Source organism: Neophocaena asiaeorientalis, unplaced genomic scaffold, assembly GCF_003031525.2.
Source record: "Neophocaena asiaeorientalis asiaeorientalis breed wild unplaced genomic scaffold, Neophocaena_asiaeorientalis_V1.1 scaffold755, whole genome shotgun sequence".
Classification (NCBI taxonomy): domain Eukaryota; kingdom Metazoa; phylum Chordata; class Mammalia; order Artiodactyla; family Phocoenidae; genus Neophocaena; species Neophocaena asiaeorientalis.
The window spans coordinates 224242-291810 of NW_020171979.1; the positions used below are offsets into that span (position 1 = coordinate 224242).

General features: G+C 36.0%; 1 protein-coding gene across 6 annotated transcripts; it reads left to right on the forward strand.

The window, feature by feature from the left end:
- The first annotated feature begins 12543 nt into the window (after positions 1-12543).
- On the forward strand, positions 12544-48787 carry GPR174 (G protein-coupled receptor 174). 6 transcript variants are annotated; one of them, XM_024742039.1, is made up of 5 exons: positions 12544-12696; positions 13089-13193; positions 25216-25308; positions 31320-31385; positions 44184-48787. In XM_024742039.1, exon 5 carries the CDS (start codon positions 44743-44745, stop codon positions 45742-45744), a length of 1002 nt encoding a protein of 333 aa, XP_024597807.1. In that variant the 5' UTR covers positions 12544-12696; positions 13089-13193; positions 25216-25308; positions 31320-31385; positions 44184-44742; the 3' UTR covers positions 45745-48787. The 6 variants fall into 6 exon arrangements, with proteins under 6 accessions (XP_024597807.1, XP_024597796.1, XP_024597798.1 ...); XM_024742028.1 differs by lacking the exon at positions 12544-12696 and having other exon boundaries at positions 12964-13193; XM_024742030.1 differs by lacking the exon at positions 12544-12696 and having other exon boundaries at positions 12964-13193; positions 44210-48787.
- The last annotated feature ends 18782 nt before the right edge of the window (positions 48788-67569 follow it).

Consider the following 67569-nt stretch of genomic DNA (forward strand, 5'->3'; position numbering starts at 1 on the left):
TAATTTCAGATTTTACTGGGAAGGCTTTCAGATTTTCACCATTAAGTATTATGTTGACTGTGGTTTTGTCATAAATAGCTTTTAATATGTTGAGATATGTTCCCTCTATACCCACTTCAGGATGCCAACAAATTTAATAACTTAGACAAAATAGACAAATTCTTAGAAAGACATAAACTAGTATACTAACTTTTGATGACATAGAAAATCTGAATAGACCTATGTAACAAATTTAGAAATTTAATAAATAGTAATAATGATGATGTTGATGATGATAATAACTTCCCCAAAAGAAAAGCTCAGGACTAAATGGCTTCCCTCATGAATTCTACCAAGCATTTAAAGAAGAATTAATACTAATCCTTCTCAAAGTCTTCCAGAAAAACAGAAGAGAAAACACTTCCTACCCAACTCATTATATGAGGTCAGTAGTACCTTATAAGCAAAGCCAGATAAAAACACCACAAGAAATGAAGACAACACACTAATATACCTCATGAATATAGATGCAAAATTCTTTAACCAAACACTAAATAAATCCAGTAAAATATAAAATATATACCATTAATAAATAAGAATTATCCTAGGAATGCAAGGTTTGTTTGAACAGCCAAAATCAATGTTATACATTGTATTAATTCAAGAGGAAAATATATGCTTATTTCAGTAGACACAGAAGAATCATTTGATGAAATCCAACACCCTACCATAATAAAAATGCTCAACAAAGTAAGAAGAGAAAGGAATTTCCCCAACCTGTTCAAGGACATCTATCAACGATCCAAAACTAACATCATATTCTGGTGAAAGTGTGAAACTGTGTTTCCCCCCTAGTATTGGGAACAAGACATAGATATTCATTCTCACCACTTCTATTCAACATAGTATTAACTTGGGCAGAGCGATAAGAAGGAAGAAATAAAACTCATCTAAATTAGAAAGGGAGAAATAAACTATCTATATTCAGAGACGACATAATCTTATGTTAAAAAAAAACCTTAAGAAATCTACTAAAAAGCTATAGGAATTAATATTAGAGATAATTGTTCTAAAATTAAAACTAAAAAGTAAGGTTACAACATATGAGATCAGCACACAAAAATCAATTCTATTTCCATACCCTAGGAATAAACAACCTGAAAGTGAAATTAGTAATAGAATTTCATTTTATAATAATATGATATATATTTTATATCAATATATAATTATTATAGTTATATTAATATAAAATGAATAAATTAATGAAGAAGTGGAAAACTTGTACATTGAAAAGTACAAAATATCATTGAAAGAAATTAAAGATGATCTAAATAATGGAAGTACATCCATGATCTGGAAAATGAAAAAGAAATTTAGGAGTCACAATTTTCAATTCTAAAACCTAATACAAGGCAACAGTAATCAAGATAGTGTGGTACTAGTATAAGGATAGACAAATTAATAAATGGATAGATTTTAAAGCTCAAATATAAACTTTTAATTATGGTCAAGAAAAGTAAAACGAATAGTCCTTTTTAATAAATGTTTCTAAGATAACATATCTACTTGCAAAAGAATTAAATTATATCCCTACCTCACACCATATACACAAACTAACTGAAAATATATCATATACCTAAATGTAAGATCTAACACTATAAAAGTTTTAGGATAAAACATACAATAAATCTTCATGACTTTAATTTAGGCAATGTTGGTTACAAAAAGTGTATAAGCAAGGGCTTCCCTGGTGGCACAGTGGTTGAGAGTCCGCCTGCCAATGCAGGGGACATGGGTTTGTGCCCCAGTCCGGGAAGACCCCACATGCCACGGAGCGGCTAGGTCCATAAGCCATGGCTGCTGAGCCTGCATGTCCAGAGCCTGTGCTCCGTGATGGGAGAGGCCACAACAGTGAGAGGCCCGCATACCACACACACACAAAAAAAATGTATAAGCAATAAAAGAGAAGATTTACACGTTGGATTTTATAAAAAAATAAGCATTATGGTGTTTTAAGGGACACAACCAGGAAAGTGCAAAGAATTCATACACTAAGGGGACACATTTGTAAATTATATATCTGCTAAACGTCTTGTATCCAGAATATATAAAGCACTCTCATAATTCAATAAAAAGACAAACCTATTAAAAATGGACCAAAGATCTTAATAGATATTTCTTCAAAGAAGATGACCAAAAAGGCAATAAGCACATGAAAAAATGTTCATCACTATACAATAGGTGAATGCAATTCAAGACCAATTCATACACATTAGATTGGCTATAATAAAAAAAACCAAAAATAACGTGTTTACAAGGATATGGAGTAATAATCGGAACCCTTATATATTGTTGGTGGGATTGTAAAATGATGTAGCTAGTTTGGCAAACAGTCTGTTAGTTATTCAAAAGATTAAACATGGAGTTAACCACAGGATCTAGCAACCCTACATATTTAATCAAGAGAAATGAAAACTTACGCTTATATAAAAATTTGCACACAAATGTTCGTAGAAGCCTTATTCATGATAGTTTAAAATTCAAAGCAATCCAACTTTCCATCAACTAATGAATGAATAAGCAAAATGTGATATATCCACACTATGAAATATTACTTGGCAAGAAACAAATATTGGAGTGGTGATGCATACTACAACATGGATGAATCTTGAAAATATTATGCAAATTGATAGAAGCCAGTCACAAAATGCCAAATATTTTATGATTACATTTATATAGAAGATTCAGGACAGACACATCTATACAGACAGAAAGTGTATTAGTGATGGCTTAGGGGTGGTGAGGGAACTGGAAAGTGACTGCTAATGGTTTCTTTTTTGGGTTCTGATAATGTTCTAAAGTGTTCTAAAATTTGATTATAGTGATAGTGTACCACTCTGAAAATACTCTAAACAGATGAAGTTAATGGCATATAAACATTAGATTTGACCTGCATGTCATACCTTGCCAATCCCCAATTTAAGTGGTAGAATTCCAATTTGTTGGATAGGGGAGAATGGTAGCTAGAGATGGGGCAATGGTTTGGAGAAGTTAATTTTTTTTTAAATCTTTATTGGAGTATAATTGCTTTACAATTAATTTTTAGTTTCTGCTGTATAACAAAGTGAATCAGCTATATGTGTACATATATCCCCATATCTCCTCCCTCATGTGTCTCCCCCCACCCTCCCTATCCCACCCCTCTAGGTGGACACAAAACACCTAGCTGATCTCCCTGTGCTATGCAGCTGCTTCCCACTAGCTACCTATTTTACATTTGGTAATGTATATATGTCCATGCCACTCTCTCACTTCATGCAGACTTGAGGACATGGGGAGAGGGAAGATTAAGCTGAGAAGTTAATTTTTTAGTCTTTTTCTAACACATACCACATATGTAAATCTATACAAATCTGAAATGGGAGTGAAGTCAAGTAAATATTCTTACTTTTCCTCAATAAATATACCTCGAACATTAAACTTATCAGCTTTTTTTTTTTAAGTTCCTTAACAGTTCTGAGCCACTGAAATACAAGCCTTGTCTTTGTCAGAAGGAAGATGATGAGACCTCTGTATATGGCAGCAAAATATTATGCTAGTGTTGGATACCTGAAGAATGAGAAAGTTTGTAACCATACTGAGAGTGGACTTGGAACTTATTACAAACTCTCATAGTGTCTTTTCATATAATAATGTTAATGATAATAATAGATAACATAAATTGAATGCTTAGTTACCACTTTGCTTATATTAACTTATTTATACCTCATAACATCCCCACATAGTGGGTTCTATTATTATCCACATTTTACAAACGAGGGCACTGAGGCACTGAGAAGTTAAATTGTGTGTCCAAGATTAAGGAGCTAGTGAGCAGTTGAATCAAGTTTAGAACCCAGGTGGAACTCTAGAGACTTTGCTTTTGATTATTGTGCTATGTGATCATATACCTCAAGTACAGGAAGGATCAAAATGATTAATGGGCTCAATCACTTTTTCCAAATATTTTTAAAGCATTCAAATTATTTATTTAACTGATTTTTTTACATAGAAATTCTATATATAAAGCATTTTAACATGGAACTCTTTGAGTTGTGTGCCTAGATTCATGCTTTTGCAGATCCCCTGGGGCTTTTTCAAACGATTTTAGAATCTTTGGTGTAGCCTAAGTTTTCTTCCTTTGCTTAATGCAGCATCTCTGCATTAGTCTGCTCAGGCTGACATAACAGAATAGACTGGGTATGTTAAACAATATAACTTGATTTTCTCATAGTTCTGGAGCCTGGAAAATCTCAGATCCAGGTTCTGGCAGGATTCAGGATTCAGGTTCTGGTGAGAGCTTTCTTCCTGGCTTCCAGATAGCTGCCTTCCAACTGTGTCCTCACATAAGGGAAAGAGAGAAAGAGGGCACACTCAGTGTCTCTTCCTCTTCTTATAAAGGCAGCAGCTCCATTGAATAAAGGCCCCACCCTTATAACCTCATTTAACTTTTCCCATCCCCTCACAGGCCAGCCTTATCTCCAAATATAGTCACATTGGGGATTAAGGCTTCAATATATGAATTTTGTAAAGGTTATGATTCAGTACATAGTAATTTCCATTATGAATAGTCTAGCTTCTGCTTTCATAACTTTATGGGGACAGGGAACTCATTTGCTTGCCTAGTCTGTCTTTTTAAACTTTTGTCATAAGTAATTGCTTGAATATTTCTTTTTCTAACATTCAGGAAGCATATGTCTCTTGGTAGTTTGCATCTACAGCTTCCTATCCTCCCTTTAGGATTGCGTTGATTAATCTGCTCATGTAAAGGGCGCATAGTGGTTTCTGAATAAGATATTGTTATTCTTTTGTATAACAGACACTGAGTTATTTAAAGGTAGAGGGCATGTGCTCCATTCCAAACTCCCAGATTCTGCACACTAAACTTCCTCAGTTCTTTCAACTGTCTTATCTTGTAAATACCTTTTTATTATCTTAGGTGTTCTTTTCTTATTATATTCTCTCCTCAAGTTGTGACCACCTGAACTTTATAAACTACTTTAGTAGCTAGGAGTGACTAGCTCAGAGTAGAATATAACTATCATCTCCATCATTCTAGATAGCTTATTTCCATTAATTCGGCCTAAGACAGCATTTACTTTTTGCTGTTGATTATTGCTCACTGTTCACTGAGTCTGAGCTAAATGTAAGCTGAAATTCCTGTCTTTTCTACACGTTATGTTGCTTATCCACATCGCTCCTGTTCTCTAAGTGGCTGATTACATGTTTAGATATAGAGTAAGGCAAAGCATTTTTTCCTATTTAAAACCCATCTTGTTAGAGCCAGTCCTGTTTAAGATCCTATTGGATCTGCAGTGATGAACCTTTTCTAAAGCTCTGTCACAGTTTCAAGTTTTCCAGAAGGCATCCATTCTACACAGAGAAATCCTGAGCCAAAATGAGAGATATATATGTTGCACTTGAGATATGATGCTGTCAGGTTATGTTGGTCCACAGCTAGTTGCTTAAGCAACAACTGGAGTAAAATGTAGGTCTGAAATGATGTGAAGTGCCTGATATAGTCACCTACCTAACTAGTTATGTTACCTTGAGCAATCCTCTTACATCTTTAAATCATCTGTTTTCCATTTTCTTCATGGATAAGAAGATTATAATAATACCTGCTCTACTTATTTTCCAGGACTATTGGGAGCACAACTTATCACGACTTGTGGAAAGCCTACCTAAGAATGAAGCCAAACCAGAGGAAATAAGAGACAAGATATGACCAAAAAAAACACCACCAACAAAACATATCTCTGCTTTGATTGTCTGAGAACCTAAGTACAGCAGTGCTTGAAGTCCTGGAAATTTCAGGTACATGAGCTAACACATTTTTAAAAAATCCAGTTTAAGTGGGTTTCAGTCCTTTGCATATGAAAGTGCCCTGACTAAAACATGTAGGGTAGGGCATAGAATGATTTGGTTAATGTGATGATAATCCCTGAAATTTCAAATGCCTACACTTCTTTTCCTTAACCAAGGCATATGGAAGATGGAGGAAAAGAAATAGTAACGAGACAAATAGGGAGGCTCCAAAAAAGGGCAGATGGCTTTGAATTCAACTATTAGGTATTTGATTAATTACTTGGGAGGGAGCATAGCCTTTTGGGATGGGGGACCAGGGACTCACCTACTCCCTACATAGTGGTGAGGGAAGCAGCTTATCAGTACTACATCATTTACATCTTGCTAAGCTAACATTTTCATACAATTTCAGAGATTCTCTAGGCTGAAAAATCTGCTTTATTCAACATTTCCTTTCCCTTTTTGCCACCTGTCCTCTTCTGCCATTACTCAGGTCAGAAAATACCAGAATAAGCCTGTATCCAACATATTGAGCATTCTCTTTTCCACCCACAGTGCCCCTCACAAAGATAATATCAAGGAAAATAGAGGTTAAGAGAGATCATTTCTCATTAGACTCAAAATAATTTCCACTGAGCTCATCCTGATTATACTGTTTTGGACAAGATTTGTAACTCTCTTGGCTTCAATTTCCTCATCAGTAAAATGAGGAAGTTGGACAGATCAGTGGCTTATAACCATTTGAGGGATTATTATTTGAAAATCCTCACTCACTAGGCTCTTCCTGCCAGGTTGCACTTCCTGAGAGCAGATAGTCTGAGGTGGCTCCAGTCCCGTACAAGAATCAGATTAAAATATGGACTTTCTACCCCCAAAAGTGCACATATGATTGCACACAAAAATTTTATAAATGCTTTCAGAGATTCCACGAATTTCTGAACTCAATGCATGGCTCACTAATAAAAACTCATGTACAGAAAGATGTCTAAGAATTCTTTTACTCCAATACTTTGTCTCTTATGTGATCAGTATGTTTGACCCAAGGCAAATTATGTGGTGGATACCTTCCCACACCCTTCCCATTCCTCTTCAGAATTCCTTTCCTTTTAATTGTCCTGAAACTGCCAGGGTCTCTACTGAGAGCAGATTTACTTGATAAACTTAACACTAAGTAAGGAATTTGAGGCTATACATGTTACACTTCTCAACAGAGTTTGCTTTTTCAAAAAGGACACAGAAGGGGAAGAACAAAAAATAAAACCCACTTCTGAGATACTGACTTCATACCTGGTGGCAGGTATGTGAGTGGGTTTTAGGGGTTATAACACTTGCACTGAGTGTTATATTGTGTACAATAAGTGACCTTCTAGTCTGTCTATGGATAAGGGTGTTTCTTTCTCTGTAGGGCATTGTCCACAGATGTATACCCGAATACAGGCTGTATAAAGTAACCTTGGTGGCTGCAGCTGAATCCCCTATTACCAAAGGTCTAGTACAGTAGATACCCTTCCTAACTACTTATGCTAATTATAAGGACTTAAAATAAGCAACAACAAAATCACTTCTGCCTTGAATTCTGGTCTGAGTATGTAGATCCTTTGCTCTATTCCCCTGAGTGATATTTTTGATTGGGAAATCTATTGCTCATTTGTACTTACACTGTGACTTTTAGTATAATCTTGAATATTTTTCAAAATAGCAAAATAGGCTCCCGTCAGGCCCTAAACATGTCCTAATACATGATAACCACTATTTATTAGTTTTAACACTGTGTTCTGGACCATTTACCTTTATTTTCTAGATAAAGAATGAAAATTCAATGAACAAATTAAACTTTACTACATTGGCTTTGTAAATGAGTATGATCTTGAACAAACTAGCTCTTTGTATGTGGCCACTGGACTACTTGTCTGGAATAGAAACAACTTTCCACTAATTCCCCCCACACACTTTCTTGCTGGATTCAGTAAATTTCTGTAAAGTGAATTCTGTTTTCTCACCTTCTTCCATGATCCGGTAAGAGACTATACCCCAAGGAAACACAAAACATACAGGTATCAGATATAAATGAAAACTTTGGCAAAGAAAGAAGGAGTTGTGTAGGTGATCTACCCTGGGACTGATTGAAAGTTTTGTATTTAGAGATATATTGCAGTCCATTTACGACTATGTGGAAGGTCCCTAAATATGAAATCTCCTTTATGCTGTAACCTCATAATCCCAAGACTATGAGAGTTTTTCTTTTGGCCCTGAACATCTCCTGAATCTCCATTTATAAGTTCTTTTTTAATTGTATGTATATTTATAATAATTAATAGAATTTGGTTAAAATATTATACATTACCAACTGGTACCACTATAGTCTGAGAATCAATAATGATATTCTCTGTACTGAAATCTTAATTTCAAAACTCCAAATCAATCCTCAGCATTTCTTGACTATCAAAGCTGTGCAACTTGGGGAAAATTACTTAACATCTCTGAACCTGTCTTTTTCAATATAAACTGGGGACAAATAGCACCTAAAACATAGGGTTGTTTTGATAAGTAAGTAAGATAATGAATGTAAAAGAGGTAGCACAGTGACTGGAGCATTGCCAAATCTCAGGTCATGAAATACCCTCCCCTTTCACACTGAAAAATGCTCTACTTAAACAAGGAATGAGTATAATTGGTACTTTAACTGGTAATTTCCCAAGGAAAGCAGTTTAGGTAATGTATTTTTAATGTATTTTAATCTGTTAATTGCAGCACTCATATTTTATGAATGATGATGTATTAATTCTGTACAATTACATAAAAAGGCATAAGCACTCTGCAGATTACAGAACAAATGCTAGTCATGATTAAATCACAACAAATGAAAATTTAAGCTATAGAAAATTATTGGAAAGGGAGAACTCTTGGTATTTAAATTGCAGGTCTGATGGTATGAATATGCTTAGAAAAACTATATTAATGATAATCTATATTATAACATGCAATATTTTATATACAACACAACAAAAAAAGTTAAGTTAAAACAGTAATTTTAGAATTGTGAGGTAAACATTAGATCATAATGAAACATTTATTAAAAAGAAAATTCTCTCCTCAAATTAATAATAAGAGCTCAAACATTTCTTTTATTTCTACTTTAGTATATTTTATATTTCAGAATTCAAATTTTGAGAAAGGATAAAGATTATCTTGATCTGTAGATTTGTATCCTTAATTTGGTGGGCTTGCACTTTTTTTTAAAGTCAATCTAATGATTTAAAATATCAACCCCTTGTATATATAAAGGCAGAGCCATAGAACTTAGTTTTTTACTCTATTTGATATTTGACCTTTCTTCTGCAATTGAATGACTAAGCCTTGCCACAGATGACATAACTGCAAATAAATCAACCACTTCAGAGATGCCATTAGATGTGGTCCAGATAGAAATGACTTTGCTGGGGACATTGTCATAAAAGTCAAGAAACCCAGGTTTAGCTTTCAGCTTTATCATTAATTGACTGCGAGACATGAGATGGGTTCCTTCTTTTATACCTTCTTCATCTTTAAAATGAAAGCTTAGACTAAAGCATCACTCATATCCCCTTCAGCTCTGATATACAATTTTTACTTGACCAAAGTGGAGTGAAATTTAACAATGTTCCTATATGAGTATTCCTTTGATTCTAATCAGTCTAAAGTTCCTTGACCTAGATAGGAAAAGTACAGCCCAGGTCAGGAAATTTTGCCACCGGTTGTTTTATTTCAAAATGAAGATTGGCTCTTATGAATTCTATCTGAGCTAGCAGGCTGAACACTCAAAGAGACTGATATGCTTACACCTAAACCTTATTTTGTGGAAGAAGACAGGAGGAAAATGAGGATACTAAAAGGTGGGCCTGTTTAAAGCATCAAAATTTATGGGTTTTTAGAAATCCAAATAATATCTTTCTATTATTTACTTATTAGAATCCTGCCATTATTAATAGGCCCAGACTATTCTCTCCTTCTCCTAGAATACTTGACTGACTTCCATCCTGAAACTCCATTCCTTACCCCAGCCCTCCAGGATCCCTAACTTCTGTTATGAAATCTTGCGACTCTAAATATGGCATTCTTAGGCCCTTATCACATATATGTAGCCACATATTTGAGGCAACTGCATATTGTCTTAGCTGGTTAACTAGATCCTAAAAAGCTGTTGGGAGGTGGCACCAATGCCTTTACTATCGCCCTCCTCCCACACTTTTCCCCTCATTGTCTCCTCCTAATCTGTATTTGATGCACTGGTCTTCATTTAGCAGTTATTCAATAAATGTTTGCTGAATGGAGTGTGAGGGAAAAGAGCATCATGATAAACTCTAGAGAAACCAAAAGCAAATAGGAAAAATTTCATAAAATAAACAAACAAAGCATTACCCCCATATTCTGCCAGACCTTGGAGTACAGAATAAAAAGATAAAGCAGAGGTAATCTATTTTGGTCTGTGGTCAACATACCTGACTTAATGCAAATTAAGATTAATTTACTCTTTTCCCCATTATATTTTCCCCAACATGCTCAGGAATATTTTCACCATAGCTATCCTCATACAAAGCCACTAAAGATTACCTTTCATTTTAGTTTGGTGAAAAATGCCAGTGGTAGTTTGATAGGGACTGCATTAAATCTGTAGATTGCTTTGGGTAGTAGAGTCATTTTCACAATGTTGATAATTCCAATCCAAGAACATGATATATATCTCCATCTATTTGTATCATCTTTAATTTCTTTCATCAGTGTCTTATAATTTTCTGCATACAGGTCTTTTGTCTCTTTAGGTAGGTTTATTCCTAGATATTTTATTCTTTTTGTTGCAATGGTAAATGGGAGTGTTTTCTTGATTACACTTTCAGATTTTTCATCATTAGTGTATAGGAATTCCAGAGATTTCTGTGCATTAATTTTGTATCCTGCTACTTTACCAAATTCATTGATTAGCTCTAGTAGTTTTCTGGTAGAGTCTTTAGGTTTTTCTATGTATAGTAACGTGTCATCTGCAAACAGTGACAGCTTTACTTCTTCTTTTCTGATTTGGATTCCTTTTATTTCTTTTTCTTCTCTGATTGCTGTGGCTAAAACTTCCAAAACTATGTTGAATAAGAGTGGTGAGAGTGGGCAACCTTGTCTTGTTCCTGATCTTGTGGAAATGCTTTCAGTTTTTCACCATTGAGGACGATGTTGGCTGTGGGTTTGTCATATATGGCCTTTATTATGTTGAAGAAAGTTCCCTCTATGCCTACTTTCTGCAGGGTTTTTATCATAAATAAGTGTTGAATTTTGTCAAAAGATTTCTCTGTCTCTATTGAGATGATCATAGAGTTTTTCTTCTTCAATTTGTTAATATGGTGTATCACCTTGATTGATTTGCATATATTGACGAATCCTTGCATTCCTGGAATAAACCCCACTTGATCATGAGCTGATTCACTTTGTTATAAAGCAGAAACTAACACACCATTGTAAAGCAATTATACTCCAATAAAGATGTTAAAAATATCCATTCATTTAGTTTTGAAAGACTTTCTCTAAACTTCAGTTGAAATGACTGTATTACTTTCAGTTCTTACTGAAGTGTTTATGAAAAAAAAAGATTACTTTTGGCAGTTCAGTTTTCCCATCTTGGTGTCTCTTCAGTTTTCCTTTGTGACCTGCTCCCACCCTACTTCTGTCTTTTGAATTCTAATTAACTCATTCACACCAAGGTTTTTAAGTAAGTATATTTGTAAGAGAGCATCAGGATTTGAAAATCAAGACTTCAGGAAGAAGGGAATGCTTACCTCCAAAGGGCTGGTGTTTCAGGCATTTGTGAAGGAAGCATTTTGAAACAGAGAGCCCTACAGGTGTTCTGTATATCATACAGGTATGTCCTGGTGTGAGGCTGGATCTGCACTAACATACTTCTTTCTCCTATGGCCACTGTGAAAAATTCCCTCACTCTGATCTAAAGATACTACTCAAGTCTTGGGAATTGCCTTCAGCTGTCTCTTGTTCATCTTCCAGTGGTGCTGGTGGTGGTAGTGGTGGTGGGGTGTTAGGTTCCTAATACAGTGTGGTTCTGTGCTCTGGGACTCTGAAGCTACTTGGAACACCATCTTTAAGAGGCTGTGGCTATGAGTCTGGGCTACAGGAAACCAGCCCCTTTTCACTCAGTCCTCCTTAAACACTGAGAGGAAATGGGTGCTTTCCTGTACTTCCTGATCACAAGGACTCTGAGGGGAATGGGGAGTTGGTGGATAGGAAATGTTTGGTTAAGTATCTCCAAACCTCTTAAGGAATATTTATTTCATTATCAGGAGTTTGGAGGTTTAAACATAAAAGAATACCCTAGGCAGATGTCTTCCCCACCTTGACCTCTCCTATTGGGAGCTACCTAAGGGACATCCTTAGATAGGGTGTGTCCACTTTCATACTTGAACACAATAACTGAGAGTCTGTGAGAAAGGATAATAGTGAAGATTGCAGTGATCGACTGTCTATGGATGGGAACAGGGGCACCTAGTTTCAGCAAAGGGCTTCATAAGCAAATAGGCTGTATACCACAAACTCAAAGCTGAGTTCAACCACAGGATTGGAAGACAATACACTGTGGTCCTATAAATAGAAACGAGAATTTCTGTGTTGTGTGAAGCTTTGCAGGCTGGAGTGGTAGCCCTGCATCATTAATCAGAAAGAGAGAGAGAGAGAGAGAGAGAGAGAGAGAGAGAGAGAGAGAGAGAGAGAAAGAGAGAGAGAGAGTGAGCATTAGCTCAAGCTACCCCTGGAAAACAGAAATGTTCAGTGTTCACAGAGTGGCTTGCATATTTCACTCTGACATCTCACTATCATGTTGTTCAACATGGTAGTGATTAGGTAACGCTAAGAATTTTATTTTATTTTTCTTTTTCCTCTTGCTTTCTTCATTTTTCTTTCAGCTTTCTTTTATTTTGTTTTCTTTTTACTCTTTCCTTCCAACCTCTTTCCCTACTCCCTTCCTTTCTTTCTTCCTTCCTTCCCTTCTTTCTTTTTCTTTCTTTCTTTCCTTCATTCATTTTTTCATTCTTTCTTTCTTTCCTTCCTTCCTTCCTTCCTTCCTTCCTTCCTTCCTTCCTTCCTTCCTTCCTTCCTTCCTTCCTTTCTTTCTTTCTTTCTTTCTTTCTTTCTTTCTTTCTTTCTTTCTTTCTTTCTTTCTTTCTTTCTTTCTTTCTTTCTCTCTTTCCTTTTTTGGGGTGGTAGTGAAGGGGGATTGGATTGGTTGTTCTCAGAACAGGGAGCTGGAATTGATGCACAGATCAGTAGTGTCCTTGTTGGAGTGGCTGTCACATGAATTTTTTGGAGATCTCTGGAGAAAACAGAAAGAAATTGAAATGGTAAGCTCTAGTTTTTAAATGCATATTAGCTATTATCTGTGCCTTTCACCCTTGCTGTCTTGAATTGACGTCTTCACACCAGATTCTGGGTAACCTGTCAGATCTGAGGGTGGTATGGATATAATAAATCTGGACCATCCTTGTATGTCATTTCCTTGGTATTTGCACAAACAAAAATAATTATACAGTTGGCTGCCTGAGGTGAGAGGGAGCAGGCAACTTTGAACTTGGAGAAATATAAGTTTGACATGGAGAAGTTTTTCATAATGTGTTTCCCTCAATTGATATTGAGTAAAATAGCCTTGTGAACATTCATGATTTAACCAACTTTTTATTAAGCAGAGTTACTTGTATGAATGTGCAAGATGTTTTTATCTACTCTTTGCTATAATTCTTTGTAGATACTTTTATCTGTCAAAATATTAAATTAGATTTGTGTTATTTTCAAAATGAGCTATGATTAAAAAATAAAAAGAGCTATAATATCTCAGGACCCTTACCAGCATGAATGTGTGTTCCTATTAGCTTATATAAGTTACATACTTTCACTTTAAAAGTGAATTATAATTAATGTTAGCGATAGAGAGTCTGCTTTCAAAGAAAACACTCCAGAAAGAAAAACAAAACAAAACATATTTTTAATGAGAGAGAGAGGAAATAAAATAATAGAAACAGTTGCTCATAGATAAGCTGCATCTAACAGAATAATCAGTACATTTAAAAAGTCAACAATGGATAAAATAATTTTGAATTAAATTTACATTTTTAGACGCATAACTGACAACTTATTTTGAAAAAATGTAAGTGAAATTGTTTTCTGGTTTGCATGTTGTTTTTCTTTTGTGCTCGAAGAAGAAATATTAAGGAAGGTACCTTCAAACTTTAAATGATGAGGGTATCTATAGCACGAAACTGTTAGAAACTCCATTCAGAGATTATCAGAAAGGAAACATGACCCAAGATTAAATCCCAAATGACTTTCCTGCTCCCTTCTCTGCTATCAACAGTGGTGTGCAGGGACTTCATATTATACTGCTGTAGTCTTTCCAGGGAAGAAAAAAGTTATAATTTTATTCAACTAGGAAAGCTACATTTGTTAGAGAGCTTTGGGTCATTCAGCAAGGAGTATATCTTTCTGAATGTTTTAGTTGCTGTAAGTCTCAGGTATGGTGGTAAAGGTACCAATCTTATAGATGGGATTCAACTTTTTTAAATTGAAGTATAGTTGATTTACAATGTTGTGCCAAATTCTGCTGTGCAGAATTTGTATATATATACACATATAAACATTTTTATATTTTTCCATTATGGTTTATCACAGGATATTAAATATATTTTCCTGTGGTATACATAAAGACCTTGTTTATTAGATGGGATTCAATTTTTTTTAGCCCAGGGAAAGATTCCGAGCTAGCAAAGTTTTGGAATACATAAATGCCATACTCCAAGAAGTCTGTGCCAAAGGGGAAAATTTTTTTAATTATAAAATTTTCTTTGCACTTGTTAACACATGTACTACTCTACCTTGCATGTTTGCAGTAATATTTCTGTGAGACAGGAACCATCTATTGTATCTATTCTGTTGGAGCCAGTGTAATATAGTACAGAATATTGTAAAGGTGAATACATACAAGAGGGACATTGACTCTTCCAAAAAGCTCACTGAATTTCCACCTAGGGATTTTTAGGAATCAATGGACTCAATTATCCCCCTTTGCACTAAGTAACTGAAATTAAAAGGAGAAATAAGCATGCTTTCTGTCTTCCTCTGATAGACATTTTTGGCACCAATCAGATGCTTGAAACCAAACAAGGAATTTAACTGCTTCTTCTGACTCCTACTTAATCCCAGAGGAGAGACCATAGACAGTCCTGTTTCCCTTGCCCATTAAAGTGACGTCCCCAAAGATTTCCTCTTATGCCGTAGGTCCCAAGAATCAGTTACCAGAACCCTAGTCAGAGAATATGAAATTATCAGAGACAGATTCAAATCCTGTCATTCACAGGAGCAGTGTCGAACATATGAGACTCTTTTATGCTTTGGGAAGTGACAGATTGTCAGTTTGCATTTTACAGTTGAACTGAAGCCCAGAGAGTTGAAGTGAATTGGTTAAGTACCTCTGTGAGTCCATAACAGAGAAAAGGCTGGATCCTAGGTCTTGTGACACTTTGTCCAGTGCTCATTTCATTTTACTGCCTAACAAGGCTTGAGGATTAACAGACACATGCATTACTCATTGAGAAATGTTAAAAGATGTCATTTTGAAATCATTCAAGGACTTCTCAATACCGAGGGCACAATTCAGTTTTCTCCCAAGGGCCCTGATAATGTAACAAACCTTGATTTGCTGGGCTTTACCACTGTTTACTTGCAAGAATAGGAAATGATTATTCCTACTGTGCTGACAGAAAAAAATCCCAAAATGCAAATTGATGTACACTAGGTGCCGTAATATAATACTACCACAGACTTGACCGTGGACTGGATGCTTATGTGCTATATTGAGATCCAGGGCGTAAGTTTGGCAAAGCTGTAAGAGAGAGTATTAAGAAAGTGTCGAGGTCTAGGAGAGTCCAGATTTGAGAAGGGGATCAAGATTACAGGGTATCTGACTTGCAGAAACAGGTATATGGGGCTTAGGATAAACTGTGAGGAAGCTAAATATTGTAATAATTGCTGGTATGTGAATCCCAAAGAGGATGCAGTAGTTAGTGGCTTGACTATGACTAATATTTATCATATAAGAGAGTGATAATCTTAGATTTGAAAATTAAAGTGGTCTCTCTTGGTATAGTCATTGGAAGACAATTGTGAGTAGAGAGTGTGCTTCACAGGCATCACTTTCGTTTGCAGTAACAACTGCATTAGCATCAGCCAGATGCAGATAGAGCTCTTGAGAAATAATCAGAAGTGCACGATCTTAACCAAAATCAAGTCTGTATAGACCCTGGAGATTTGGGTATGGGCCAAGAAGTTCACTAACTCTGATTACCTAGTAAGGAAACCAAAGTTTACACCATTGGCCATGATCAGTATGTGGGTCACATAGAAGCATGACTTATGTCCAGCACATAAGCCAAGGCTGCCTACTCAGGCTCAGTTGTATCTCAGACAGCATAATTGCTATCTCACTAGGTACCTAAAATATATGCAAATGTCTACCCCAAGTCAAAAGCCCCTCAATTTCTTCCTTAATTATTGACAATCTATTTGTTTCTTCCAAGAGCTTTTGCTCAGTGTTACACTATTTATGGCAGACAATGACAAGGTTTTGTCCACGTTCTTAGCAGCAGAAGAAAGGTTTTAATATTATAATTAGTTAGCTAAGATTCTTTTCAGCTTTACTTGGCAGATCAGATTCAGGTATTTCTCAAAAGCTAATAAGATGCTACCAGATATTTCTTAAAAGCTAATGACTTATTTTTTATATGATAAAATAATTCTTACAAGTTATTTATAGGATAACAGTACTGATGATGATATACTGTCTGAAATATTAAATCTTTTTTTAAATGACACAAAGTGACCTATGAATTGAATCTTTAAAACTAAAAATTTGTTATTTTGGGTAGCTACTCTGAAGTGTCTGACCAAATGGTATGCTGGAAAATGAATGACATGTGGAAGATAGACTGATTTATTATTTATCAGATGTGTTCGTTTTTAAAATCCTTTCAATTCTAAAACTGAAAAAGGAAATGTTTTCTTGATGTTTATTATTAAGGTCACTTCAATGGATATAATTAAGCCACCCTGAATACAGATGTAAGACAGTGGCTCCAAACTACAGAAACAATTTCTGTTCTAGATTAACTATAAAACATTGAAGATCTCTTTCCCTCTCTTCCTGGAAAATTGAAGTTGTTGAAATTAATGAACATTTAGCAACTTGACATATATTGTGCATATTAGAGAATCAAGGATATGCACTAGACTTTCTTGTAAAGAGTCTAAAACGAAAGACTGGTGTTACCTTTAAGCACAATAATATGACAAAGTTAGATAACTTTTATCAAAAATTCTATCAGAGGTACTCTAAGATATGAAGTTATCTTTATACATTCCTCTCGCAGTGGAAACTTGAATGATTATCCAAATAATTCAGTTAATGTCGATAGAGAAAGAATATAACCCGGGTCCAATAAACAAACTTTTCTTTAGTAGACACAGTGTTGTCCTCTTACTCTTTTTGTCCAATTTACCTGGTTAGCTTAAAATTGTAAGTGTAGAAATAATTTAGAAAATTGTCTGTTTTTGTTTGGCTTAGGTGGTGGGGACCTGCAAAGGGGATTTTTAAATCTATATTTTCCTGCCCCTTATTAATTTTTATAACTAAAGATTTTACTCATTTAATATTCTAAAGATATATTTATTTGGCAGTTTCTTCCCACATTTCCATAATAATTATAGCATTCTGCTTCTATCTTCTTGGGTCCAGCTTTGACTGGGACCTGATTTTGTTCTTGTTTTGTTGTAGTTGTTGCTTAATCTTTTTTCCCCCCCTTCATTCTAATATTTTTTATCACTGAAGGTACAACCAGACTTCTCTTTTTTTCTAAGGATGCTAAGCTTAAAGCTAGGTGGTACTAATTTTTAATACTTCATAAAGCTAATTCAGTATAATAAAGGAAATTTCAGTCACTAGACTTAACATTAATCTCTCTGAGAAAGAGCCACTGATGATAGAAATAGCTGGTTTTGTTGTCAAAATCAGGCACAGTCCATATCAAGACATCAGGTACAGTAAAATCTTTCCCTCTGAAAGTCTATGACTTCCAAATCTTATCAGGACGAAAAAAACTATTTGTGTTAATTTTACATCAATAGATATAATAAATTCATCCTGATGATGATATACCTAGCTGAAGCACAATATGAATATGACAGACTGTGAAGTTGTCAGTCTACGTAACCAATCCAGGTTAAGTAGGGAAAATAGAGTTTTGGGCCCTAGTTATCCAGAGTTTGGGATAATCCATTAAATTATGGTCTGCCCAGCTTTGCTCTGGCCATTTGCTGAAGGGTCCTTTTGGTCACGGAAAGTAGAATAAACTTTCCCCAATTTTGGACCATGAAATTTGATTAAGCAAAACACTGTAAAGACATTTAGCAATCTGCAGAGACAAGAGTGTTGTTTCTCAGCATTCACAGAGTATGACCTGGATTATATTTTACATATAATTACTTGTTAAAACCATCTTGATTCAAAGTTACAGTTGTAGTAATTGAACATTGAAAACTGTCATCTGTGTGCCTGTTCTTCTTTCCTAGGGGAATAAAATTACTCAGGAAATTTAAAGCTGCCTGACCTCTGGGAATCAATAAATTTGAAAATCCCTGTGACATCATTCAATAAGGAAGAGACATTAAGGTTGATTACCGTGTGTTATAAGTTGCTCCCTGACTGGAACTTGGGCCAAACATACAGAGCTAGAATAAAAACCTATGCTAAAGCAGTATCTGGAAAATATGGGCGTGATGGTTAATCATGCTAGCTCCTATCCAAATGCAGTGGGATCTCCAGTATGCAGGATGCTTTAATACACTGGATAGAGATGCAGTCTGTTCCCCAGCATTTTCATTTAGTGACACATTTGTGAACTTGAAGGAAATATTTTGGACACCATAAAATGAAAATTGATCGTGAACCACCCTAATAAACTCCCCTCCAAAAACTGTATGATGTTGCTTTGGAGATTTTAAGTCTAATCTAGTAATGCATTCATGCATTAACCCCCTTGTCTTATTGGGCCAAATAATATAAAATACTTCTAAGTCGTGATGATCAGTTCATTATCTTTTCCCATAAACTGTTAGCATGTTTATTTAAACAATGGAATTAATTTTCATGTTTAATAGTGTGTTTTCAAAATAAGGTTTTAATTTCACATAGCCTTTTTGTGGGTATGGAATTATTTTTAGGTTTGAAAAATTCATTGTGGAATATAAATTAGTTTTGATTTGCTCAGTCTCACTGCTAAGTGTGTTGATTTCATTTTCTTTACGGAAAATTCTGAATTTTTGGCCTTTTTCTATTCTCACAACTCTGGGAAACCAGTCTAGCTTTTATAGGAAAGGAAAATAATCAGAATTTTCCAATATGATTTATGGGTTTAGATCTATATTTAGTGGTTCCCAAATCCTCCTCAAAGCTCAAGCTGTGAACTTCAAGGCAGGGCCAAAGTCCTCACCATGGACTAAGGGTCAACATCAGATTCAGGTCATCCTTGAGCTGTTTTCTCCCACTAAGAACTTATGCCCTATTCGAAATCATGTATATTCCTAGTAATGACTCCAGAAAAAGCTATTAAATATTTAAGAAGCTACCTAGAGTCTAGAATTTACCAGGTTTTTAGAGCTTATCTACTACTAGCTCTAACTTTGGCTTTGGGTTCTCTGCTATAAAAATAATAATGATTATGATTTATTGTGCACTTATGAAGTACTAAGCATTGGGCAATATATCTTATTTCTTGAAAATAACTATGTTATTTCACACATTTTATAGATAAAAAAACAATGTGAAGAAATTAAATAAGTTTCCCAAAGTTTTATCAAATCAAATCAAACCCAATTCCGTTGGTTGCCAAAGTTTTTCCTTTATGCTATACTATCCCTATATGATAAAGTCACATCACACTACTTTGACCCTTTCCACTTGAGAATCAAGAGAGTTTATAATAGAAGGAGTCAAGATGTACCAATTTAAAAATAGTTTGTTATTTTATTAGGTTCAGGCTGGGTGAACTAGGAAATAAGGGGGTAAAACACATAACATGAGGAATAAAGATGGATAAAAAAATGGGGATCATAGAAAGTATAGATGAAGTACTTTAATTCTCTTTAACCAATCTATATGGTGTGATTACTACTTTTCCATCATAGTATGGGTAATAATAGGAGTCATATAAGTTAAAGCCCCTGCCCTCATGGAGCTTATTTACTTGGGGAAGATAAAGTAGCACATATTAAACCTGACTACACAAAACATATGTGAAGATATGTGACTTCATGACATATTTTTCCTTAAACAGAGAATCACTGTCCCCATTCACATTTAAGCTGAAGTGATGCAAAAAGGAAATCATATTAGAGCTTTTACAAAAGATTTGCTTTTCTATCCTTAACCTAACCTATGTCATGCTAAGTTTAGAGTAAAGGTTCTGAGTTTCAGATATAAGGCCATATTAGAGACTAGACAGAATATGTGGTTTTAGATGCAAATTAAAATAAAAACAAGAAAAGGGCACAAACAAAAATTTACAGAGAGACTCTCCTAAATAAGTCTCGGGGAATAAAATAATTTATGTGTATACTTGATTGCCAACCTCTTATTACACTCTTTATTGGGTTTAGGGCATCAGAATTGAAGGGAAAAGCATGAGATCCTTCATATAAAAAACTGATGTTACATACCAACCATCAGAAGAGAAAGTAGAGCTATATTTATATTTGTGAGTCATTTTTTTTCCTTAAGACCAAGGCCTTGAAGTTACAGGATGCCTGTCCCAGGTTCACAACGCAATCTATGGCTATATTTCAGAAAGAATTAACCAGAATCTGACTCACATACTTAAGTTTAGGAGCTCAGTGTTGTAAACATCTAACCCCCCTAGTTACAGAACTCCGGGTAAAAAATTAAAAGCAAAAACCAAAAATACAGTAACAGGGTTTTAAGATAGTTCATCTCCTGATAATGTTGGTTATTACCCCATATCTTCCTGGTCTCTGCAATGCTCCCCACCCCCCGCCCATGTTTATGTTTCCTTATCCAGGAGGAAGTAAAGGAAGGAACTTGGGACATCCATTCCTGATTTAGAACTCTGTTCTAAATCATACTTTCAGCAGGTATCAATTACAGGCTTGAGCTTCAAGTTGTGCTCCTTTGGGACTGACTTGGGGTATAAACTTGAAAAAGACAGCAAGATTTCTCATTTTTCAGTTTCTCTATCTATGAAAAGAGTGTGATTAAGGACACCACTTTCTATAGGGTATGGATCATAATGCTAATGCTTACTGGGTACTTTGCACTCCTTTGGTCAGAATTCCTCTATACAATTTGTAAAATGTCATGTGAAATTGGATTGAAATCACTCTGGGAAAATTAAGTTGCACCTGTCTTTCACATGATAGGTTTCCTTCAGTACATAGGAGCATTGCATTTGGTCAGGCTTGCAGTTCTAAATACTTATAAGAAGGGTAATAGTTATAAGGCTTGCAGCAGAGTAAATGAGAAAGAGACGTGTGAGTTTTATGGATTAGTGAAATCACTGCTTTTATAAATTCCTTATGGAATGGCCTAACACATTAAAAACTATTGTGGATTTGTACCCTAAATACATGGCAAATTTTACAGAGCTGGGCATTTGAATTGCTCAATTTAACATTTGATTTTACTCATTTCTCTTTTGTTTTGTCTATTGTGTCACGCTACCAGTCTACAAGTTTTCAAGGAGAGAGGCCATGTCTCCTTTCTTTTTATCTCCAGTGAGATCTAGCATGGTGATTTGATTTACTACATGGCATTGCTCATCACTTAATTCCTTTGTCCTTGACTGATAATTTAGCAAATTATAGCAGCAGAAAAGGAGGTAAAGAGGAAAAAAGAACATTTGTCTCATTTTGGTTAATTTCCAGTCTTTTATGTCAGTAGAAATGGATGTCTGAGTGTCTGTGTTTCTGTATGTGTGGGCGCTGGGGTAGAGAGAGAGAGAAGAGGAAGAGGTAAGAATAGATGTTGATATTTTGCACATAGTAAAGACCACTGGTTTCCATGTCATTGCAAAAAGAAAAATGAGGGATACTTGTTTCTGGTGATTTGTATGCTGTGGTGATTTAGAAAGTTGAAAGCCTTAATAACATAAACAAATCTTTCCTCCAAATAGTTGGACTATATGAGGGAGAGAGAAGTATGTGTGGATACACACATACTACAGAATGTGTAATTGGAAGGAAATGTGATGTGGATAAGAAAGCACAAGGATTTTGAATTAAAACTCAAATTCTAGTCCTGGCTCTGTTATTAACTTGCTATGTAACTCAGGACGAATCCCCTGCTTTCTCTAGCCCTCAGTTACCTTGTTTGTAAAGACTAAAGCATCAGTAGAGATTAGAAGGTTATTAATAGAGACATAATAAAGATTAATAGTCTAATCTTTATTTTAAATACTCAATCAGTCTTCCAGAAATTTAAAAATTATAATAAGGCTCACTGAATCACCATGATGTCATCTTTGGGCTTATTAATGAAAACAGCATGTTGCCCCAAGTGCTCAATAAGTATTTGCTGTCTGAACTTGTTGAATTACTTACTCCATATGTAGGCTGCTGAGCAGGCTTCAGTGTATGATGTGAGGGGTTTAACCTGATTAAAACCTCTCCCTTACTCTCCTCCTATGGTACTGTACCTTGCTCTTTTTTGCTTAGGTCTGCAATAGTTCCCATGAATTATTTTAAAATAGGTTGCTGGAAAAATGCCTGCGTGCTTTTTGTGAAGGTCCTGGATAATATCTTCTAGTCCTCTGTTCTTAATACATTAGCTTAAATCTACTTATTTTCTGAGGTTAAAAGTAGAGACACTGGCCTTAAAAATGTTTTGATGAGGAGCAGTCCATGAAAGGAATAAGCTTGTGCACATCACGAAAGTCTGCCTAAGATTATGGGTCTTGGATTGGATATGGACTCCAGGCAGGTAGGTTGTGATGTGAGGACTCTTGATCAGACCTGAGGTGATGAAGCACTTAAGAATAAGAACATAAAATTTCTTCATATTTTTCCAATTTTTATCTAGAATTGGACCTATCTGCCAAATCAAACTTTCTACTAGACTTAAGAGTATCAGAACCTTAGAGATAATTTAGTCTACAAAGTCCTTCATTTTACAGATGAGAGACTGAGCACCAGAGATGGAAGGAACTTTCCTAAGGTTATACCACTAATTAGTGATATGGCCAAAACTAGAAGCCAGGTATCCTATGCCTAACCAGTGCTCTTTCCCCTACGTCCTGCTTTCTCTCAGGTTAAGTGGCCTGTTTTGGGAGTTGAAAAAGCCAGCGAGTAAAACAGTAATTTTATGGTATATGACTGTTCTAGAAGAAATTGATGAAGTGACTCCCAAACCAAAATCCACTTGTTGATATCTTGCCTGAGTCCTGTCCATGAAATACAATAAATTAAATGACCTAAAAAAATTACTGAGAATATTCACCATCTTAATAGAATCTGCTTCTAGTCAGCTGTATTTGCCTGGTAGAGTTTATGATTAATCTGCGGCCCTACTCAGTCATTGAATTCTGTCTCTATGGTTTATTACTCTAGTTTTTCCTCACATATCTGCCCCATTTAGGTGGTACTTGGATAATTCTTGTTCTACCTTCACACACGGCAAACTACCAGTAGAGATTATAACTGTCTGTAACTTATTGTCTGGGCTTTCTTTCTCAGCCCCCATGACAGACTTCTGTGGATACTGGGGAACCGAGAATACATTACTCATTCTCTTCTCAGGTCTATTTATTCAGCATTGTTACCTTCTTTTAAAGACAAAGCAATTTAGAAAGAACTTTAGTCTACTTTATTTTCACCATTAATTTTCTTCATCAGGTCCTTTTAAAGCATATATTGAGAGGTTCCTGTGTGCCTAGCACCCTATTTGCTATGTCTTAGAGGCAAGAAGAAAAGGACAAATAATGTGTATTGACCATCTATCGTGTATCAAGCATGGTCTTACTAGCTTTTACTTGGGATACCCCATGCAATCTTAACAATACACCCCAGGAGTAGACATTGTTTATTATACCATTTTACAAGAGGGAGAAAGAGGGAGAGAGGAGAGAGAGACAGAGGGAGAAAGGGGGGGGAGAGAGAGAGAGAGAGAGAGAGACTTTCCCCAACTGAACCTGGCATTTGAACTCTGGTCTCTTTGAAATGATCCCCTTCCTCAAGGAGCTGGCAATCTAGCTGAGAAAAAATTGTTAAAATGATTGGTTTGAAGCAAACTTGTTTAGGTGGCAGCTGCTATGTTAGTTACCTGCCTTCTATCTTTCCTGCCCTCTTCTCCCCTTTGTAGAATTCTCTACCAAAACTTATGATACAATCTGGCTTCTCAGGTAATCCTACTATATTGCACCACCTAAGGCTATCTGCCTCTAAATTCCTTTACTTCCCTTCCTCTACCAAGTAAAACGTATCTCTCTTTATATTTCATCCCATTCATTTTTAAGGTGAACTACCTTATCTGATTGATTACAGTTAATGGGTTAAAGTGAAAATCCTCCTTGTAGTAGTTTCATTTTAATAGGAGATTCTTGGAGACAAAGTGCCTTAAAGACAAAGTGCCTTAAAGGATTTAATCTATAATGGTATATTTCAGGCAAAGTGGCAAGCCTGAGCAAGAGATCCCTGGGTAAAGTGAAGCAGAGAAGAGCAGGTGTGGAGTGTGGTTTTTTGATGCCCTCAAATCACCACACATAGAAAGCCATCTATAAGCATTGAAAGGGTACCTGTAAGGTAGTTTTGCACAGAAGTTAGTCTATCTTCTTAGCACCAACTGTGCTGACAGCCAGTGGCCAGCTGGGTCTCCTTCCATGTGTATTCACTAATTAATTAAACAGTTGTGGTCATGAGAACTCAGAAAAATCCCTAACTGAGAAAAAATCAGTTTCTACACTCCAACTGTGTTGAGTTTGACTATAAGCTGTGAGATTTTCCTGGGCTAGCTCATTATAATGAAGAGCTCCTTATGACCAGGGAGGGACTGTGAACCCTGCCACTGACATCCCTATCCACTCTCACCCTTTCTAAAAGCTGCTAAGTCAAAAGGAGATGTCAGATGGTAGTAAAGGGATTCCCATTCACCCTACTTTGCTACCACTAAGGGCTAAGTGTAACGCTTTTCACGTTCTCCTTTGCCCAGTGGTAATCTGTCTCTGGGGTTTCAGCATCTACTTGCTGAAATTTTCCAGCCCTCCTGAGCATCTTCTTCACACTGCATTTGATCACTGTTATTCTATGTTCTTTCAGGCATGAATGAATTAAACCAGCCAGATTCCCTATGGCTTCTTCAGGGGACCCTATTGCTCTGATTAAAGAATTTCCCCAACACTGGAGAAAACAGTACGTACTAAAATATTATCTTGACTTCTCTTTTGGCATCATCCCTAAAAGAGTGCTCTTTCACTCTGTGGGCCCTGGGAAGGCAATGAGATCCTGTCCCACATCTGGTCCACTTGATAGATTACCAGGTAATGGCCAGTTAAATTACATTTATCTCAGTCAATAAATGTAATCTTATAGAACATGAAAAGCTGCGGTTTATGGAGTATTTGGTAGAATGTGATTTTTATTAATAGTGTCCCATTGAGTCATACTGGAGCCTGAGACAAAAGGAAGAATTAGTTTAAATTATATAGATATAGATAAATATAGATATAGATATAGATATATCACTCAGCACACTTTGGCCACACTAGTCATACAACAGAGGATATGTGTTTGTTGAGAAAAGGGATGCCATTTGCTAAAAAAGAAGACTACAGTAGCTGTAGGTGATTCATGCATATTAGGCAAGCATCTATTCACTGATTACTAAGCTTAAAGGTCAATGAATGTAGGCTAAGAACAGATTTTGGAGATGGGGTGGTGTTTTCTATGCTTGCTTTTGGCTCCTTTGTCTTGATGCCTATTCTTAGAAGAAGTGTATTACTGAAAAACCAGCCTAGATATCTAACAATCAGAAGTGGACATGACTAATAGATGCCTAATACTTAAGCTCAGTTTAAAAAATCATGAGTATAAACCAAATTGACAAACCTTCAGCTAGACAAGGAAAAGAGAGAGGACTCAAAGAAAACAAATGAAAGAGAAGTTACAATTGATAGCACAGAAAGTCAAAGTATCATAAGAGACTACTCTGAACAATTACATGGCAAAATAATTGGACGACTGAGAACAAACAGTAAATTCCTAGAAGAATATAATCTTCCAACACTGAATCATGAAGAAATAGAAAATCTGAATAGACATATTACTAGTAAGGATATTGAAACAGTAATCAAAAATCTCCCAACAAACAAAAGTCCAGGATTAGATGCCTTCACTCATGAATTCTGCAAAGTATACAAAGAAGATTTGATAACTATCTTTCTCAAACTTTTCCAATAAACTGAAGAGGAGGAAATCCTTCCAAACACATTTTATGAAGCCAACATTACCCTGATACCAAAACCAGACAAGAATACCACAGAAAAAGAAAACTACAGGACAATATCCTTGATAAACATAGATGCAAAAATCCTCAACAAAATGTTAGCAAATCTAATCCAACAATATATTAAAATGATTATATGATCAAGTAGGATTTATTCCAGAGATGTAGGGATGTTTCAACACATACAAATCAATCAACGTGATATATCACATTAACAAAATGAAGGGTAAAAATCATATGATCAACTCAATAGATGCATAAGAATCATTTGAAAAAATAATCACATCCATTTACGATGAAAACTCCAACAGGGCTTCCCGGTGGCACAGTGGTTGAGAGTCCACCTGCCAATGCAGGGAGCACAGGTTCGTGCCCCGGTCTGGGAAGATCCCACATGCCGTGGAACGGCTGGGCCCATGAGCCATGGCCACTGAGCCTGTGCGTCTGGAGCCTGTGCTCTGCAACGGGAGAGGCCACAACAGTGAGAGGCCCGCGTACCACAAAACCATATATGACAAACCCACAGGTAAAATCATACTCAATGCTGAAAGCTTTTCTTCTAAGATTAGGAACATGATGAGGATTCCACTCTTGCCACTTTTATTCAATATAGTATTAGAAATTCTAGCCATACCAATTAGGCAAGAAAAAGAAATTAAAGGCAACAAAATTGGAAACAAAGAAAACTGTCACTATTTGCAGAAGAAATGACACTATATATATAGAAAACACTGAAGACTGCACCTCAAACTATTAGAAATAAGTGAATTCACAAAAGTCACAGGATACAAAGTCAATATACAGAAATCTGTGGTGTTTTTATACACTATTAGTGAACTACCAGAAAGAGAAGTTAAAAAAAAAATCCCATTTACTATTGCATCAAAAAAACCACAAAAAACAAAAAAAACTAAGAATAATATTAACCAAGGAGGTGAAAGACCTTTACACTGAAAACTATAAGACAATGATTAAAAAATGGAAGAAGACACAAATAAATGCAAAGGTATTCCATGCTCATGGATTGGAAGAATTAATATTGTTAAAATGTCCATACTACCCAAAGCAATCTACAGATTCAATGCAATGCCTATCAAAATTCCAATGGCATATTTCACAGAACTAGAATAACTAATACGAAAATGTATATGGAACCACAGAAGATCCTGAACAGCCAAAACAACGTTGAGAAAGAACAAAACTGGAGGTATTATGCTCCCTGATTTCAAACTATACTACAAATCTGTAGTAATCAAAACAGTATGGTACTGGTGCAAAAACAGACACAGAGATCAATGAAATAGAACTGAGAGCTCAGAAATAAACTCACACGTATGGACAATTAATTTACAACAAACAAGCAAAGAACATGCAATGGAGAAATGACAGTCTTTTTAATAAATGGTGTTGGGAAAACTGGACATCCATGTGCAAAATAATGAAACCATCTTACCCAACATACAAAATTAACTCTAAATGAATTAAAAACTTGAGTATAAGATCTAAAGCCATAAAATTCCTAGAAGAAAACATAGGTGGTAACCTCACTGACATGGGTCTTAGTGATGTTTTGGTGGATGTTACTCCAAAGGTAATGAAAACAAAAGCAAAAGTAAACAAATGGAACTACATCAAACTAACAAGCTTCTGCACAGCTAAGGAAACTGTTCTCAAAATGAAAAGGCAGCCTACTATATGGCAGAAGATATTTGCAAACAATATATCTGATAAGGGGTTAATATCCAAAATATATAAAGGATTTACACAACTGAACAACAAGAAAATGATCTGATTTAAAAAGTTGTAGAGGATCTTAATAGACATTTTATTTATTTTTCCAAAGAAGACATACAGATAGCCAACAGGGACATGAAAAGATGTTCAACATCATTAATCATCATGCAAGACAAAACCACAATAAGATACCACCTCATGCCTTTTGGAATGGCTATTACTGACAAGACAAGAAATAACAAATGTTGGAGAGGGCGTGGAGAAAAGAGAACCTTCCTACATTGTTGATGAGAATGTAAATTGGTGCAGCCACTATGAAAATCAGTATGGATATTCCTCAAAATAATAAGAATAGAACTACCATATGACCCAGCTATTCCGTTTCTAGGTATTTATCTGAAAAACATGAAAACACTAATTCGAAAAGATATATAAACACAAATGTTCATTGCAGCATTATTTACAATAGGCAAGATAAGAAAACAACCAAAGTGTCAACCAATGGATGAATGGATAAAGATGTGGTAAAATTTCATTCTTTTTTATGGCTAACTTTAAATGGAGTATAATCTATAAAAATATTGAATCACTATGTTGTGTACATGAAAGTAATATAATATTATAAATCAACTACACTTCAGTTAAAAAAGATTATACACACACTCACACATGCACACACAATGGAATACTACTCAGCCATAAAAAAACATGAAGTCCTGCAATTTCTGACAACATGGATGGAACTTGATGATATTATGTTAAGTGAAATAAATCAGATGGAAAAAGACAAATACCTTATTATTTCACTCATATGTGGAATCTAAAAAACAAAACAAAAAAGCCAAATGAAATGAAAACAAAGTCATAGATACAGCAAACATTAGTGATTACAAGAAAGGAAAGAGGTTTTGGGGAGTGGGTGAAATGGATGAGTAAGGTCAACTTTATTGTGATGGAAGGTAACTAGACTTGTAGTTGTGATATTTTGTAGTGTATCAAATGTTTAATTATAATGCTGTACACCTGAAACTTATATAATAAAAAACCATGAGCAAAATGACTATGCAGATCACTAAAACATGGAGAAAAAAAGACCCTAAATATAGCCATTTTCAGTTATATTCTTAACCATGAGGTCAGGGTTTTAATAAATAATACAATACCTTGTAGTGAAAATATCCTTTGTATGTGAATGTGTGCATGTCTAACTTAAGTATTTAGTGTATGGGTTTATGGATATATGAAAGCCAACTTGAAGCCACTCCATCCTTTCTTTCCAGTTGCACTTTCTTGTAAAAAGGGAAAGAGCCTCTTCTCAAGATCACTTGAGATTTTTCCTGAGGTAAACAGGATGACAATAGCTGGAGAGCTCAGTGAGACAAGGAGAAAATTTTAGGCATCTGTCCAAAACATATTATGTTTGTAACACACGTAAATTTGTGATTAATTATAGGTGGAGTAGGTTACACAGTTGATATATTTCTGTAGTCTTCTGTGGAATAAATATCTGTTGGCTCAATTAAAGTACTATACTTCCATTGGAAGTATTAACAAATGAAAGTGTTGGTTGAGCCTGAATCTCCATTGTGATATAAAATTCAAATTAACTAGGGGAAATTCAAACACATTTTCATTTATTAATAGCCATGAAAGTCCATAGTCAAGATAAAACCTCAGGCTTAAGAGAGAAAAAGAGAAATACTCAACTATTACAACTAGCAAACAAACAAAAAAGCTAAACAAGATGAACAACAACAGTAAAACCTTTGTATTAATAGGTATGCAATTTATAATTTGTATTAATAGGTATGTAACTTGTCATCTATGTAATTTGTTTAAATGATTTCCTCCTTGAGACATTAACCAGCATTCAGTCTTTAGCGACAGCATTTATGCATACATATAATTATTTTACACTGTTTAAAATGCTAAGAATTTGTTCATTTTATTTAATAATTTATATGGCACTTGGTATAGAATCTTACAAATAACAACTCATTAAATACCCATAGAGGAACTTACTGTTATCTCATTTTACAGATGAGGCAATTGAGATGTAGAAATGTTTATGTAACTTGCTCAAAGTCACACAGCTAGTCAGTTGCAGAGCCTCAATTTGAATACAGGAACACTGGCTCCAGAGTCTGTTTTCTTGCCAACTACAAATCATTCCTCATTATTTATAAAATGTTTGCATATTATGCAATAATTATATAATGCATGTACATGAAAACATATATATGAAATGGAATGCCAGGGCTATTTAAAACCCAGATGTAGAGGAATTACCTGGCAGCCCAGTGGTTAGGACTCTGTGCTTCCATTGCAGGGGGTACGGGTTCAATCCCTGGTCAGGGGACTAAGATCCTGGAAGTCGCATGGTGCACCAATAAATAAATAAATAAATAAAAATAAAATGAATGAAATCCAGAAATAAAATGACAAAATATTAGAGCTAGAAATGCTATTAAAAGTTATTTGGCTTAACCTACACATTTCAGAGAAGAAATAGAGGTCCAGATAAATTGACTTGCTCGAGGTTACACAGATATTCAATGGCAGAGGTGAAACAAGAACTCAAGTCTTCTCACTCTCAATCTGATATTATTTACATTACACTAAATTGACTTTGCTATTACTAATTTAAATAAATACATCACTATTTATATTTTTGAATAAATGTCACCCTCAAATGCAAAGTTATATGCTTACAGTAGTGATGCTGTGTTTCACCAAATAGTCTCATAACTTGTTCTTTGAAATTATCTTTGAGACTGGATTTGAGCTAATCAAGAGAAATATGTCATAACACACTATGGTCATACCTTATCATACCTTGCTTTGAGCCAAAAATGGCATGTTTAACTTGATCCTTAACTTCATTGTTCAGACTTATTTCTGAATGGCTTTTGACTATTTCCAAAATTCAACTACCCTTAAAAGACAAAGGTTTTTCACCACAGGGATTATTCTAAAGTATATGAGGCAGACTCTGAGTGCAATTCTAAGGGAGAGCTCCAAAATTTTCCTGAGCAATAAGGAATGTAATTGGAATAAGCCTATAGCTTTTCAAAGTGACAGCTCAGGAAAGACAAACTCATTTGATTGCTTGCTTCCTGATAAGTTTGTTCATTTATCTATCTATCTATTTATTTATTTTAATATATGTTGTTCCATTATTTAGGTCTTTTAGTCTCTCAGCAAGATTTTGTGAATACCAGTGTACAGTTTTTTCGACATCGTTTACCAGGTATATTTCTAAGTATTTCATATTTTGATGGTATTGTAAAGGTTATATTTTTCTAATTTTTAATGTACAACTATTCATTACTAGTACATAGATATACAGTGGATATTTCTTTATTGATATTTTTCTGGAAACCTTGCTATATTCAGTTATTAGTTCTGGTAGTTCTTTTTTTGAAGATTGCATTGTATTTTTTTACATAGACAATCATGTCATTTAAAAATAAAGATAATTTTGATTCTTCCTTCCTAGTCTGGATACCTTATTTTCTTTTTCTTGCCTGGTTGCCCTGGAAAGTTGTACAATGTTGCATAGAAGGAAAGAGAGCAGACATTATTTACTTACTCTTGATCTTAGGAGGAATGAATTCAGTCTTTCACTATTAAATATGATTTAAGAATATATATATATATATATATTCTTTTTCAGATTATTTTCCATTATAGGTTATTACAAGATATTGACTATAGTTCTGCATTGTTGTTTCCAATAACTTTATTTTTTAAAAAATATTATCACTGTGAGGAACCCAATGTCTTAAATGTTTCAACTCATTGATGGAGTCTAGAAAGGTAATGTGTGTGTGTGTGTGTGTGTGTGTGTGTGTGTGTGTGTGTGTGTGCAGGTGTGCTGTGTTTTATCTCTTAGACTTTTCCCAGATAAATAAGTTCACATGGAGAATACCATCCATCCTCCCAGGCAAAGGAAATTTATTGGAGATGAATACCTTGGTGTGGTATGTAGGACATGTTGATGACATAGTTGAAGTTTGTGAGAGTAATAAGGAATAGAATAGTCAGATAGATAGAACTAGAGCTAAGGAAAAAACAATGTAGATAACAACAGTGTGGCAGAGAAGGTCAGTTGGAGGAAGCTGCAGTCTAAATAGGAGGAAGAGAAAAGGAACAGGACAGAGGGAGGAAGGAGATTAAAGAAAAATTTAAAGTCAAAACTTTGAGTTATTAGTGTATCAGTGACATACCCAGTATTGGGAAGAACAGTGAAAGAGAAGGGTCCCAGTTTTAGATAAATTTGCCCTTAAGATTGCTAGCCATTTGTTTCAACTTTCCTTTTATCCTGTCTGTGAAGCCTTGTTGATATGATCGATGGACAGTTAGATAGATCATGAACAAATGATGGAAGCACATTACCATTTGATGATCATCTTAAAATAAAAAATAACCATATTTCTCATGTTCGCAATTACTCTGTCACTGATGTCAATCATTGAAACAACCGATTGGCATTCCAAACTGTCAAAGAGTTGTTTCTCCTATCTCGTTTACCCTGACATACACTTAAGTTGGTAAGTATGAGGTGGGGGAACATCTGAATTCAAGTTTTTTTTTTTTTGCCATCACTTAGAGCTAAATGTCATTGCTTTAACACTTGTTAAAAAGTTACAAATAAAGCAGGAAGAAAATGCAATGAACTCAATTGCAATGAATCTCAAGAAGTGGCTAGTCACTTAGTTTTCAATCCAGTGATATAAAGAGTCATCAAAAACCAACCAAATACTGCAAATAATGCCATTCCCTGAAAAAAATCCTTTTATTTACTGTCACCAGTTTTGGTTTCAAAGTACTTTCTCCCCTTAGCCTTTCACAAGATACATTTAAGGGAAAGGCATTGGAAATAACTAAATAGCAAGCTTATGCCTAAATTACTTAGGTATCCAGAAGTCCAGCTGTACTCTCTGAGTAGATAATGAGAGAGAGACGTAAACAATTGGCTTATGTCAGATATAAAAGTGAGCGAACCAGCAGGTAAATGTAATAGGAAAAAAATATAATCTTTTCTCAACTGCAGATTTTGGGAACAAGTGCCTGTTCAACACACTTTTGGTACTTGGTGAGTTCCCTGACTGTGGTGGGGGAGGGAGTTGTCATTTCCTGCCATATGAAGGTAGCAGGTGGTGGAAAAAAAAAAAAAAGTAAAAATAGCACCACATTACCACAAAGAAGTGTGCTCTTCTCCATTTTGGGGTGTGTGTGTTTGTGTGTGTGGTGGGAGGGTAATACTTTTAAAACCTGACTTCCTTTTATTTGCACTTCACTTGATTGCAATACAATGTGGCTGTTTATATGTACATTAAGAGTTGAGATTTTTTAAAAAGGCAATTAGTGTGTTTTGAGTCGTGTACTCTGCCTTAGTTCAGAGCTTGCAGATAAATATGGTAAAATTGTAGTTGAATAAGTTTTTAAACGTTAAGTGAGCATGGAGCTTGTGGGGGCCACTGTTGCTGTGAAGGAGGAATTTTCTTTTTGATTGTTTCTGAAATTTCTTCAATTTGATTCCCAAACACTTAAGTGAATACATTTGATTGTTTTGAGGAAACCATGGAGGAAATTGTAATCAGTTCAATGGTATGGCATCCAGAGCACTTATTTTATCCATTGGCAGGTGACCAATAAGAAAGATAGGGCTTCCCTGGTGGCGCAGTGGTTGAGAGTCTGCCTGCTGATGCAGGGGACATGGGTTTGTGCCACGGTCCGCGAAGATCCCACATGCCGCTGAGCGGCTAGGCCTGTGAGCCATGGCCGCTGAGCCCGTGCATCCGGAGCCTGTCCTCCACAAAAAAGACAACTTCATACAGAAAATAATTCAGATGTGATTCTCAGCAAATAAAAAAGAAAAACTCTTTAAAAAGTGGTTTTGTAATCTCCAAATACTTTGCTGTAGCCAATATCAATGATCAAAACAATAGCTAGAAATTACTAAATATGTTTTTAGATTTTATAACTTGAAAAGCCTTTAAGTGACATATTTCAAAATTTATACAGAACTGGATAATTGGAAAAAAATATTCTACAGACTTGCAGGGACATTTGTATCCAAATTTAACAGGCATTTACTAAAGGTCTACCAATGAACATTTAGTACAGGTCTAAGTGTTGTGAGAAATACATAGATGATTAGGACAGAGTTCCTACTCTCAGAAAGCTTACAATCTAGTGGTTATATAGACAACTAACTGTACTATCAGACAGGATGAAACACATCAGACTATAATAGAGGTATATGCACTATGCAGTGGGAAGTCAAAGGAAGGTGAGTTAATTCCAGTTTGGGTGAACTCAAGAGAGTCTTGGAGGAAGAAATGAGATTATAGAAATTCTCCTTTCTATCAAGAATTTTCCTATCAAAGTGGGAAAGTGAGGATAAGGGATTGGACCTTGAAGACATTCTGACTAAATTAAAAGAGAGAGAGACATTAAAAGGTACATGATGTATTCAAGATAAGCCTGGCATGGTGGAAGCCTAGGACATTTGGAAGAGTGTAATAAGAGATTGGGCTCAAGAGAGAAAATAGAGCTTTGAATATCAGATATTTACATCATCAAAGTGTGAATATTTGAAGGATTTTGCACAAGTGCATGATATGCTTCAATCTGTATCTGATAAAGACATCTGTAGAAATATGTTAGTCTAAAATAATAAAGTTGTGATATTTAACATAATAGAAAGGAAGTACAGCTATTGCTCATGTCAAAATGTTGTAAACAGAGATAAAATATGAATGTCTGTTCCTCCTGAAATATTGCTGAGTGTTACTGATACTATGCTGGAAATGTACAAAAAGTTTGCAATCGCTCGTCGGTATTCTTTACTTGCTTGCCTATTAATTTTAAGTGGAAGATGACACTCTATCCTTTGAGTCAAACCAGAATAGAAGCTCATAGTCTTTCTGTAGGAACATCTGCAAAAGACTTTAGAAGAAGGGATTTTCTGGGTTTCTTAGATACTTTTCAACTCATACTACAGACTGCAAGAAAACAGTAGATGATATATATCTGCTTCTTTTAAAACAAATTTATCTGTTTATTTACTTATTTATTTTGGCTTCATTGTGTCTTTGTTGCTGCTCATGGGCTTCCTCTACTTGCCGCGAGCAGGGGCTACTCTTCATTGAGACGCACAGGCTTCTCATTGTGGTGGCTTCTCTTTGCTGCAGAGCATGGGCTCTAGGCACACAGGCTTCAGGAGCTGTGGCACGTAGGCTCAGTAGTTGTGGCTCACGGGCTCTAGAGTGCAGGCTCAGTAGTTGTGGCGCATGAGCTTAGTTGCTCCATGACATGTGGGATCTTCCCAGACCAGGGCTCGAAACCATGTCCCCTGCATTGGCAGGCAGATTCTTAACCATTGCACCACCAGGGAAGTCCCGATATATATCTGCTTTTAAAGCCAAAGAACAAGATCAGTGAAGGACAACATTGGCTTGTCCTTCATTATATCCCAATCTTGAACTATATTACCTTTCACTCCAGTGAAATGTCACCAGAAATGGCCCAACTATTACAAATAAAGACACTCACTGAAAAATTATTTTATTTGCTAACAGAGCATTATGCAGTAAAAACAAATACACAAAATTCCAGTTAAATATTGCACATGTATCAAGCTCCAGAGGCTAACATAATCCTAGGCTTGACCTCAGATGTGGTCTGTGATTCTTTAGGACACTTCAACCCTGTCCTAGAGAAGAGTAAAATTTCTCGGTATTTGTGAATCTAGTACCTAAAATATTAGTGTGGGATGAAGAGAGTGTCATAAGAAAGGGTCCCATATGACAATTTTTACAACCTCTTTTCAATCAATATGTATATGATGTCATCTCAGACAAATGTGACAACAGTTCTGGTGAGGACCTACAATCTAATTTGATGTTTGATGTTTCATACCTGGGGCATCCTTATTCCAGACTTGGGCTAGAGTGATCTCCAAGTGAATATGTCATTATCTGGTTCTTGGATCCATGGGTACAGTAGATTTAGAACAAGGGTCTTTGAGGTTAGTCTAGGACTCTCCCCACCTTACCCCCTATAACCCTCCTCTCGGAGACAGATCCAGGGAAAGAGAACCCTCCACTCCTAACACTTTACAGTCATAGCTCTTTTCTCAGATATGGTGGCTTATAAAAAAGGAGAGTCTGGGAAGAAGAAACATTAGCAGGGATGTGCCACCCTCTCTGCTTCCACCTATGCCAAGGGCCATGCGTCTGTCACAGCATTCCCATCACTGGTGGAAAATTAGTCAAGGAATACAGTCATCTTTTTCAATGACACTTCAGTCTCAGTAATCAGAAAAATACCTCTAAGAGCCAAGAGTTTCCAGAAGACTCAGTTTGTTTCTACTAGTCAGGAGGGCTGTTGATGCTGGAAGAACTGTAGGACCACAGTAATGGTTCCTGGTATGTGGTTACTCTTTAGACAGTGACTTAAAGGACTTTGGGGACTTATTTTTTGAAGTGAGAATCTTGATTAATTTATAGGATCTACTTTCTAAGTATAGAAAACATGGTAGAAGATTGAGAAGTAACCAACTAGAAACCTGTTGAGAGAAGACATACTACCAAGAGCCATAAAATAAAACAGGTCCAGCAAAGACAAAACCACCACTAGGAGAGGCTTATATTCAGTCATCTGGGATAACAGTGTTCAGTGTCTTGTACCCCTTTCCTATGCCTCCCTTAAAGCCTGATTGAAGAACAGTATATATTATCTGTCATTTAAAATTCAAGGATAGGACTTCCCTGGTGGTTCAGTGGTTAAGATTCTGCGCTTCCAGTGCAGGGGCCGCAGGTTTGATCCCTGGTCGGGGAACTAAGATCCCACATGCCGTGCAGTGAGGCCAAAAGATTTTTTTAAAAAAGTAATATTCAAGACACCCCTCTTTTATTAGATTAATTGTCTTGTTCTTTGGATATCAAATGTTCCCTGGGAATTTTTCAGAGTAATTACTGAAGGCTCTATGACCACTTTTAAGGGTAATTACTGAGGGCTAAACAATTCCTTTTTGCCATTTGCATTTTAGTATTTAAAATTCAATTTAAATAATTTTCCATCAGGATTCTTTATGCAGTTTCTGAAGACCCCAGTATCTGCTGAGACATTTCTATATTATGCTTTGCTTTTTAAAAACAAAATGCTATACACCTTGGATAATATAGTGTGGAGAAAATGGCTCCAAATTATAAGTAAAACACAAGTAACTGTGGAGAGGGGGGTAACCACTGAGTACCAACACCAGAAAGATCTGATACAATGAGCAGAAAGACAAAGGATGCAAAAGCTCTGAGGTCTATTACACACGATCCAGAAATTCTGAGTTTGTCTGAGGTACTGACATTCCCCAAGAAAAGTTACCAGGTTTAAATTACTGCACTCCATCATTAAGGGTGGGAGGCTGAAATTCCAAGCCTAAACTCTCCCTATAAGGCAAAAGGCTTATCCTTAAGAAAAAGGAGTTTGGGCCCCAGCCAACAAGTAGGAAAGGACTTTTCCTTTCTTTTTCCTTAAAGGAGGGCTTTTTGGCAATCCATGAATTTACACCACATTAGGTAGCTACCTACACCCCAAATCAAGGCCAGCTACGGAATGAGGCCCTGGAGACTGGTTTAATTTTCCACTTCACCCTTGCTCTTTTTACCAGAACCCTTAAGATTGGTTTACTCCTCCACTTTCACAGACTATTAATCCTGTGAAGCAGTGGATAGGGTACACTCTCAAAGAGAAAATTGCAAGAAAAATAACTGCAAAAAAGTAAAAAGGTCCAGAAGGACCTGATTATCTTGGACCTTAGTTTATTTTATGTAAGCTTGGAAGCTTATAACTTTCCTTTAAAAAAATCCCCCTTCTTGTCCAAATGCTCATGTCTGGTCTGAGACACAAGGTGACATTCAAAAGAGCTGAGGAAAATCCCCACAGTCGTGTCAGCAGTGAGAACAGAAAATACGTACCATTTTCCCACTGTAACATAACTTGTGATCCTCTCATCACTTCTACAAAGTGAAAATATTTTAAATGTAACGTGTAAAATGGAACTTTGTAAAATGGTTACTTGTATTTTGAATAAAAAGTTATTATATATACCATGTTAGCCCAGAGACCACATTTTGAGAAGCCCTGCTTAAGAAAAAAGGAAAGAATAAAAATAGACACCTATAAATCATGTGGATAAGAAGGAGACCCTGAGAGGTGGGAGCCATGTAAGAACAAACTAATTTTTTTAATGGATGGTAGGAGCAAGAAAGTGGATAGTGGCTAAAGTAATTTTAGTTATCAGTACAGATTTCAACAGCTTCTGCAGTAACCCATTCCCAGTACCAATTGGCATGTGCTGGTCTGCGGGATACAAAATGATTGTGAACTAGGATATCTGAGGAAAGGCAACATGTCTGGGCATTATTCACTCTGATGTGAGATTGAGTGATGACCTTCCTTCTTTCTCCGAGTAATTAAAAGCGTATTACTCAGAGCAGAGCAACAAGATACAGAATCTGCTGAAGAGAAAATGTGCTTCAGATCTCAGAAGAGACATTTAGATTCAGCTAAGTGAAACTTCCTAGCAAAATAATAACTCTAAATAACTACTTTGTCCACACATAGGTATTTCCTCCCTTCATGGAGCTGGCTTATCAAGGAATCATAGATGTCAGAGATAAGAGGAGTTGGGAGCATGATTAGATGTGGTATCTATACAGAAAACCCCTCTTTTATTTATTTATTTATTTATTTATTTATTTATTTATTTATTTATTAAGTTGCTCCGTGGCATGTGGGATCTTCCCAGACCAGCGCTCGAACCTGTGTCCCCTGCATTGGCCGTTGGATTCTTAAACACTGCGCGACCAGGGAAGTCCTACATGTGCTTCTTATTGCAGTGGCTTCTCTTGTTGTGGAGCACCGGCTCTAGGTGTGTGGACTTCAGTAGTTGTGGCTTGTGGGCTGTAGAGCGCAGGCTCAGAATTGGCAGGCAGATTCTTAACCACTGTGTCACCAGGGAAGCCCCCCACCCCTCTTTAAAATAAAAATTCTGATGGAACATTCTTCCTAGGAGAATTAACTAGGTAAAGACTTTCTAAAGTATTTGCTTACTGAGCTGTAGTCAGCTCTTAGATATAGTTGCTGGACAGGTTTTCTGGAAATACTGTAAATTATTTCACTTTGAAGATTTTCAAAAGTGAAAAAGAAGCCCTGAGATTTGCTATGTGTGCTAATTAGAATCAGGAAGAAATTGTTCTGCTCTCATCTATTCAATATTTGTGATTACTCATGTATTGTAAAAGTATAATTGCCTCCCACACACATGTACGCTCCTTGTTCTGTCCCACATTATTTGCAGTCACTTGTAGCACTAGGTCTGCTTTTTCTTGGCTTACTAAAGTGTGTACATAACCAGAACTCTAAAATAAAGTTGGCTTTTGAGCAAGCAGTTGCATTTGACCTGTGATTGGATGGTTGCTGAGCAGAGCTCCACATCCCAAAATATAGTCTCTACTTGCCACTAATATGTCTCAAAGACCACCATTATAAATTAAGTCTTTTAATAATTTTAATAATTCACTTCCCTTTATTAAAATACAGAAACACATTTTGCTGAGATTTTACTAAGAAGTCTCAGTAAAATACACAGAAAGCTATCCCTGATATTCATTTGAAACAGGTTTTCCCAGAAATAAGCAACCAAATACATAATATTGCTGAAAACACTCTTGAACCATATCATGAGTAAAATTTAGTGAAGCTTCAGGTTCAGGTAAACTGATAAATATTCATAAATAAAAATACTAACTTCCCACAAGAACTATATATGGAATAGTTTCTGGATGGTATATTGCTGGAAATCAGGCTAAACTCAGGCCATCAGTTTCACTTTTTCTCTTATGTTTTTCTTCTTCCCAAGGAAGTGAGTAAAATTAAGTAAGGATAGGCTCCTGAAGCAAGAAAAAATTGATCAAGGTATCTGGCATGTTACTTCAAATAAATAGCTCATTTAAAATTGGAGTCTGTTCCAGTGTCTGTTACAATACAGATTCTTTCCTGAGAAAGGGAAATCTCAAAAAAAATAGTAATATGCTCTGAAAAAAATGCCTCCTTCATCTTTTGTGTCCATCGCTCTTAGATAAAGGAATATTTATATTCATTACAGCACAGCTGACTAGGGTTTTTTTTCCCCATGTTTGAAAGCCTTTCCAACAATCCCAAGCAACTTTTCCTACTAGAAAATAATGTTATCTTAACAAAGGGATAACATTACCAGCTCTCCCAGAAGGAAGTCAGAAGAATATTAAGGGAGATTCTGTATTCAAGAACATTTCAAGTTTGCAGTTTAGGATATACAGATGAAAAAGCATTAAAATGTGGCCAGTGAGGGAACAACCAACAGGAAAAATACAGACTTCAGGAAGATAGTCTTGAGTTTAAGTTCACATCACTTGAGCAAAAATGTTCTTAATATTTAGTTGGTTCCCCTTTTTTGTGTTTTTAGGGAACACTGTACATTGCCTATGATCACATTTTTCATATTGTGCAGCAATTATCATTCTTCCTCACTAGACTATAAGGTCTAAAAAGACAGAGATTTTGTGCCTTTTTCCACCGCCTATACCTCCAGTAGCAAGCATGCACCTGGCAAATGATAAATGCTGAATAAATATTGGATGATCCCAACATATTCCAAACATAGTTCTAGGTGCTTTGGGGGGTATAAAGATATATAAGACTCAGCCCCTGACTTCAACAATTTTCTGGCATAGTTGTGGTGGAGTGGGGTGAAAAGGGGAGCAGAGGCATAAATAAGACACAGACATAAGTTACTAACCAAAAAGCAGAAGAAGTATGTGCTTTAAAAGAGGTATACATGAGGGTTTTAAAAAGGAGTTAGGACAACAGTGTTGAGTTAAAGAAGTTTTCACAAAGGACAGGAAATTTGAGAAAGGTCTTCACAAATAAGTAGGACTGGTATGCAAAAAAATAAAACAAAACAAAAAAAGATATTCCAAGCTGAGGTAGCAGAATGAAAAAATGGAAAAAGCTATTTGTGGGGGAAGAAAAAGTCAGTTTGAATAGTATGGAGCTCAGTTTGGCTGGAGTTCTGGACATGTTAGGAGAGCACTGGGAGACAAAATCCTAAAGGTAGATGGCACTGTATTTAAGGAAGCCATTGACTGCCAGACTGTATTTTGTGATTTTTGGGGCAATAGGAATCCATTAATGCTTTTTAAGAGCTCATTTTAAGGAAAAAAATATCTGACAGCATTATATAGTATGGAGTAGAAAATGATAAGGGATAGGGAAATAAATTAAGTAATAAGGTCCTGAACTAGAGCATAAACAATGCAAATTTAAAGAATAATATTATGAGAAATAATGCAGTTGCAGAAAGTAGTAATAATAATAATATCAGTTATCAAGCATTTATGTACCTTACACTATGCTAAATAAATTATATACAGCAGCTCAATTAATTCTCACACTGACTCTAAGTTAGGTACTATGATTATTCTCATTTTATCTATGAGATATTAAAGAATCAGAGAAGCTTGGTGATATACCTGAAGTCACACAGCTATTAATTAAAAGAGCAAGAATTTAAACCCAGGTAATCCTGACTCCTAAACATATGTTATTTCCCCCATAGGAAGCTATCTTCCCTAACTTGTTTGGAAGTGGAAAATAAATGACAAAGAGCCAATACCTCCAAGACTTTGAGACAACCTAGGAAAACATTAGTGAACTTAATAGCAATGAAGAAGTCAGGAGCAGAATCTGGTTTGAAGTTTTGAGGGATGATAATTTTTGTGTGAGATATATTGATTTTATTTACTGAAATTATTTCTTTCAACAAATACTAAGCACTTATTTGTGTCTTCCACAGTCCTCAGTTCTGTTTTATAGCAAGTAAACAAAACACACAAGAATCCTTGTCCTCATGAACTTTACATTCTAGTAGGGAAAATATATAAAAACAAAATAAATAAGTAAAAATCAAAGAGTATGTTAGTTACAACTGGCAATAGATAAAATAAATACTGACAGGAGATGGGGAGTGTTGGAGGTGAGCTGCAGTTTTAAATAGGAAGATGAGGGAAAGCCTCATGAAAAGGACCCACTTGGGTAAAGATCTGAAGGAGGCAAGGGAGTAAAACAAATAAATAACTAGGCTAAAGCATTTCAGGCACAGGGAACTGCCAATTCATATGCTTTGAGGCAGGAAGGTTCTTGGTCTGTTCACCTAACAGCAAGAATGGTAACGTTGCTGGAGCAGAGTGCAAGGGGGAGAATCTTAGAAGGTGAGATCAGAAGAGTAACCAGGGGCCAGACCATGTAGTTAAAATAGGCCATTTGTTGTAAGGACTTCTATTTTTCCTCTGAGTGAGATGAGAAGACATTAGATTTTTTATCAAAGAGGTGACATTATCTGACAAGATATGACATAAATAGAAAAGATGACAATAAGATGACAATAAATAGAAAAGATGGCTTCACTTTCATATGTTGAATTTTAAGATGGTAATGAAATATCCAAAAGAAGAGGTGTTATATATAGTTGGAAAGAGAGCTACAGCTCAGGATTGACATAGATTTAAGAGTCATTGGCTTTGATAGGAGAGGTGAATGTTCATTAGAGGTTGACTGGATGTTTATTTGTATAGTTCTGATTTCTTATCAGTGATGTTAGCAGGTGATGACTTTTATATAAATAGTTAAAAGGAGGTTGAAAACCCAGGGCTTGTGACTTTTTAGTCTGCCACCTAATTTTGCCTGTCACCTAATCAAAATCACTACCTGTGAAAATATTTCAAAGATGTATTTCAGTTTGGGAGCTGAACAACCTCTAATTTTAGCCACTCTTTCAACATCGATGTTATTCTTTACAGTCTTGCTTCTTGTTATTTTATAACACGGTCTCTCTACTTCCTTATCTGAGAAATCTCAAGTATTTAACCCCTTCAATCTGAATGCATAGTTCATACTATTTATCAGCATGTTTAAATAAAGTGTGCATTGTATCTTTGAACAAATGTGCTATTTTACTTACCAGGCAATTGAGGCAAAATAATAACAATTACAATTCCTTCAGGGGTTGAATCAAGCCAACTTCAAACATGGATTTGATAATATACATGGATTTGATAATCCATAGCAGGATGTTTTATAATTCCTACTTCATTTTTGTTCTTCCCACATATCTTTAAAGTCAATTAACTCCTCCTGCATTTCAGCAGCCTTGAGGGAACTATCCAGGTGCCTAAGCTAAAATTTGTTTTAGAACAAAGGTCATGGACCTAGCTGGGTCAACTTTTTGGGGATTTTGATTCTCCGTATTGGTGTCATGGTCTTTTGTCTTGGATAATTGAGAAGTGGCTAAATGACCCTTGTTATTGCAAGTAATTAAAGAGAGGGTGGTTGCCCACTAATTTTCAGACATCTGGGGAAGATATGAAACAAATCAGTGGCCCCTATATGATGGTTCAAGGACAAATGCTGGCTGGGTTGGCTATATCTGAATCATATGGGGATCTTTTTAAAAATACAAATTTCAGGCCCTAAGTACTGAATAAGAATCTCTACAGGAGACACTAGAAAATCTAAGGAAAGTTGTAATTTTTTTAAACTTCCCCAGATGAGTGTGACCCTCAGTGATGTTTGTGAAGCTGTGGTCTACATCAGAGCCTCTCAAATGTTAATATGCCTAAGAATCACTTGTGGTTCTTCTTAAATTGCTGATTGTGTTGCAGCAAGTGCCAGATGGGATCTGAGATTCTTTTGCATTTCTAAAAAGTTCTCTAGTAATGCTGGTTCATGGATCACATTTTGAGTAGTAAGGGGCTAGATTACTTCTCAGGTTCCTTCTAGCTATACTGTCTTGTGAATCTAAAGTGTCTTATGGAACTTGTGACTAATCACACTCATTCACATCAGAACTTTCCATTAAAGGTAATAGATTTTTCTACACATAAGCTTTTTTTTCAAAAATTTCTAGACAATAATTGGCTTAATTTTTTTTCATTTGCAGCTCTGACTTTGTTTCTCACTTTTTAGTTTACGACACATAACTGAAAATGTCCCAGAAAGATGATCCATCCAAGTTAATCACCTGTGAAGAGTTGTGGACCCACTGAGTACTAAAGCAAACCTTTCTTCTATGTGAGCCAAAAAAATGAAAAACAGCCTGCCAAACACCAGTAAAGAGATGACTGTCATCATATGGGAATTTGAAGAGCTACTATATGGCACATTTATGATCAAATGGGAGAGGATCAACTGTTATGACGTCCCAGAGGCCTTTTAACTGAGTAAAGAAGAAGGGAAAATTATAACAGCTTGTCATCTGTGCTTGCACATTAGACTTCAATGTAGTTAATGTAGACAAATCCAAAGCAAACATGCAGATAGTTACTTGAAAAAAACCCAAATCATGTATATAAGCCCAGACCAATGCAATAAAAAGGAGGTTATTCTATATTCAGTCTCCCCAGCCCATCGATGATCAGTCTTTTAGAAAGAGCAGCAGTAGATTATAAATTCAGCTTTTTAACCACCATTTAGCAAAGGCAGTTTCTCTAGAAAGAAACATGCCTGCTAATGACACATGTGCTGGGACAGATGGATCCAATACAGATTTTCGGTACTTCATCTATGCAGTGACATATACTGTCATTCTTGTGCCAGGTCTCATAGGGAACATATTAGCCTTGTGGGTATTTTATGGCTATATGAAAGAAACCAAACGGGCTGTGATATTCATGATAAACCTAGCCATTGCTGACTTATTACAAGTCCTCTCCTTGCCACTGAGGATCTTTTACTACTTGAATCATGACTGGCCATTTGGGCCTGGCCTCTGCATGTTTTGTTTCTACCTGAAGTATGTCAACATGTATGCAAGCATCTACTTCTTGGTCTGCATCAGTGTGCGAAGATTTTGGTTTCTCCTCTACCCCTTTCGCTTCCACGACTGTAAACAGAAATATGACCTATACATCAGCATTGCTGGCTGGCTAATAATCTGCCTTGCCTGTCTGCTATTTCCACTCCTCCGAAGCAGTGATGACACCCCTAGCAACAGAACAAAATGCTTTGTGGATCTTCCTACCAGGAATGTCAATCTAGCCCAGTCTGTTGTCATGATGACCATTGGCGAGTTGATTGGATTTGTCACTCCTCTTCTGACTGTCCTGTATTGTACCTGGAAGACGGTTTTATCACTGCAGGATAAATATCCTGTGGCCCAAGACCTTGGAGAGAAAAAGAAAGCCTTGAAGATGATTCTAACCTGTGCAGGAGTTTTCCTAATTTGCTTTGCACCTTATCACTTCAGTTTTCCTTTAGATTTCCTGGTCAAGTCCAATGAAATTAAAAGCTGCCTAGCCAGAAGGGTGATTTTAATATTTCATTCTATTGCCTTGTGTCTTGCTAGTCTGAATTCCTGCCTTGACCCAATCATATACTACTTTACCACTGATGAGTTCAGAAGACGGCTTTCAAGACAAGATTTTCATGATAACATAAAACTCCATGCAAAATCATTTGTGAGCAGCCATACCACTTCTACCTTGACAACTGAACTATGTTAAAAAAAAAAAAAACTGGATGTGGACTGAAACTTAAGCTATAAAATTTCAGTGACATACTATACACATATGATCTCAACTAGAGCCAGCAGTTGTATCTGTGAACCTAAGACAAAGAGAGACTATTAGGTTGAAGTCATTATAAGCACTTAGTTTTGTTACAATGGACATTGAGTTTCCTTGTATTTAGAAGCAATGTAATTGTCTATTTATACTAGTAATCACAGTTTATATCCCAATATCATATTTTAGTTGTCTTTAAGTAGGATGGACATTATATTATTCTGCAAAAACAGTGTTAAAATCATGAACCTTTTTTTTTTTTTTTTTGTGGTACGTGGGCCCCTCACTGTTGTGGTCTCTCCCGTTGTGGAGCACAGGCTCTGGACGTGCAGGCTCAGCGGCCATGGCTCATGGGCCTAGCCGCTCCGCGGCATGTGGGATCATCCTGGACCAGGGCATGAACCCGTGTCCCCTGCATCGGTAGGCGGACTCTCAACCCCTGCGCCACCAGGGAAGCCCTCATGGACCATTTTTATCTCCATATGTGATTACACTCTAGTGTTTGAAGACTCAAATAGCTATTTCCTTCATTTCAATATCAGTATGAAAAATCATCTGTCACATCTATTAATAGAATGAAAATCTGAACTCAGGCCTCTGGTATGTTTAAAATAAGAACAAGAAATAAATTCACATACTCTCTATGACTGTATAAATTGCCATATTTAATCTAACCAGGGCAGGTGGCTTGTCAAAGTTCATACAATGTGACCCAAATTGCCTTTAAAGGTCCAGGAGAAAGCAGATAGGTGATAATCATAGTTCTGATTCTCTTAAACTTTTTACAGAGAACACCTCTGAAACGGATCTGCCAAGTAAAAGAAATGTCCACCATGCTTCTAGAGTGACATCAAGGTACCTCTGACAGGTTACTGCACTTTCTGAGCCTATGGAAGAAGTAGTGCACTAAGTTTAGGCCACTAAGTTTAGGCCAGAGCAAAACGATGAAGTTATTTCTTATTTTTAAGTTAGGTGGCAACTGTCAAGCTGCATTCACAAGCCAGAGTAGTTTTGGAGGCAGCCAGGCATGTGGACCCTAGAGTCTTCAGTAATTTTTCTGGCCCAGCTTTGCCCCAGTCATACCATTGTAAGGCCAGCACAGCCTCCCTCCCAGCATCTGGGGAAGTCAATATTTTCCCCTTTTGAGAAAAGTGCAGAAGATTAATTTTGGCCACATTGGACGCCCATTAAAATGCCTTGCCTCCTACCTGTTTAGTACTAGTATGAAGGAAACAGACCCAGGATATGAGTAGTAATTTAACCTGAGGTCTTAAATATTAGAATACTTTGAAAAATACTTTGGCAAAAATCTCTAAGTTTCAAAGCGTGCTTTAATTAAAATCTGTGTGCTTTAAAATGAAGAAACATGCTACTTCCTATCTGGAAGGAATGTGAAAATCAAGGAAGCGCTCCATCATATTTACAGAAAGGGAGTTATTTTAAGCACACAGTTATAATACCAATATATTTGGGGAAAAAAAACTGGTGAAATCAAAATGAATTCTAATATCTAAGATGAATGGAAATTTTTCTAATGTTTTCTCTAGGCAAGTGTTGATTTGCTTGTACTTTGTTATTAAGATAATACCCTTCTAGAAGATTGACTTTGTGCTGCTAGCAATAGTATATGTATTTATATCCTAATTATTCATCATAAGGTACATATTTTGATGTGTTAAATGAGTTCCAAATGAGTGTTAAATTGTGTTTTAAAATGGGTAACTGTAATTATGCCTGGTCTCTTTGCTTTAAAGTGATTTGTGTTTGAACATAATTCAGTGTTGTAATGGGATTAGAAGTAATAATTTTGTGGGTACTTGTAACGAAAGGGCCTTGTCTATACTATATGTGTCTATTATTTTCTATATTAGCATGAATTACACTTTTTAGGGTCATTTTGGGAGACCAGTGATTTAATTTCATTAACATATTAATTTCACTTTAAACATATCTATTATTTTAAACAGGAGGGAAATATATCCAGGAGATATATTTCCTCATTCTTAGAGGAAATGTTGAGGTTATAGCCCATTTATTAGGCAGTCCAGAAGCCCTTGAAACTTATTTATATCATTTGAGGAAAAGACAGAGAGAACAAGTGTCCAGTATTTTTATGCTGCTTAACTAGGACCACACCTTCTCTTCAGGCCTGCCCATCTAAGTTTGTATTCAATGCTGTGATTTACTTTATCAAGCCCTCATCATCATCAGTATGTTTTGTCTTCTGTCTTATTCCCTTGTTCTAGTCAGTAACTGATAAATTTATTCACACTAATGTACTAATGACTAATGTTAGCTTAATATTAATTTGCCAAAGGATATCTGAATTCTAGGCCTTAGGGATGAACTTTAACTCAAAGTGTAAATCTCTCACTTTTAATGAGGGATTAAAGACACTGAAGCAGACTGGAAAGGAAAATATTTTGAAGAAAGTGAGTCTTACAGCAGTGCCTTTCAGGTTACATATAGTAAGTGATCACCTAATTTTCTTACAATAATGGAGATGCTAAATTTTAAGAAATATATCTACAAACATGACTATCAGTTTCTCAGATCTCTGCTTGTTTTCTTTTTCTTTTTGCCTTTTTCCCCTTCCAACTCTGGATCTGATTTCCAGGGAAAAGTCTAAACTAGGAGAGAAGTACTGTTGCAGCTACCATCCAGACAGCAGCCTCTTGAGTGTCTCCTTTCCTTGGAGAATTTTCTCTCCAAACCTCCCATTTGTCACTTTCCGGGTTTAATGAAAAAAGTAAAACCCTCAAAAAGTAAACACCATCAACTACAGCAATATACAATTCAAGATAAATGAACTCACATTTTCTATTAAAGTTATTGAATTCTGATTGTAAAATGTACACACAATTATTCCAACAAATATTTTTTTAAAGTGGCTTTCTAAAAAATTTTTATTCATTTATTTATTTATTTATTGGCTGCATTGGGTCTTCATTGCTGAGCATGGGCTTTCCTTAGTTGTGGCAAGTGGGGGCTACTCTTCATTACAGTACGTGGGCTTCTCACTGCTGTGGCTTCTCTTGTTGCAGAGCATGGGCTCTAGGCATGCAGACTTCAGTAGTTGTGGCACGTGGGCTCAGTAGTTGTGACTCATGGGCTCTAGAGTGCAGGTTCAGTAGTTGTGGCGCATGCACTTTGTTGTCCCAAGGCCTATGGGATCTTCCCGGACCAGGGCTCGAACCCGTGTCCCCTGCATTGGCAGGTGGATTCTTAACCACTGCACCACAAGGGAAGTCCCCAACAGATATTTTTAATATGGAGTGATTTCCGTGTTATTATTATTGTTGTTATTTTTATTATTATTATATTCAAATGGTTTATATGTTTTTATTGTCTCTTGGTTTAGGAACTTATTCTGTTAACCTGTAATTCCATGAAAAGGAGCCATCTGCTCTAGGAACAACAGATCAAATTACCTTGGTCTGAAACTATGCATAAGTGGAACTCCTGTGCAACGTAATTTTTCTGTCATCTTTTTGTTTTTACTCCCAAAACACTGTGAAAATGTTGCACCTGGAATATATTTATGTCTATAATTTATAATATGCATTTTAGTAATAAAGATGGTCTCTCTATTTGCATAGAAAATTTCTGCCTCCAGAATTCAATGTCACTTTTTCAGCAAACTGATGTAATTGATGATCTTTGTCAGTGTTCTCACATACATGGATGTAAGTCCCCAGAGGCTCTACTCTCCCTTTCTCTCTGGAGTGGTGCATTCTATTTTCAAATGGAAAGATGAACCACTTCCCCATCCTACCCTACACCTGCCATCCACTCTTCCCATACTGTTCACACCCTACTAAGATTATTCCCCATCCTCACTTGTTGACCAAGTTTACCCAAATGACTTAAATACTTGTACTTTTTAAAGTATAGTCTTTGGGCAGAAAAGGAGATGAGGGAACAGAAGGAATATTTTCTCTTTAATCTTAAGGGTTTTTAAGACCCAATAGTTAGATTTTTCTTATAGATTAGCAGGGAAAAAGTCTTATCCTTCACTAACTCCCTCTGCTCTTCTCAAAACAGATCTACATAAACAAAACAAAACAAATAGTAAAGTCAGGAGAATTGTCTCTGGCTCTCCCCTCATCCTAGTTATCTTTCTTCCACTTTAGCAACTCCCTCCTCATCTCACCTATATTCCTAATGCTTTCAGTATCTTCTGCAATAACCAAGTTTTTATGAATTACACATTTTGACTGCTACAGGAAAATGTTCCTAGGAAGTGGTAAAGGCTTTCCTAAGGAGAAATTTCTGATGTTTTGGTAGACTTGAAAAAAATAATGGGATATAAATATGGGATTTGACTCATACATCAAATGTCCTCAAATAATGTACATCCCTCCTACATGCCTTCTTGAAGCCACCTCACAAGTAATTTCACTGCCTTCACTGTACCTTATTTTGAGAGGGAAGAAGTGAGAGATAAACTCTCAGGTAAATGTGGCTCTTTCAACTTATTTATTCCTCAATAATTAAAGGATGTGATGAGTGTTTGAGAGGCAGGCAGTGAGCTGTATCTTTTTTGAACTTCACAGATAATTTCTTCAGCAGAACTTCCTCAGACTTAAACACTTACTTGATTTTTCCAAGACCTTATTTCTTCTTCTATTTTTTGTTGACTAAGTTCTCTTCATCTAACTACTTACTGAACATCTGCTTATTCATCTATAGGCATAGTCCTTATTTAAGGCCTTACATTTTCCTTCTTGGATCTCTTCAAGGAATAATAGAGCAACTGTTCATTGGTGGGAAGTGGGCTGTAATTAGGCCTATCACTCTGACCCCAATATCTTCCTTTTTACAGGAGCTTCAGAAGCAGAGCTGAGAGGCAGATCTAGGATCTCTGTTCTTCAAGTTTGATTCTGTCCCACAATGGAAAGATGTTTTTCAGCCTTTCCTAAATAATGTTGAATATTCACAACTTGAAGAAAGACCAGGATCATTTATACTTTTTAAAATGCCAATCTAATGAGAAGAAAAAATAAACAAAAACAGCTTGAAACAATAACGATCCAAGTTTGAGGCTCAGGGAATGAAAGTATGAAGGAAGTAATCTTATTATAAACTTCTTACACCATACCTGGATAAAGACAAACATTGTAATAATGGGTTCAAAATAGTGTCACTAAATAAGTTTAACTTTTTCACTCAGATGCACATAAAGATAGATATGAAAATCAAATATATTCAAAAGAAGAAAAGAAGAACAATTAGTATAAGAAACCCTCATGTACCCATTACTCAGCTTCAACCAACAGCAACACATGGCCAGTCTTCTTTCCCCTATGTCTGTACCCACTCTCCTTACCCCAGATTATATAAAAGTACATTTCATACATTATATAATTCAAAATTTTAATAAGTTATAGTACCATTTAAATGAACTATTTAATATATGATCAAAAGGGGTAAGGGATAAGAACCGGTTTTAGATGTTTTTCAGTAATGACATCAAACACTAAATTCTAACAAGTATAAAAATTTACTTTTTATCAATCTGAACAAGTTCCAACTTAGATAAAATCATCTATTAACCTGATCTTGTTTGCCTTAGCTAAGCCTTCCTTCTACTGCAGAAGTTTGATACAGAATAATGTTGATTTCAGTTCAGGGATCCCTCGATCCAAATTTATCATGACTCTCATGGGAAGGAGTCCAGCACATTCAGGTCCACTAAAAGTAAAAATACCACTGCTGACAGCTTAAATTTCTACATTTTTGTCAAAATCATCTACTAAACAATACTTCTAGAGTAGCATTAGAATGCATCCATGTAAATGTACATTCTGAAATTTTTCTGAGACCTATGTAATTGTTATGTAAACTCTGTGAATACTGCCCATAGTTAGGTGGCTATATTTCTCTAAAATTTCCCTCAGATATTTCACATTTTCTTCCTTTGAATCTTTTTTTATAAGCTGTATTGGTTAGGCTATAGTTTTATCTGTGATTAATAGAAATGTGGCTTAAACTAGATAGAAATGTATTTCTCTTTCATGTAAAAGTCTTAGCCAGTTGGTGGCTTTTTTTGGAAAGATATTTGGATATACATTTCCTGTCTTATTATTCCAACACATTTGGGGTGTTTTCTCAATCTGAATGGTGCAAGTTTTCTATCACGTTCACATTATATAGCTAGTCGGATGGGGGAATGGGGAAAGGGAGACATGCTTTTTTTTTAAGGGGGTGACTGGAAGTGTTGAAAATCCTTTCTGCTTGCAACTCACTGGTTAGAAATCAGCTACATGGCCCTGCCAAGCTGCACAGGAGACTAGAATATGTAGTCATTATTACGGGTTGCCATATGCTAAGCTAAAAATTCTTTTATTATAAAAAAAGAAAAACAAATATGATGTAACAACGTGTATTATCTATCATTCCATGGATATCAGAAGTACTAGGGATGTCATTTTGCCCCAAGAATTCCATACAAACCATAAAACCCAGTAGTCTCTTGTATGCTCATTCCATGTTATAAAATCATCACTTCCCTCTAATGGAGCAGCAAATTCTCTTCCCTCTTGAGGTTTTCTAAATCATCCAATGGCACTTTTACCTACAGCAAAAGGAGGGGCAACCTCCAGAAAATAGTTATAGTGGTGGTGCTCTGGGAGTGTATGGACAACACTTAAAACCTGCAACATGGGGGATCAAACAAGGTTATGGGAAGTGATTGCACTGGTCAGGATCCCACCTATACTTTCTTTACTCTGTTCCCAGAGAGGAAGCAACACTTCCCTTTCCTGACTTCCCACCAGTCAACTCAGATGCAAAGCATAGGCTTGCCATCAAACTTGATTGGTCCAAGGAATTAAAATTGCTTCAAAAAGTGTCTTGCAGTACCTGTTTCTTCTGCCTAGAATCTTCTTCCAACAGTTATCTTTTCCCTTCCTTCAGTTAAAGTTTGTCAGTTCTCAAAGTTGACCACCCTAACTAAAGAGCTCCCCACCCCTCTAGACACAAGTTCATTTCTAATAAGTTATCTTGATTTTTTTCTCATGGCTTCTTATTATTTGTACTTATTTTATTTGTTTATTGTTCACCTGCCCTACTTGAATATAAGATTTTTTTCTCCTTTGTATATACAATGCCTACCTCACTACTTGCAACATAGTAGACAATAAAAAAAATATATGTTGGGAGAGTGAAATCAGTGACATGATAGCATAAGACATTCCTCCTTTGTATACCCCTCTTAAATCAACAAATTAGACATCCATACACCAAGAAGAGCACATTTGTGGGAACTTCTGGACTTTGTACATTGCTCTAAAGGACCCAAGTTGTCCACCAGTGCAGATAGTAGGATATAGAGAGATCACCATATGGGTTGCAGAAACAGCATAACCAGTATGACTGCCTGGCCCCCTCTTGCTATTGTTGGGCAAGAATTGGGTGAGTACTGAATTCAGCAGACACTTACCCTCAAGAAAGGACTTGCAGAACTCCAGCTTCCTGAAGGGAGAATCTAAAATAACTTTGGATAAGAAAAAATGAAAAAAGAAAAAAACATGAATTTTGTCACAGTGGAGATGGTGAAAGAAACTTTCTCAGTGCCGTCCCATCCCCCAAAAGGCATTGATTGTGGCTGGTTTATCTGCTGGAGGTGACCTCTCCTGTGGAGAAAGAAAGGGCTTCCCCTTATGCCAGCTAAATAGGATGCTGCCGGAGAAAACAAGTTCTTGCCACCAGCACCCAGAGTACTAAGGTGGGGGCTCTGAAACTGGGGGAATGGAGCATATTAAGAAAGAGACAGATTATGGGCTTCCCTGGTGGCGCAGTGGTTGAGAGTCCACCTGCCGATGCAGGGGTCACGGGTTCGTGCCCTGGTCTGGGAAGATCCCACATGCCACGGAGCGGCTGGGCCTGTGAGCCATGGCTGCTGAGCCTGCACGTCTGGAGCCTGTGCTCCACAATGGGAGAGGCCACAATAGTGAGAGGCCTGCGTAAAGCAAAAAAAAAAAAAAAAGAAGAAGCAGATTAGAATTTCAAATGGCTTTGAGGGACTTGGGCTCAGCAGAAAGTCCATCCACATGTCTCTAGGAGTGCCACAACTGGAGATTTATCTACTAGGTCCTCAGACTCCCTAAACACACCTCAACAAGTGTTAGACCCAGACCTCCCACCAGTCTGCTGCCAGTTCCTTGTGTGTGCTCCCAAATACATCATGAAGAGCAAGCTCATGACACAGATAGTGTGCTCTGAAAATAGGCAACTGTTTCTCAAGGGAGAAACAAAAACATGCGCTATAGCACTACTTTCTGAAATACAAAAGAGAGGTTTCTAATAGCCAGCCTTCTTAATTATAAGAACCAAAGAAGACATAAAAGCTTAGTTAAGGAGACATATGCTACTTCAAATGTGAAAGCAGAAACACAAAGCTACAATTTTTTTTTAATTCAAGGAAATATGGCATCACAAAAACAAAATGACATTTCTCCAGCAACCAAACTCATCTAACTAATATAGACTTCAAAATAGCTGTTATAAAGAAATTCGATGAGCTACAAGAAAACTCAGAAAGAATTCAACAAATTAGAAATAAAAAAAGAAGTTATTTACTAAAGAGATTAAATTACGAAAAAGAACCAAACAGAAATTCTGGAGCTGAAGAATTAAATAAATGAGATTTAAAAATGCAATAAAAGGCATCTGTAGCAGGGCAGACTTGATGGAAGAAAAAATAAGTGACTTGCAGGTAGAAATGTGAAAATAATGCAGTTAGAAGAGGAGTGGGAACTAAGAGTTAAAGAGTGAAGAAAGCTAACCAGAGCTATGAGATTCAATAAGAAAGGCAGATATTAGAATAATTGGGCTTCAGGAAGGAGAAAAGAAGGAGAAGGGAGCAAAAGGTTATTTAAAGAAATAATAGCTGAGAACTTTTCAGACCTGGGAAAAGACTTGGACATGTAAGTACAAGAAGCTAATAGAACACCCTGTAATCTCAATGTAAAAAGACCTTCTCTAAGACTCATTATAATGAAGCTGTCAAAAAATAATGATGAAATAATCTTAAAGGTAACCAGGGAATAAAAGAAAGTAACCTACAAAAGAAACTCCATTAGGTTATCAGCAGATTTCTCAGCAGAAACTCTACAGGCCAGGAAAGTGTGGAATGATATATTCAAAGAGTTGAAGGATAGAAATTGCCAACCAAGAAAACTTTATCTGGCAATGGTATCTTTCAGATAAGAAGGAGAAATAAAGGTTTTCCTAGACAAACAATTGCTGAGGGAGTTCACCACCACTAGATCTGCCTTGCAAGAAATATTGAAAGTTCTTCAAGCTGAAATAAAAAGACACTAATCAGTGACAGGAAAACCTATGAAAGTACACCACACCCTGGTAAAGATGAAAGATAGACAGTCAGATTCAGAAAACTATAACTCTATATTAGGATGGTGTGTTAACCACTCAACTATAGTAAAAAGAAGTTAAAGGAGAAGAGTAGTAAAAATAATTACAGCTACGATAAATTGTTAACAATTACATGGCATAAAGAGAAGAAAATTATAACATCAATTACACAAAAAAGAGGAGTAAAAGGGTGGAGTTTTATAGGCATCCAAATATAAGTTGCTATCAATCTAAAATAGACTGTTCAGAAACCTAGAGTAGATCCACAGAAGACAAAGAAATGGGAAACAGAAAATACCACCATGGAAATTAACCAATTTACAAAAGTATGCAGAAACAGAGAGAAAAAGAAACAATATAAATACAAAACAATCAGAAAGTAATTCATAAAATGATATAAATAAGTCCTTATATATTAATAATTAGTATAAATATAAATGGATTGGACTTACCAATCAAAAGGCACACAGTGACGGGATGGATTTAAAAAATATGAGACCCAAATATATACCACCTAAAAGAGGCCCATTTCAGATTTAAGGACATGTGTAAATTCAAAGTCAAGAGATGGAAAAAGATAAGTCATGAAAGTGGAAACCAAAAGATATAACAACCATAACTATGTACACACCAAACATTGGAACATCTAAATATATTAAGTAAATACTAATAGATCTGAAGGGAGAAACAGACAAAAATGCAGTAATAATAAAGGATTTTAACACCCCACTTTCAAACCTGGATGAATCATCCAGACAGAGAAACAACAAGAAAACAATGAACGCAAACCTTACAATATACCAAATGGACCTAAAAGACATCTATAGAATATTCCATCCAAGAGCAGCAGAAGAAATATTATTCTCAAGTGTACACAGAACATTCTCAGGGATAGATAATATAAGACATAAAACAAGTCTTAGCAAATGTAAAAGCTTGAAGTAATATCTAGTATCTCTCTTTTTTTTTAAAACATCCTTATTGGAGTATAATTTCTTTACAATGATGTGTTAGTTTCTGCACTTCTTCATGACCTTTTTTTTTTTTTTACATTCCGTATATATGTGTTAGCATATGGTACCAGTTTTTGCCTTTCTGACTTACTTCACTCTGTATGACAGACTCTAGGTCTATCCACGTCACTACAAATATCTCAATTTCATTTCTTTTTATGGCTGAGTAATATTCCATTGTAGATATATATGCCACAACTTCTTTATCCATTCATCCAGTGATGGACACTTAGGTTGCTTCCATGTTCTGGCTATTGTAAGTAGAGCTGCAATGAACATTTTGGTACATGACTCTTTTTGAATTATGGTTTTCTCAGGGTTTTTGCCCAGTAGTGGGATAGCTGGGTCATATGGTAGTTCTATTTTTAGTTCTTTAAGGAACCTCCATACTGTTCTCCATAGTGGCTGGATCAATTTATATTACCACCAAGAGTGCAAGAGTGTTCCTTCCTGGATTCCTCTCCAGAATTTATTATTTGTAGATATTTTTGATGATGGACATTCTGACCGGTGTGAGATGATACTTCACTGTAGTTTTGATTTGCATTTCTCTAATGATTAGTGATGTTGAGCATCCTTTCATGTGTTCGTTGGCAATCGGAATATCTTCTTTCGGGAAATATCTATTTAGGTCTTCTGCCCATTTTTGGCTTGGGTTTTTGTTTTTTTGATATTGAGCTGCATGAGCTGCCTATATATTTTGGAGATTAATCCTTTGTCAATTGCTTCATTTGCAAATATATTCACCCATTCTGAGGGTTGTCTTTTCGTGTTGTTTATTGTTTCCTTTGTTGGGCAAAAGCTTTTAAATTTCATTAGGTCCCATTTGTTTATTTTTGTTTTTATTTCCATTTATCTAGGAGGTGGGTCAAGAAGGATCTTGCTGTGATTTATGTCATAGAGTGTTCTGCTTATGTTTTCCTCTAAGGGTTTGTTAGTGTCTGGCATTACATTTAGGTCTTTAATCTATTTTGAGTTTATTTCTCTGTATGGTGTTAAGGAGTGTTCTAATTTCATACTTTTACATGTACCTGTCCAGTTTTCCCAGCACCACTTATTGAAGAAGTTGTCTTTTCTACACTGTATATTCTTGCCTCCTTTATCAAAGATAAGGTGACCATATGTGCGTGAGTTTATCTCTGGGCTTTCTATCCTGTTCCATTAATCTATCTTTCTGTTTTCGTGCCAGTACAATATGGTCTGGATTACTGTAGCTTTGTAGTATAGTCTGAAGTCAGGGATCCTGATTCCTCCAGCTCCATTTTTTGTTCTCAAAATTGCTTTGGCTATTTGGGGTCTTTTGTGTTTCCATACAAATTGTGAATTTTTTGTTCTACTTCTAGTGAAAAATGCTAGTGGTAGTTTGATAGGGATTGCATTGCATCTGTAGATTTCTTTGGGTAGTAGAGTTATTTTCACAATGTTGATTCTTCCAATCCAAGAACATGGTACATCTCTCCATCTATTTGTGCCATATTTAATTTCTCTCATCAGTGTCTTATAATTTTCTGCATACAGGTCTTTTGTCTCCTTAGGTAGGTCTATTCCTAGATATTTTATTCTTTTTGTTGCAGTGGTAAATGGGACTGTTTAATTAATTTCATTTTCAGATTTTTCATCACTAGTGTATAGAAATGCCAGTGATTTCTGTGCATTAATTTTGTATCCTGCTACGTTACCAAATTCATTGATTAGCTCTAGTAGTTTTCTGGTAGCATCTTTAACATTCTCTGTGTATAGTACCATGTCATCTGCAAACACTGAGTGTTTTACTTCTTCTTTTCCTATTTGGATTCCTTTTATTTCTTTTTCTTCTCTGATTGCTGTGGCTAAAACTTCCAAAACTATGTTGAATAATAGTGGTGAGAGTGGGCAACCTTGTCCTGTTCCTGATCTTAGTGGAAATGGTTTCAGTTTTTCATGATTGAGGACGATGTTGGCTTTGGTTTGCTATATATGGCCTTTATTATGTTGAGTAAAGTTCCCTCTATGCCTACTTTCTGCAGGGTTTTTATCATAAATGGGTGTTGAATTTTGGCAAAAGTTTTCTCTGCATCTATTGAGATGAACATATGGTTTTTCTCCTTCAATTTGTTAATATGGTGTATTACGTTGATTGATTTGTATATATTGAAGAATCCTAGCATTCCTGGAATAAACCCCACTTGATCATGGTGTATGATCCTTTTAATGTGCTGTTGTACTCTGTTTGCTAGTATTTTGTTGTGGATTTTTGCATCTATGTTCATCGGCGATATTGTCTTGTAGTTTTCTTTCTTTGTGACATCTTTGTCTGGTGTTGGTATCAGGGTGATGGTGGCCTTGTAGAATGAGTTTGGAAGTGTTCCTCCCTCTGCTGCGCTTTGTAAGAATTTGACATGGAGAGGTGTTAGCTCTTCTCTAAATGTTTAATAGAATTCACCTGTGAAGCCACCTGGTCCTGGGGTTTTGTTTGTTGGAAGATTTTTAAACACTGTTTCAATTTCAGTTATTGTGATTGGTCTCTTCATATTTTTTATTTGTTCCTTGTGTAGTCTCAGCAGGTTGTGCTTTTCTAAGAATTTGTCCATTTCTTCCAGGTTGTCCATTTTATTGGCATAGAGTTGTTTGTAGTAATCTCTCATGATCTTTCATATTTCTGCAGTGTCAGTTGTTCCTTCTCCTTTTTCATTTCTAATTCCATTGATTTGAGACTTCTCCCTTTTTTTCTGGATGAGTCTGGCTAATGCTTTATCAATTGTGTTTATCTTCTCAAAGAACCATCTTTAAGTTTTATTGATATTATCTATCGTTTCCTTCATTTCTTTTTCTTTTATTTCTGATCTGATCTGTATGATTTCTTTCCTTCTGCTAAATATGGTGGTTTATTGTTCTTTTTTCTCTAATTGTTTTAGGTGCAAGGTTAGGTCGTTTATTTAAAATGATTCCTGTTTCTTAAGGTAGGATTGTATTGCTATAAACTTCCTTCTTAGAAATGCTTTTGTGGCATCCAATAAGTTTTGTGTTGTCATGTCTCCATTGCCATTTGTTTTTAGGTATTTTTTGATTTCCTCTTTGATTTCTTCAGTGATCTCTTGGTTATTAAGTAGTGTATTGTTTAGCCTTCATGTGTTTATATTTTTTACAGATCTTTTCCTGTAATTGTTATCTAGTCTCATAGCGTTGTGGCCACAAAAGATACTAGACACAATTTCAATTTTCTTAAATTTACTAAGGCTTGATTTGTGACCCAAGATATGACCTATGCTGGAGAATGTTCCAGCAGAACGTGAGAAAATGTGTATTCTGTTGTTTTGGATGGAATGTCCCATAAATATCACTTAAGTCCATCTTGTTTAATATATCATTTAAAGTTTGTGTTTCCTTATTAATTTTCATTTTGGATGATCTGTCCATTGGTGAAAGTGGAGTGTTAATGTCCCCTACTATGAATGTGTTACTGTCGATTTCCCCTTTTATGGCTGTTAGTATTTGCCCTATGTACTGAGGTGCTCCTATGTTGGGTGCATACATATTTACAATTGTTATATCTTCTTCTTGGATCAATCCCTTGATAATTATGTAGTGTCCTATTTCCCTTGCTGATTTTAATATGTTTTCTTTGTTTTTAATTTTTGATAGTTTGATTAATATATGTCTTGTCCTGTTTCTCCTTGCATTTATACTCTATGGGACTCTCTGTGCTTCCTGGACTTGATTAACTATTTCCTTTCCCATATTAGGGAAGTTTTCAACTATAATCTCTTCAAATATTTTCTTTCTTTTTCTCTTCTTCTGGAACCCCTATAATTCGAATGTTGGTGCATTTAATGTTGTCCCAGAGGTCTCTGGGACTCTCCTCAGTTCTTTTCATTCTTGTTTCTTTATTCTGCTGTGCAGTAGTTATTTCCACTATTTTATCTTCCAGGTCACTTATCCATTCTTCTGCCTCAGTTATTCTGCTATTGATCCCACCTAGAGTATTTTTAATTCCATTTATTGTGTGGTTCATCATTGCTTGTTTCCTCTTTAGTTCTTCTATGTCCTTGTTCAATGTTTCTTGCATTTTGTCTATTCTTTTTCTGAGATTTTGGATCATCTTTACTATCATTATTCTGAATTCTTTTTCAGGTAGACTGCCTATTTCCTCTTCATTTTTTAGGTCTGGTGGGTTTTCACCTTGCTCCTTCATCTGCTGTGTGTTTTTCTGTCTTCTCATTTTGCTTATCTTACTGTGTTTGGGGTTTCCTTTTTGCAGGCTGCCCATTCGTAGTTCTCATTGTTTTTGGTGTCTGACCCCAGTGGCTTAGTTTGGTTCAGTGGGTTGTGTAGGCTTCCTGGTGGAGGGGACTAGTGCCTGTGTTCTGGTGGATGAGGCTGGATCTTGTCTTTCTGGTGGGCAGGTCCACGTCTGGTGCTGTGTTTTGTGGTGTCTGTGGCCTTATTATGATTTTAGGCAGCCTCTCTGCTAGTGGGTGGGCTTGTGTTCCTGTCTTGCTATTTGTTTGGCATAGGGTGTCCAACACTGTATCTTGCTGGTCCTTGAGTGAAGCTGGGTCTTTGTGTTGAGATGGAGATCTCTGGGAGATTTTCACCATTTGATATTACGTGGAGCTGGGAGGTCTCTTGTGGCCCAGTGTTCTGAAGTTGGCTCTCCCACCTCAGAGGCACAGCGCTGACTACTAGCTGGAGCACCAAGAGCCTTTCATCCACATGGCTCAGAATAAAAGGGAGAAAAATAGAAAGAAAGAAAGAGATTAAAATAAAGTAAAGTAAGATAAAAAAATAAAATAAATATTAAGAAAAAAATTTTTGAAACCAGAAAAAAAGAAAAAAGGACAGACAAAACCATAGGACAAAAGGTTAAAACAAAGCTATATAGACAAAATCTCTCACAGAAGCGTACACATACACACTCACAAAAAGAGAAAAAGTGGAAAAAAGAATATATCTTGCTCCCACAGGCCACCTCCTCAATTTGGGATGATTTTTTGTTTATTCAGGTATTCCACAGTTGTAGGGTGCATCAAGTTGGTTGTGGAGAGTTAATCCACTGCTCCTAAGGCTGCAGGGAGGCCTATCCCTTTCTCTTATTTGTTCTCACAGCTCCTGGTGTTCAGCTTTGGATTTGGCCCCTCCTCTGCCTTTATCTTGCCTGAGGACGTCTGTTCCTCACTCAGACAGGTCAGTGTTAAAGGAGAAGCTGATTCAGGGGCTCTGGCTCACTCAGGCTGGAGATGCGAAGGGTACAAATGAGGGACATGTCTGCGCCGGCAGAGGCCAGTGTGATGTTGCAGCAGCCCGAGGCATGCCCCGTGCGTTCTCCTGGGGAAGTTGTCCCTGGATCACGGGACCCTGGCACTGGCGGGCTGCACAGGCTCCCAGGAGGGGAGGTGTGGAGAGTGACCTGGGCTTGCATACAGGCTTCTTGGTGGTGGCAGCAGCAACCTTAGAGTCTCATGCCTGTCTCCAGGGTCCGCACTGTTAACCGTGGCTCATGTCCATCTCTGGAGCTCCTTTAAGCAGCGCTTTTAATCCCCTCTCCTCATGCACCAGGAAACAAACAGGCAAGAAAATGTCTCTTGCCTCTACGGCAGATCCAGACTTTTTCCTGGACTAACTCCCAACTAGCCGTGGTGCACTAAACACTTCAGGCTGTGTTCATGCAGCCAATCCCAATCCTCTCCCTGGGATCCAACCAAAGCCTGAGCCTCAGCTCCCAGCCCCCGCCCGCCCCAGCGGGTGAGCAGACAAGCCTCTCTTCCTGGTGATTGCTGGTCGGCACCGATCCTCTTTGCGGGAATCTCTCCGCTTTGCCCTCTGCACCCCTATTGCTGCACTCTCCTCCACGGCTCCGAAGCTTCTCCCCTCCACCACCCACAGTCTCCACCCGCGAATGGGCTTCTTAGTGTGTGGAAACATTTCCGCCTTCAAAAATCCCTCCCACTGGTGCAGATCCCGTCCCTATTCTTTTGTCTCTGTTTATTCTTTTTTCTTTTGCCCTACCCAGGTACGTGGAGAGTTTCTTGCCTTTTAGGAGGTCTGAGGTCTTCTGCCAGCGTTCAGTGTGTGTTCTATAGGAGCAGTTCCACGTGCTGATGTATTTCTGGTGTATCTGTTGGGAGGAAGGTGATCTCTGCTTCTTACTCTTCTGTCATCTTCCTCAACTCCTCATATATCTTTTGACCACAATAATACCAGGTATCTCTTTTGACCACGTATTTCTGGTATGAAACCAGAAATCAATGGGAAAACTGGAAAATCTACAAATATGTGGAAATGTAACAGCACATTCCTGAGCAACCAATGTGTCAAAGAAAAAATTAAAATGAAAATCAAAGAATATCTAAAACCACCTGAAAATAAAAACACAAATCACTGCAGCCTATGGGACACTGCTGAAACAGTTCCGAGAGGAAAGTTTATAGTGGTAAATGCATATATTAAGAAATTAGAAAGATTTCAAATAAACAACCTTACATTACACCTTAAAGAACTAATCAAATAAGAGCGAAGTTAGCTCAAAGTTTGGAGACCTAAGGAAATAGTAAAGATCACTGTGAAAATTAATAAAATAGATATCAGAAAAAAAGAAGAATGATCAATGAAACTAAAAGCAGATTTTTCAAATAGATAATAAAATCAACAAACCTTTAGTGATACTAAGAAAAAAAGAGGGAAGACTCAAATCAATGCAATTAGATATAAAAGAGGAGAAACAATAACTAACATTAACGAAATACATAGGCTTATAAGAGACCACTACAAAAAGTTATATGCCAACAAAGTAGATAACATAGAAGAAATCAAAAACCTTGAAACATGAACAACAATTTGAGAACAAACAGGACCACCTAAGAGAAATGGAAACCTTCTTAAAAACATACAACTTACAAGACTGAATCAGCGAGAAATAGAAAATCTGAATTGACCATTTACTACTAAGAAGGTTGAATCAGTAAACAAGTGTCCCAGTAAAGAACAGGACCATATGGCTTCAATGATGAATTTTACCAAGCATTTAAAGAAAAATTAGCACCAATATTTCTTAAACTCTTCCAAAAAATCAAAGAGAATGGAACACTCCCAAACTCATTTTATGAGTCCAACATTATCCTGATACCAAAACCAGGACACAACTAGAAACAAAAATTATAGACCAATATCCCTGAAGAATACCAGTGGAAAATTTTTCAATAAAATATTAGTAGATTGAATTCAGCAGTACATTAAAAGGATCATTCACCATGATCAAGTGGGACTTATCCCTGAGATGCAAGGATGATTCAACATATGCAAATCGATCAATACACCACTTTAACAGAATTAGAGAATTGTATGATCATTTCAATAGATGCAGAAAAAAAGCATTCAATAAAATTTAACATCCATTCATAATAAAAACTTTTTAAAAATTAGGCATAGAAAGAGCATATCTCAACATAATAAAAGCCATATATGACAAGTGCACAGCTAACATCATGCTCAATGGTGAAAGATTGAAAGCTTTTCCTCCAAGATCAAGTACAAGAAAATGGTGCATATTGTCACCACTCCTATTCAACCCAGTACTAGAAGTCCTAGCTGGAACAATCACACAGGGAAAAAGAAATAAAAGGCATCAAAATTGGAAGGAAAGAAGTAAAATAGAATTTATTTGCAGATGACATGATTTATATATATAGAACATTCTAAAGACTCCACCAGAACAAACCTGTTAGATCCAACTAATCAATTCAGTAAAGTTTCAGGATACACAATTAACATACAAAAGTCAGTAGCATTTCTATATACCAAAAATGAATTTTCTGAATAAAGAAATAAAGAAATTAATCACATTTACAACAGCACCAAGAATTCTCAGGAATAAATTTATCCAAGGAGGTAAAAAATCTCTATTCTAAAAACTACAAGACATTGAAGAAGACAAAAAGAAAGGGAAAGGTGCCCAGGTTCAGGGAATGGAGGAATTAATATTGTTAAAATGTCTATACTATCAAAAGCCATCTATGATTCAATGCAATCATTATCAAGTTTCCAATGGAATATTTATAGAAGTAGAAAAAAACACTCCCAAAATGTATGTGAAACCACAAAAATCCCTGAATAGTCAAGGAAACACTGAGAAAAAAATAAGAACAAGGCAGGAGGCATCACACTTCCAGATTTGGAGTTATACTATAAATGCACAGTCATCAAAACAGTGCAGTGCTGTTATAAAACAGACAAATAGATGAAAGGAACAGAATCAAGACCACAGTAATAAACCCAAGCATATATAGTCAACTAATATTTGACAAGAGAGCTGAGAATACTCAATGGAGAAAAAACAGTCTTTTCAATAATTGTTTCTGGGATAACTGGATATTCACATGTATAAGAATGAAACTGGACCAATATCTTACACTACTTGCAAAAATTAACTAAAATTGTATAAAAGAATTAAATGTATGACATGAAACCATGAAACTGCTAGAAGAAAACACAGGAATAAAGCTCTTTGGCCTGGGTCTTTGTAAATTTTTTTTTTATGACACCTAGAGCAGAAGCAGCAAAATAAAAATAAACAAGTGGGACTACATCAAACTAAAAAGATTCTGCACAGCAAAATAGACCATCAAAAAAATGAAAAAAAACAAACTCTGCAAAATGGGAAAAAATATTTGCAAACCATATATCTGATGAGGGGTTAATAACCAAAATATATAAAGAATGCATACAACTCAACAACAATAAAAAAAGACAAACAAAAGCCCACCCCAGTTTTAAAAAAAATAGGACAAAGGACCTGAATAGATATTTCTCCAAAGAAGGTATATGAAAGGCTATCAGGTACATAAACCAAACAAACAAACAAAAAAAAAATGCTCAACATCACTAGTCATTAGGAAAATGCAAATTAAAACCACAATGAGATATCACCTCATGTCTCTTAGAATGGCCTTCATTAAAAAGACAAAACAAATGCTGACATGGATGTGGTGAAAAAGGAACACTTGTGCACTATTAGTGAAATTGTAGATTGGTGCAGCCACTATAGAAAACAATATGGAGGATCCTCAAAAAATGAAAATAGAACTATGATATGATCTAGTAAGTCTATTTCTTGGAATATATCCAAAGAAAATAAAAACAGTATCTCAAAAAGATATCTGCACTCTAATGTTCATAGCAGCATTACTTACATTAACCAAGATGTGGAAATTACCTAAGTGTCCATTGATGGATGTGCTGATAAAGTTGTTTTATATATATATAAAAAATTAATGATATTATCTTTCAAGTTCTTCCAAAAAACTGAAGAGGAGGGAACACCTCCAAACTCATTCTATGGGACCAGTAATACCCTGATAACCAAGCCAGATAATGACACTACAAGAAAAGAAAACTATAGAGTAACACTAGTGATAAACGTAGATGAAAAAATTCTCAATAAAATATCAGTAAACCAAATTCAAGAACTCATTAAAAATTATACACCATGACTAAGAGTAAATGTGATACACCACATCAATAGAATGAAAGACAAAATATATATGATCTTCTCAATAGATGCAGAAAAATAATTTGACAGCATACACCATTCTTTTATGATAAATATTCTCAACAGATTGGGTATAGAAAGAACACACCCCAACATAACAAAGGCTGAATACAACAAACCGATAACTAACATTATATTCAATGGAGAAAAATTGAAAGCATTTTCTCTAAGATCAGGAGCAAGACAAGGGTGCCCTCTCTCCATTCTTATTCAACATAGTACTAGAAATCCTTGCTAGAGCAATCAGGTAAGATTAATAAATAAAAGGCATTCAAACTGGAAAGGAAGAAGTAAAATTATCACTATTTGCTAATGATATGATCTTATGTTGAAATCCCAAAATCTCAACTAAAAAAATGTTGGATCTAATCAATGGATTTTGAAAATTTGCAGGATGTAAAATCAATACACAGAAATTAGGTGATATTCTATACACTATCAATAAAACATATGAAAAAGAAATTTTTAAAAAATATCCAATTCAAAATAGCATCAAACAAAATAAAACACTTAGGAGTAAATTTATCTAAGGAAGTGAAAGATCTGTACAATAAAAAGTATGAGACCTTGCTGAGAAAAATTGAAGAAGACACAAACAAATGGAAGCATATTCTGTTTTCATGGATTGGAAGAGTTAATATTGTTCAAAATGTCCATGCTACCAAAGCCATCTATAGATTTAATGCAATCCCTATCAAAATCCCAATGATGTTTTTAATAGAAATAGAAAAGCAATTTGAAATTCTGTATGGAACCACAGAAGATCACGAATAGCCAAAGCAATCATAAGAAAGAATAAGAAAACCAGTGTCACCATACAGCCTGATTTCAAAATACTAAAGTCATATGGAACTGGCAAAAAATATATATATATACACATAAATCAATGGAACAGAAAAGCCCAGAATTAGACCCTTACATATATGGTCAACTAATATTTGATAAGGAAGTCAGGAACACCTAGTGGGGAAAAGACAGTCTCTTCAAGAAATGGTGGTGGGAAAACTGGCTAACCACAGAAAGAAAAAATGAATTTGAGACCCTATCTAACATCATTCACAAATCTTAACTCTAAATGGATCAAAGATTTAAACGTAAGACCTGAAACTGTAAAAATTCTAGAAGAAAAACAGGTAAGATGCTCCTTGACATTGGTCTTGGCAATGCTTTTTTGAATATGACATCAAAAAACACAAACAAAAGAAAAAAAATTGGGACGACATAAAAAAAAATTCTGCAAAACAAAAGAAACGATCAGCAAAATGGAAAGGCAACTTACAGAATTGGAGAAAATTTTACAGACTATATATTGAATCAGGGGTTAATATCCAAAATTTATAAAAACTCATACAACTCAATATCAAAAATATCTGATTAAGAAATAGGCAGAGGAACTAAATAGACTTTTATCCAAAGAAGACATCCAAATGGCCAGCAAGTACATGAAAAAGTACTTAATTTTGCTAATAATGAGAGAAATGCAAATGAAAACCAGGATGAGATATCACCTCTGACCTGTAAGAATAGCAATCATCACAAAGACAAGAGATAAGGGTTGGTGAGGATGTGGAGAAAAGGAAATCCTTGTTCACAGTTGTTGGGATTGTAAACTGATTCAGCCACTATGGAGAGTTTCCATAGTGGAAACTCTCCATAGTGTGGAATACATATTTCCACACTGTAAAAATTAAAAACAGAACTACCATATAATACATCAAACCCACTTCTGGGTATATATCCCAATTAAATGAAAACTGGTTATCAAAGAGACATATGCAATCCTATGTTTATTGCAGCATAATTCACTATAGCCTAGATACGGAAACAACATGTGTCTGTCAACAACTGAAT

Excerpts from the sequence above, each read along its gene's own strand:
- GPR174 (XM_024742039.1), top strand. The coding sequence starts at position 44,743 with ATGCCTGCTAATGACACATGTGCTGGGACAGATGGATCCAATACAGAT.